This window comes from Durio zibethinus, chromosome 18 (genome assembly GCF_047325235.1).
Source record: "Durio zibethinus cultivar Kanyao isolate XHJ-2024 chromosome 18, ASM4732523v1, whole genome shotgun sequence".
Lineage (NCBI taxonomy): Eukaryota > Viridiplantae > Streptophyta > Magnoliopsida > Malvales > Malvaceae > Durio > Durio zibethinus.
This window is the reverse complement of record NC_143179.1, coordinates 19,555,087-19,626,289: the sequence shown is the minus strand read 5'-3', so window position 1 is coordinate 19,626,289 and position 71,203 is coordinate 19,555,087. Positions and strand designations below refer to the sequence as shown.

The following is a 71,203-nucleotide window of genomic DNA, read 5'->3' as shown; positions in this document are numbered from 1 at the left end:
ACATTGCCCTTCTCCTTCTTAAAATCTCAACCATACCCTTGTGATCATTTGTCAATGAGCTTCTCCTTTTTATTGTGAATGGTTTATTTCAATAATTTGACCTTTTGTTTTCAATTTTCTAAGTGGACCCTCAATTTTGTCTTCATAAAATAACTTCATACATCAATGGCGACCCACAAACATATTAATTACAGCGAAATTGCTGAGAAGGTTGTTACCCATCACCCATTTTCATGTTTTATATTAAGTAAAGCATTTCTGTTGCAATCTTATAATAAAATCTTTTTTGGTTGAGAAAAAAAGTAAATCATGATCTCATTAGAAATATGAATGAATTATATATTATCAGTGGTGAAAAAGAGCAAAGACATTTAGAAAATGTCATATATGCAGGTCAAGAAGAGGGGCTGCTTTCACACAGACTGCATAGATACTCTTCAACCTTCTGAATTATTATTCATTACAATAAATTATGGCTTGGGGTAAGGGAACAGAACTTTTAAATCAAGAAATCTTTAATTCAGTTTGACTTGTTCATTGGGAAAGAACAGTAAATCCTAATAAATTGAAGGTGTCAAAAAGGTATTTGGTAAAAGCAACAATATCAGGGATAAAAAGTAAAATAGAGTATGGCAAAGTACATATATAAAGTGCCTATTTATTGTTAAACCTACCATTAGATGGAAATAAGTAAATAAACTAACATGTTATCTATTAAAATCATGATTAGAATAGTGTATAGCATTTGATTTGTTGCCAGATATATATTTTATATATTTTTTTATTAAAAATGTTCCAATCAAATCTCCTTTCTTAAAAAAAAAATGACATGAGCTTGAATTTGCATTGGTAAACAATAAATTAAAATAAATTTTAATGTCATACACAAGAATGCTTCAATTTGATTAATTACAACAAGATGCATGATTTGAAGGGACAATATAGGGTGTTTAAGAAGTAACCAACTACTACTATAATATATTTGATAAATATAGTCAAAAACCAAATCAACAAGAGTTGAAAGCAGCAGTGAGTGCTCATTAGATCGAACAGGTGGCCAGTCATCCATGATTCCATGCATGCAACATACACTCTTATTTCGTCACTGATATTGCATGGATTATCATGCAATTTCACGTGTTATTATTAATATTATGCAGATGGGTACTCAACTTTTTTTTTTTTTTCACATATTTCTTGCTAGTTTATGCTCAATTACGTACTAGCTAAATTACTACCCCACTTATCTGCCGGCTTTTGCTCCTTTCCATGGCAGCCTGTCTCCGTTTGCCATGAACCTCACTAATCATGTTTGTCTTATTATGCAATATCTCTTCCATGGCCCTTGATCATCATCAGAATGTAGAAATAGACTCTCTTAATTATCAATGTTTCCCATTCTAAATAATTCGAGGGAGAATATGAAAAATGGGTGAAAAGATATGACTCTATGTACACCTTTTTCCTTACTCATTCCTAAATTATAATTTCCATGGTTGCAATTCCAATGAGGCGAAGTTACATATCAGTGAGTTATTGTCTTTGCAAGAAAATGAATTCTTGAGCCTTACTATCATATCAATGAATTGCTTAATGCAAACCCGTTGTGTTCGAGTAATCACAAAATGTTTGTCCCAAAGATTTTATTTGTATATAAACTATGCTGTTGTGTCTATTCAGTCATGGTATATATGTTATATAATAAATGTAAGATGAATTAGCAGTGCTCTATCTATAATAATCAAAAGCAGTAAACATGTTTTCCTCAAAAAAAAAAAAAAAGTCAACATGTGGAGAAGATTTTCTCCAATATGTAGAGCATCTTTGAGTATATTATTACCTAATTACATCCAAAAAATCATGGAAATTATACATCACATTGACGAAGTAACTAAAATCATGTGATTATCCAGTAATTCACGTCTATGATTGATTTACACACTATACCATGGTATAAATTTGTGGCCAAAACCAGTGGCCCAAAATAATACTATTTCTTCCTAAAGGTGGTAGGAAGGAATTGGTTAACTTTCATTGCGTGACGTAAATATGGGGTTAGGGCATCTGATCATTGTCCTAATTGTCTGTTTGTGATCTCTTGCCCATATTTAGGGTCTCTTTCCACGTGTGCACTGCGATTTTTCACTCTAACCAAACACATAAATTATGGATTAGTACTCAGTACTGTATACAAATATGTAGTCTTCTGGTGTCAATTGAGATGCTGTAAAGTCGAAAAATAATGCAGTTTTATACACATTCAAGTAAAGGCACAACATGAGGCTGTCATCAGAACATCTTTCAGTTCGGTAGCAAGAAAACTTAAAAAGCTAGATAGCGACTGAATCGATGGTGACTTATTTGACCAAATAGGGAGATGGTTAGAGGAGGGGGTTGCAGCAAACTCTCTAAATTTTCCACCATATAATTTTGAAACGCTTAAGACATTCTTCTTTAACCCTAATAAAAAAGTGTCAATGGTGTTGGTTGATTTAGTAGTCGTCCTTTTCTCCATTGTCTTGATGTAAGGAGGAGGAAGATTGAGAAAGAAGAAAGGCTAATGAATTTTAGTGCATACGTATATTATTTTTTTTTACAAAAAGATCTTATACTATAAATAGAAGAAGATATTGCTGTATTAAAATTTAAATTAATGTTATGTTCCGTTGTATGAATCAACTGAATAAAGTTATGAGTTTGCATGTATATATTATTTGTTTAGCTGGACATGACATGAGTATATGTATTTATAATGTACTTAGCCAAAGCAGAAAGTATTTGTCAACCTCTTTAATGTGTAGAACAAATTACCATACCTTTGAAGCATATTTCCCAGTCTCTAAACAGGAAAAGAAAGCTGCCTGAGTTAATTATATAAAACCTATTTAATTTCCTCAGCTGTCTATAATAAACTATCATCATTATCATTGGATTACTATTCAAACATATTCATTTATTTCCAAATTCCAGAGATGACAGAAATACCTATGAAGAAGAAGAAAGTCCGCAAGTCAATGGTTTGATACATACTCAAAATGGGATAAAAATTATAAATCATGGAAATTCATATTATGAACTTGAAGAAATTAGGTCCACGAAAAATATAATATTTTACAGAATTTTGGAAGAAAAATAGCAAGAAAAAGACAGCAAACAGGAAAAAGTAGCTATACTCAACCTAAAATATTGAATCGTATATATATACTCTTGCAGATGTAGTTAACATTAATGGTTACTCTGGTATGTAGATTATAACTCAAGGTCTTGTTTGTCCAAAACCATTATTTTCTTACTGCCATGTCTAAACTAAACTCGTTATAAAGCATCACATCAAATGGCCACCAAGAGTCAAGCTAACAACGAGAAGAGAACACAGCCATGTCCTTTCTCTCTACCTTTTTTCTCCTTCACTTACCTCATTTGTCTGTCGGCACAAGTTTTACCCATAAAAGAAACAAAGATTTTTGTTCAGAAAAAGGGGAAAAACAGGTTAACACCTCCCATCAAGAAAACAATATAGCATGCAGAGGATTTTTTTAGAGGGTTACAGGAAGATTGCTTCTTCAAATAGGGTTCCTTGTCGGGTGGACCAGCACCTCACATTAAAAATAAGCAGGTTTAATGATGTCACCTAAACAGGTTATTAGTTTATCATTAGAAAAAATCATAGTTGTAGTGTCAGATAAACAACTGATTTGCTTCCCCAGTCAAGTTTCTACCCAATTCATCTAAACTCGGACTTTCTACATTTCCTTTGCCACGTGTATGTTTCCATGCAAAGAGGAGACAACCCCATCAAATACTTGTTTTAAGCAAATATTAAGTGTATAAATCAATTAAACACTGATCACTAGAGATGGAGAACATCAAAGTTCTTTAAAAGGGATTTATTTCAAAGCATTAGAGACAGCAATCTTTCTTTCTACTCCTTTTTTGTCATCTTAGTTTGTTTTAATTTCATGTATAACCAAATAAAAAAAAAATGATGTTGAGGATGAACATATGAAGTTTGACACAGAAAACGCACCCCAGATTCAAATAGCTTGATCGACCTAACTCCTTGCAGTCAGACATGGAGGTCTTCTGATCTGAACTTCCTGAGATAAACTGATAATAATCAATGATCCTGATCATGATCTGTTGGTCAAAGCCAATAACACAGAACGTGAATGAAAATTGCAGTGCACCTTCATCCCTGATGTAAAAGCCTCATAGAAAATTGACGTAGACTCAGCATTGTTAATTCAGTGCTCTATAAACAATTAAAAGAATTGCAATAGAGTGGTCACCAGAAGCAGTTAATAAGAAATACGTCTATTACGTCCACTACACGTGAATCGTATTTGCGAGAGTACAGAAAAAAAAAATTGAAGTGGGGTCTGAAAATCTATGCTAATTTCATCATATCTTCACCATTTCAATGATAATTACGTGCAGAAAAGGTTCACTTTCCCTAAGACGTTCATGCATTTCATCCTATTGGCCTTGACACCAGTGCACTCACAGTTTTCACTCTAACATATTATAAGGTTTTTTGTATTTTTTTTTTTATCACAGAGACCGGCTAAGACTATATGATTTCTTCTGAAATGACACTAGAACTTAGGGTCATTGATCCAAATTTTTAATCAAAAATATTAAAGCTTCTTGATCAAACTCCTTGTTTTCATTGCTACCGTTGAATATAGTTTTCTCAACCGTTATGCCCAATCATATAGGAATAGGATCGTAATTATAAATTGATCTAGATGCAGTCATCCCTACACAATATTATAGCATATATAATGTGACAATTATTATGATAAAGCATACTTGATAATTTTTTAAACACTTGGGATCTTTATATCATTGTTAGCTCAACTCTCATCAGTAATGACATCTATTCACAGCTAAGGACAGTGAAAGAAACTGAGATTGGAAGTTTGTTAGGGTTAAAACCACATCTAAACATACCAACTTTGCAAGAATAATCTAAATTTGTTACTAATTCGAATCTAAATTGAACCTGAAACTTAACTTAAGTGATTCATATAATCATTCTTAAAAAATGACATGCAGCAGGTTTAGAGTTTGAATCCCGACATCTACAATCTTTTTGTGTGGTTTTTTTTGCTAAGCAAAAGATTTTATTAATATATAAGCAAAATACAGAGAAGCACCATAAACATTGTACAAACAGTGCCACTAGAGATAGAACTCAACCGCAAAACATGAAGTCGAAAGATAAGAAAACCTGAAACATTGAAGACAATCAGAAACTACATAGTAACTAAGAGGGATCACCACTATGCCTCGAATGGAGTTTCCTTGTTCACCCCGCCTTAGCAAGATGATCTGCAACACCCTTTGCTTCTCTAGGAATCTTCGCTAAAGCCAACTTGTTAATGACAAGTAAAAGCCTATCAATATCATTAAAAGATTTCCACAATCTCCAAGGTCTTTCACTCTTATTGGTGACACAATTAATAGCAAATTAGCAATAAAAGAGTGTGATTCAACAATGCGGTTCATCTTGCTTAACCATCCTGTTTTAATGAAAAACTTCAGTGCTTGTTTAATCGCCATTAACTCAGCATCATTAGAAATAAGAACTCTCAAAGGAGATGAGAACATGGCCAATATAAAACTTTATGAGTCCCCTAGAATTCAACCACACCCAGCGCTAGTGACATTAAACTTCGAGGAACCAACCAAAGGAGGTTCCCAACCTATTAATGTTCTCTGGCTCTTGCCAAAGTGCATTTGACTAATTATTAGTACATGATTCCTCTATTCAAAATGTCCGATCCGAATCTCCTTTTGTCCGATTAAAAAAAGAACTTCTGTAAGTAGCCCTCCTTTGGACAGCAGCTTTCATTTTTCTTCTCTTTGTTTAACCTTTCATCACTTGTCTAAAACTGTGCTAGGCAAAGCTGACTCTAGAGAAAGCTCCAATTCAACCACTCGATCAAATTCTAATTTCCCCATCTCATTTCAAATCCAAATTTTTTGGGGTTTATAATTTTTTACATCCCATGATTTCACACCACAGATCTCTCTTAAAGAATTTAATCACAAGGGGCGTTTACATTAATAATGACACAATCAAGTTTTGCATACATCCAACAACCTTGAATAATTAAGAATCGATTCTTAACTTTTCTTTAAAGAGAAAAAAACTCCTATCCCAGGCAGTAAAATAACCACCGGATTTTCCTTTTGATGAAGAAAAGATTCAATCAACATTCTCATTGTTTCACCAATTTAATACTTGCTGATATCCAATTGATTCCAACATGGTTTCTTGAAGTAATAGCACTTCGACCTTATGACTCTTCACCAATTTATTAAGAACTCTCCCTTTTGCGACACTACCTATCCCCCTCACTTTCCAGCACATTATCCTCATCTCAACAGAATACACCAAGAAACTGCAATAACTAAGCAATTGATTTATAAAAGAACATACACGATTTGGTTAACCTTACGTCCTCTGATCACGTTCCTCCATATCCTTTACTTTTTGAAGAATAATTTCTTCCTCACAATAGGCAGACAAGTTTTCTGATCTGTACCAGACACCACTAGACCACTGCAGTCAGATAGTTGTGATTATCAGAAGGTATTTCATCCTCCACAATATCCCTACAGCCGGTCAGAAAGTTTTTATATGGGGTATATATGTATAACTATTTCCAATGTAATTATTTTTAAAATAGACAATGCTAGAAGCAGGCCATTGATGTGCGAAAGAATGAACAATATTTAAACAAGATTACGATACAATATCCAAAGCCCGAAGAAACAGTAGCAAATTCAGTGATTCAGAGTATGAAACTATGATGGGATAGTGCCTACCACACCTTGTCTCATAGTGAAACACACATTCCTAGAACGATGAAAGACTGAGAGTACAATACAAGTAATACATTCCTGTTTCCTTTAAAAAAAAAAAATCTTCCATTAAATGAAAATGATAATTTTACAGCTAACATTGATTCACTGATCCACTTTCTAAATCTTAGAATCACATAGCACTAATGAAATGATCCATATATATATACTTAATTTCAGAACTCTATAAAGTTATTCGATATGCCGGTTTATAGTTAGAGATGGTACCTACTAATTTGATCGCTTAATTTTTCTGATGGAGTAAGATTTTGCTAATTTGATAAATAATTTAACTAGAAAAGAGCATTTGGAAACTTAAGTTTATATCACACCATAGCTAATAAAAAAGGTGGAGATATTTTTAGAGCCTCTATTTCTTAGCACTCTTTGTAGTAATTTTTCCCTCATTATTTTCTACAATTAGATCAACTGATGTTTAGGGAAGAAATCTTGGCTTAAGTCGATCCATCCCAGGCCCAGCTCTTGAATAGAAAACACAAGATATGCTTAAACCTGTTTAACTTAATTAACCCCACTTGACTCCTTCCAATGAACTAGCTAGAGACTCATGGCCCACACGCAAACTGTATATGATTAACACTAGCCCAGATAGCACATGGGAAGTTATTAAGATGAGATTGAGAGAACATGTTGAGCTCTTGCAACTATTTTAAGCAAGTGCATTACAGGAATAATGTAGACTCAAAGGTTGGTGGCAGCATGATCTATTTCATTAATAAAGTATAGACCCCTATTATTTGGATCCAAGTGATCTCAGAAGAAGCAGAAAGAGTGGAACATGGGATTATATCTTGAATTTTGCATCTTCTATTTTTTTTAGATGAAAAATATTTGTAACTCATTTTTACAGAATATACAAAACAGTATTCAGAAGACCCATAAAAGCAACTACCAATCAAGAAGACAAGAAGCTTAGTGCATTTGACAGGTTATTATGAACAGCCCCTCTTCTTTGTGAAGGACAAATTTGCACTATGATTTGATGGCATTTCATCATAAAAATGGCTAGCCTAAATATGAAATAATTAAGCTAGAACAAGATATTAAATAGTGCATTAAGCTTATTCTTGAAAAAAAAAAATAAATTCAACGGTTGAACCACAAGCAAATGAAAGAAAAGTCAAAATATACCTTAGAAATTATAGTCTGCAATCTCCACGCTACCTTAAATTTGGGAAAGCACAAGGCAATAAGATGGACGGAATTGAAACCAATTATATAAGAAACCTGCAAATGTGGCATGCAAATATTTTGTCAAGTAGGGACTAGTTATGAAAACTGAGAGAATCGGGGAGGTCGGTTCATGAAATCTGAGCAGCTAGTATACACTATAAAGTACAAGAGAATCTATACTTGTCAAAAGTTGCGATAAACGTTGCATGCAAAAGCAGGTCACATGGTTGGAGTAGGAGATATTAAGAACAGCATCATCAATATCTGTTTATTGACAAATAAGTATTGTAAATCAAGTCAAAGCTGAAAAGAAAAAGTGCATGGAGATCACATGGTGGGAGTTGGTAAAGAAGCATATGATTTTTCTGTGCACTAAATTCAAATAGGTAAGAGTAAGGCTACCATGCGGACACCCATACTAGCTTTGGCCTCTTCCGGCTTCCCCTTCTGTTGGACATCTGTGAGCTGAACACGAGATCAAGGAACCAATTCAGCCTGTGAAGACCCACAACAGGACCCATATATACAGATAAAAAGCTCTAACTTTATTGTTGAAAGCATAAATCAACCTCCAATGGCTTGAATTGTGTTTAAAAAAGATGGCCAAAAGAACTTTTTTCTATTAAAATAACAGCTGATCACTTACAGCTAAGTGCTATTGCCCTGGTTACAGTCATAATCTATGAGAAGTAGCTTTTAGACAGGAGTGACGACTCATGCAGCATTAAAATGAAAGACTTAAAAGTAGGTGTCAGATCAATAGAGCAGACCATTAAGAGTTTGGAACTAATTGCATACAATTGGTGACAGTTGCCAACCGGTCTTGACAACGTTCAAAGATAAATAACTGTAACATTTGACGATATACAGGATTTCACACCGGCATCTTTATATGTTAGTAATTTAGTATTGATGATTTGATTGTAAAAATCTTTGATAAATATTTAAGAATATTAATTGTATCTATATTTGATAAACAATTTTATTTTTTATCTGAATAAAAATAATAATATGTGTCAAATTTTTGAGAACGAAATGAAAAATGAATAAAATTTCGAAATACCTATCAAATAAAAAGATTAGAATCGATGATATAACACATAATCCAAACTTGTACCCAATTATATTTGTATATTTAATAAATATATATAAATATAAAAAATATATATTCCGTATGTTATTAGTTAGGTTTTTTGTTTTTTTTTTCCTTCAGCCGATTTTTTTTTTTTTTAACTCTCGTTCCTCTGCATAAAGTCATCCCTTGACTTCAATTGGATGGTAAAAGTGGTAAGACACCTTTTGTTAGGAATGTCAATAGCTAGAATATGAATTCGATAAAATTTTTTTATTTCTAAATTTTTTTTATTATATTTATCGTTCTATCTATTATTAACAAATATTTTAAATTTATTTTTTCGAATATTTAATGAATATAAATATTTTTATATTCATAATTTAAAAAATATAAATATAAATTTTTAACTTTTTTATTTTTATATTGTATATTTAGATAATTTTTTATAAATACATATTAATATATTTTTAATAAAATATATTAATTTTGATTAATTTAAAATAATAATTTATATTATTTAATAAAAATTTTGTTTATTAAAATATATATATAAATAAATAGATATATAAAATATGGATGTTACATTACTTGCTTCCATTTTCATTTCTGTATCTAATAAATATTTAAAATTATATCTAATTTTATTTTTATACTCATAATTTAATATCCATTCTCATTTTCATTTATATATAAAAAAAAAAGATTTTCCATTAAATATAAATTAGATCGACATTTTACCCTTTTTCGGTAATAGTGTGAACCGACCATAAAGTAAAAAGTTGTTCAATCTTTTCGTTGCATGAAATCACATGGTACCACTATAATCGACAAGCTAGCCCAAGATTGGTAAACGAGTCAAGCAGAAGAGATACCTGATCCAAGGGACAGCAACAAAGTGCCCAATCTTTAGAACGGATCTCAAAAGGAGTAAAATACACAAATAGTTGGTAGGCAATGTGCCAATGTCCCAGTCGAATCCAGAAGTCTACTAACTAAATCAAACACGCGATAAAGGCTCACAATACCTGCAAAGCTATGACCAATGACGGCTTCGCAGCAAACAAATCGTTTCTAATGTTCATAGCACCTTCGCAACTTCAAACTCCACAAGAGGGACTTTTCTTAAGCTAGGGTATCCATAAATGGCAGAGATGTAGAAGAACCCCGGAAAGTTAAAACAGTCCCCTTTCTCCGAAGCCAGCGTAAACCTGGAAATTGTTAAGCGGCCTATGGAAGTGCTATTGGAAACAATTTTAAACTATTTCAATTTCATAAAGTTATATGGGATAATAACATTTCTATTTTTACTGCAATCAATTCCCGAGATAAATAACAAATTGTGATCAATTAGACGCATGCCTGTCCTCATTTGCAAACTGGAGCACAACGCGCCTCTGCTTCAAAGCCCTGGAATTGCTCTGAGAAACTTGGAGGCAAAGTGAGGTAAAAAAAAAAAAAGGATAATATAGAAAAGAAAAGAAAACGATTACCTGAGCTCTGCAATTAAATTGCGATTTTATCGGTGGAAATCCAAAATAGCAGAGATATGAGATTGAGAAAATGGTGAAGGCGGAGGAAAAATCTATGCGGATTTTTCTTTTTTCCTTTCACTGGACAAGTAGATGCACCAGAGGCAGAAAATTTTTCTCTTTTGTAACATTTGCCTTAGCATGTCTTTTAAGAACACTCTAGCAGACCTGCTCCAAAAGTAACTTGTCTACTAGTGACTACAAGCACCATTAACTCCAAATCATGCATGATTCATTAATACAGAAATCATAGGCAAAGATCGTTTAAGTGATAAATTCTCAATCACAGTACATAAAATGGAAACTTAAACAATTGCCTTTTAAGTAGATGGCCAACTCATTCCACCAAACAGATAACAGGAGAGCTTAAGATTCCCACAGCTAGCTCCAGAAAGAATCCATGCAGCCAAAGAAGTTGGTAACATATTTCAGCTCAATCCAACCACACCCAAAAGCCAGCATCATGTTTATGATTGCCTCATCTAATACCTGTAATTGCTACCTCCAAATTCCCACTATTTATATTGCACATTGAGAGGAAAATGAAAGGAAAATGAGGGAAATTTGGTGGGACAAACAACTAACCACTCAGCCAAAGTTCAGAAACCAATATATTCAACTTTTTAATCATAAACTATAAAAGATTCTTCAGACCTCCAAAATGCCATACATAATTAGTCCTAATCATTTAAAGTAATAACCTCAAGTGCAGGCACACGTGTAAGCCGAATTACGGAAAGCAGAAACATAAAGATTGCCATCATTTAGTAACTTTCATCTTTCATTTGCCATGAGTCTGCCAAAGCAAATCGAAAGCTTGTGATTAACAACAGAAATGAAGAAGAAAGACAAACAGAACAATAAAAATGCAACTTGCCATTTCCGTTTCCATATCTATTTCAAAACAGTGAGATAATAAACATATATTCAAACAAGAGCATAACAACTCAAATAATTCAAAGACCCTAGTTACAAAAACAATCTTGAACTACCTTCAATTACGCTCTCAAAATCCTCAAGCCGAAGCTTTCCAACCCTTTCATTCTCCGGCAAACACACCAATTCGGCGACTGTACAGCTCGCAACCACTTAAAATCATCTACATCCCCCCAATTCCCCGTCTCGTCACTCAACCCTGCCTTCTCTAAATCCATCTCAATCCCTTCATAATCCAAACAATACGGCGCGAATCTCACAACATTGCTGTCCTCAATTATCGGCCTACTCCTCACCCTCAAATAAAAATCACACCTTTTTACCAAATGAATCCTTATCTGATGCGTAGCCAATACGAAAACACACCCTTCCACTTCCTCTATCAAAATCGACCCAATTACCGGCCCCAAGTAAACCTTGCAGTTCTTCAATCTATTCATAAAAACCGCATTGCAGCAGCCAATTAATCTCACTTCGCACGAATCCAGGTCAGATAGCGTAAATTCCCCAATTTCCGTCCCCTTGAATTTCTTCACTAGGGTTTCATATGTTCTATTTCTAAACCCTGGGGAATTAGGGATTTTAAAATTGGCAGTTGAAACGGTGTCGGACTTTACGGGTTCTGGTTCTTTCAAGAGTTCATTTTTCTTTGTGACTTTGTTTTTGAAGGAGAATTTCTTTCTGGGGATCAATTCGGAGTTTAAATCTCGAGATTTTACTTCAAATCGGAGATGGTTTTGAGAGAAGTGCGGACTTCATAAAAAGGAAGGAAGTAAGAGTTCTCGGCGACCAGTTGTTCGAGGTCCGAGATGGAGTAGGAGATATTGGCGAAATGAGATTTGAGGCGAGATGGATCGGATTGAGCAATGAGACGCGAGTCGGTGAGTTGGGAGTCGATGGATTGCTTGGAGTCGGAGAAGCGGGAGAGAAAAGAGGAGGTAGACTCGGAGGGGTTGGTTGAGTCGGATCGGCGAGCCAGTGAATTGTCTAAACGAGCTTGGTGGCGATTGGTCAGGCGATCCAGCATTGCTTCGTGCTTATTCTGTAAATCGGCATCGAGGTCTAGAGTTTTGGTTGGGAGGTTTAGGTCTGACCATTCTTCTTCCATGGTGATTTTGAGGTCTTCCCCTTTTTTGGCTTTGATTAAAGCCAATGTAGATCTGCAGGGACGCTGCTGAAGCAAAAGGCTACAAGAAAAATCTTTTATATATGTACGTATCTAAAGTAACTAGTTATTGTTTTCATGTGACACGACAAGTTTAAACAACACGAAAGGAAAACGAAAACGATCCAGTATTTGTTATCTGAACTCTTTTCACAAGCTTTATTGGTGAAGACTATAAAAAATGAACGCTCCAACAATGAGGATTTAGTAACAATCAGAATTGGTAAGATCGAATTTTTCAAGCGCTTTCCCATCAGAGAAAGAAGACACAGGGCAATAAAAAATCTCAGCTAAACCAAAAATAGAAAGAATCCTAGCTTCAACAACAAAATATTATGCACAAAATGGTCTAAAATAGAAACTGCAACAATTAAAAGAGCTCTTCTCAAGCCATGAAAATGTTTAAGTATCTGGAGTGGCTCAAGCAGCAGATTTCTCAGCTTCTTCGGCTGCCTCTTGCTCTCGCAATTTTATCAAAGATAGGGGTGGCCTCACAACAATGCTTTTCTTCCATTGCCGATCAAGCTTTCTTGACAATCGCTTGTTGATGCCCTCCTCGATCTCTCTTTCCCGTTTAACAGTAAGCATGCGAGCAATCTATCAAGGAGAAAATTTTCTTCGTTACCATAATGTTGAATTCAAAGCTTAAATACATTGTAAAACTACCCTTAATCTTTATAAAGGGGATAAATAATATATGGATAAAGTTCAAGCTCTAATTTGGTGCCTCAGACATGCAATATATATAAAAAAAAAAAAAAACTCGAACATTCACAATAACACGTGAAAGGAACAGAGACATTAGCCATACATTGAAGAAAGTAAAGATTGATTTTCCAGAGCCTCATAAATTTGAAAAATTAGACAGAACAAGTATAGTGTCAAAAAGTTAACCATAAAATTTTTAGGCCAAAAGGAGTACAAGAAAGTTTCCAGGAGTGGCTTCACAATGTTCCAAAACAAGCATCATCAACTATCTGCCCTCTTGTCCCTTTTAGTTTGCAATGTAACCATAAAGAAAATCACAGTATGTAAAATCCATGTATGTTGTCCTTAATTCATTCAGCATGTATAAAATCCATGTATGTTGTCCATAATTCAATTCAGCATGTATATCAGCACCATGAAGAATTACACTGACTTCAAATGATATATGTAAAATGATCAGAATCAACTCCTTTTAAATACCTTTAAAATTGGCATGCGACAAGCATTTTTAACAGTAGAAGAAATCCTATAACAACCCCCTCTGTCTCCCACAACAAAAATAAAATTTTAAATAAAAAAATTGACAAACATGCAAACAAAGGGAAGCATGCTCATCTATGGTCAGCAGAAGCTAATGCAGGCAATATCAGGTCTACGGTATGAGTTATGTTTCACCATGCATTTCAAACGGCAAAGTACATCTTTCCTCCTACCACACACCAATTCTTAACCATGCTCAAAAGACTTCATTTTAGCCTCTACTTTCTTGCAACTGCCAATAAGTGGAGCAAACACACCTAAATGGCTGCTACTTGTACATCAGCATAATTTAACTTTGGATACCATGAAGCTGAGGCAAAAGTTTCAGGTAACTGTCATATTTCTGCATCATATAATTTAAGCAGATTAAAAGTTACCTTTACATAATTTTGCTGTGAGGGAATACCATTAATGTAAAATATATAAAGTATATCAGTAAAAGACAATGGCAAAGGGTTTCTGTCATTAAGTCCAAATACTGTTTCAATATTACCAAACAATTATCTAATAATTGATTGGAGAAGTGCCATAGTATTTGCTAATCTCCGCTTCCACTCAATTTTTAGACATATTGTCTTTGACTGCGAAAAGTCTGAACCAAGGCATAGCAAGAAAATAGCATAATCAAAATATCTGGCAAAGATAAAAGTCTATCAATTGTATCTACCTAGTACAAAATTTAGTGCACTAAGGATCACTTCAAAAAGCAGTTGAATTTAGCCATAATCCAAATAAATCCAAAAAATCTCAATCCACCATTGATAACAACCAAATTTTCCCACCATGCAAGGTCAGCTAGCTATACAGATCAAATTACAACATTCTTCTCCATTTAAGACCATATTCTCAGCAAACTCAGTAAAACTGAGGTCCTTTTATATGGTTCCATCTATGTCCTCTTTGGCCAACATCTTATTCTCTTGAGATAGGAATGAATCCAATTTGACAGAAAACAATTATTACAGAAAAAGTGGAAAACCAGCTAGAGGCAACAAATTCATCAAGAACTGACTACCACAGCCACCACTTGTACAGCCCACCCACCCACTTTTCATCCAAGCATCGCTTCACATGAATAATAGAACATTTCCTCCTTTCACATAAAAGGTTCTAACACCCCTCTTCTCCCAAACCCCACCCTCTAGCCTCCCTACTGAGTTTCATAAGAGGACCAGCATTCGGTCATTACAACATTGGTTTCATTATTTGAGAGTAAAAAGAATACAGAACCTGTTGACTACTCAACCTACTAAATAAAACATGAAAACCTTAATAACCAACCAAATGTATATACAAAAAGGATGATGAATGAATACACAGACACACACATATGCATATCTATAAAAGACAACTCGATCATGGTTAGGCTACTAATAACACATAAAGTTCATTTGTTAAGCTTCTTTTGTTCACAATTTGAAGGCAAATGCATTGCATTGACAAGACCATTCAACAAAATTTTTTACGTTTAGTGATTATACTCCAATTGCTGATTATCGATTAAACAAAATATAGCTATCATTCTCACTCGCATCGTCCAGTCAAAGTTTAGATTTTTGGCAACTCGAATTACAATAAACATGGACTTTTTTTTATATTCCAAAAAAATATTGACATTGTTTTGTGCGTTTCTCAGCAAAGTTCTCTAGCCTCTATCCATAGAAACTTGTGAGATTCTACCCCTACGGAAATTCAAATATTCCTTCATTTCCTTCTGCATGTCTTAAAATAAAATTAAAGTAAAACCCAGATTCTAAAATTCCATGGGAAATCCATTCAACTGCAAGAAAAATAAAATAAAATAACAAAATTTGGGGAAAAAAGAATACGCTTTTGCGCATACGCCGAAACTCGCTAGACTTGAACTCATTACGAACTGATTTCTGAAGACGAAGCATGAAAAGCTCTCCTTTTAACTCAACCACTTCATCGTTGATTTCTTCAGTCGTTTTGGGTCTTATTTCCTTCAATTCCTCTTCTCTCTTTGCCATCATTACCACTGAAGAAAACGCTGATGATTTTCGAACCGAAGTCGTTTGAGAATGCAATCTTTGTGGACATAAGTGCTGGATTCTGACGCCAGTGAAGGAAGTTTTGGGAATTGAAGATTTGGGCTTCGGAGGGAAGGTAACGGTTTTTGCTGAAGCAATTGATAGACTCAACATCTTTGGTTGTTTGGCTTCAGCTCTGTCTTCGTGGCTTTTTCCCCTGTAAGCTCGCTTCCTCTCGAGTTTTATTACTTCAGCTCCGTGTGGAATGCAGATAAGGCAATTTTTTTCTATCGATTTTTCCATTTAAAAATCAGTTAAACTACTTTTTTTTTTTAAATAAAGGTTTTTTATTTTGTTTTTGTTTTTTTTTTTTTTTAAGTAGGGTAAGTTATTAAAATGTTAAAAATATTTATATAATAATATATAAAATATATCAAAATTGTCGGCCATTGGCAGCTCATGGGGACAATTTTTAGTTTTTTTTTTTTAATTATAATAATAATAAATATTTTTAATAAAATTATTTTAAAACAAATTTATCACGTGATATTTCTTAAATTGATAAGTGATTATTTTAATGTTATTTTTTATTCTTTTAAATTTTAAAATAAAAAAGGAAAAAAAAAGGTATGAAGATGATGGAGAGGGAGAAAACTAAAAAATCAAACAATTTAAAAAAAAAAAAAGTAAATCAACTATCCATAATTTTTCTTTTAAATAATCGCTGCTTGACGTGGCACTTGCTAATCTTTCAAAACCCAACAGTCCATATATTATTTAGTGGCCCAAATGGCTAATGTGCTTGAATACCTATTGTTTGGGCTTTTAAATCAAGTCCATCCCTTTTTTTTTGTTTCCTTGAAATTTTAAAGCCCTGCTATGCTAGTTTTATATTAATATTTTCATGTTTTAAATACATTTAAAAATCAAACTATTCTTTATTAATACATCTTAAAATTTGATCAAATATTTAATTTGAATTGTGATAAACCTATAAACTTGATTGACTATAGGTTTATTTGGATAGGTAATAAAATTGGTTTAGATGAAAAGATTTATTAATTTAAAATACAAGATTAGTATATGATATGAAAGTGATACTAAAAAATACAAAAACGACGAGGTTTAAAATTAAAAAAAAAAAATCATATATGAGTTTAATGAAAAATATATATTTTACATTTTAATATCAATATGAATTATGATATATAATTTTTATATAAAACAAGCATTAATACACAAATTATCAATATTTTTACATAATATAAATATACGAATTATTAGATTATTAAAAATAACAATGATTGTGAAATTAGATTAGATTTAGTATTATAATAATAAAATTAAAATCAATAATAAAAATATATTTTAATATAAATACAATGATTACGATGAAAATTTTCAAATTTATATTAAGATTCACTTATTCTAAAATTTTTCCCTTACAATATACGACTAAAGAGGGTTTGGTTGGGTGAATATGAGATTGTCTTTCAGAATGTTGTTATTAGATATTCAAATTCCCACATTTAATTGGGGGTCAGATTCTTAAATATAATCTCAAATTTTTAACTGTATCAAAGTATAGGAATTAAAAACTCACCTCTACATATGATTTTTTAATATTCCAAGGGGCAAGTTACTTTTATCTTATATTTGACTTAAATAAAAAAATATTTTTTAATCTTTTTTACCCTTTTGAAAATCAAGGTATGATTAGTTTGTTGTTCTTTTTTTAAAATGTCAAATATTGCATTTGTTAAAAACAAACACAATAATTGTTATAATTTTTTTTTTAAATTTGTGAAATTAACGTGAAAAACAAACATACTTAATTATTACGTGATAATTAAAAATAATACAGTATTTGACTACATTTGTTTTTAATTTGTTAATTTTTAATTAAATGCAGTTAGTTACTATGTTATAATAAAACTTAATGTAATATTTGATTGTAGTTGTTTTAAAAATATAATTATTTTTTTAACACAATCAATTACTACGTTATATAATAAAATAACTTAATATTTGATTATAATTGTTTTAAATTGTCAATTGTTATTTTAACATTGTCAATTACTTCATTATAATAAAATTTCCGTAATATTTGATTTTAGTTATTTTTAAAATATAATTATTTTTTGTAACACAATCAATTACTGCATTATAATAAAAATTAATGCAATATTTTATTGTAATTGTTTAACTTTGTTAATTGTTATTTTAACGCATTCAATTACTACCTTATAATAAAAATCAATGCATTATTTGATTATAATTGTTTTAAATTATCAAATTTTTTTATGTATTCAATTACTGCATTATAATAAAAATTAACGTAGTATATGATTGTAATTGTTTTTAAAATATAATTTTTTTACGCACTTAATTACTGAATTTTCAAAAAAATTAATGCAATGTTTCATTTTAGTTGTTTTAAATTTTCAATTGTTTGTTATAAAGCACTCAATTACTATATTACAATAAAAAGTAATGTAGTATTTTACCTAATTACTATGTAATAATATAAATTAACGCAATATTTGATTATAGTTTTAATTTGTCAAGACTTATTTTACTACATTATTAATTGGTAACATAGTAATTGAAAATTTGAAAAATCAATAATAATTTTAATGCAGTATTTATTGTCAATTACTACATTTATATTGAAGTAAACGTAATAATTAACAAGCTTTTTTTTCATTAGAATACTGCAATATAATGATATAACGCAGTAATTGATTTTATTTACTACGTTTCCTTCGTTACAAACATAGTAATTGAGAATTCTCTCTTGAAAATCGAGTTTTTGATAGACCTGATAATATTAAACATAACACAAAAATGATACAAATAAAAGACATGAAATGACATGGTTTAAAATTTTAGCAAAAATCATAAATAGGTTTAATAAAACAAAAAAAAAGTATTTCATATTTTCGTGTTGACGTGAACTGTGATACGTAATTTTCATTTAAGCACTACACGAATTATTAATACTTTACATGATACAAATACATGAATTTCTAAGTTTAGCTCTGACATTACAAACGTACGTATATCTAATCAAATAAAAGCCTTTTTTTTTTAAGAATTCATTGCTACGTTATTGACGTAAGAAATGCAATATTGCTTTTCTTTAACTTTGTTGAATAACAAAAATCATCATATTTTTTTAGACAACATCAAAAGATCTTTAGCATAGACTTTTTTATTTCAACTAGCATCAGCATCAGCTACAAACTTGGATTTCATCTTCATCTTATTTAATTTATCTTCTATTTATCAATAAACAGTATCTCTACTTATCCTGACTACATCATGATCTATTCTTCATTATTAGTTTGATTGAAATGTGTACTTGTTTTATTTGTTTAGATTTGTTTAGATTTTGGTTGTAGCCTTGATCCACATATATTTTGTTGCTACAAATTTTATTATCAATTTTTTGGATTTTTTTAGTTTTCATGTACAAAATGCACATATTTGCTTTAGATACATGTTTTCAATATTAACTAAAATGTTTGATCTACACAGTTATGACTCATTTATCACCAATATCTCATAAACAATTCTGATAACAAATTTCATAAAAATCATAAGAATGATGATTACAAAGAAAGGGTTTACTCAAACACTTGATCCATAAATTCATTTCTTGAAATGTTGGTAAAAGACTGACTCGGGATCGTGTTAGTTCGCATTAATGCCAACTGTGCTTCAATGCAGCAATTCGTTGCTATTGTTCATCAAGTTATTGCTGTTGTTGCTCTATTATCGTTATAAATTTTTTCGTCTTGGAAGTGTGAGGTTTAAATTGAGTTTTTAAATATTCTTGTGTAGAAACAAAGTGCCCTTTAACACGATCAAGTCTATCCTTTGAACTGAAAGCTAAGGTAAAAACATCTTCACCATCACTAATGGATATTTCACTAGCTTAGACTTTCAAAGCAATGTCGTCCTAAAACATAAAATGCAGATGTCAATGAATACAATATATTAAGATACATATATGGTGAACTAGTAGCAATTAAGATATAAATACGAAATGAACATACCATTTTCTTAGCCATTTCTTCAGCTGTTTCATTTTCATAGGTTCTAGATTTGGACATATGAGCTTTTTTTTAAACATCACATCTTGGTATTTCCTCGCCAAAGCTGGATGTTTCCTAAACCAATATGAAAATATAAGTTGGCAACAGTAATTGCTATTGAAAATCAAGTGTATAATAATTGGTAAAAAATACTTACAAGCTCATACTTGATATTTGCATACCTTTTTTTTAATACTCGATGATGATAAATTTTTTGGGCTCGTATTTGCTTTTAGGCTTCTTTTATTTTCTGTAAAAAAAAATAAATAACCAAATTTCAAAATATCTCACCCGAAACAATTGTATTATAAAAACAAAAGAAAATTGATATGCATGTGCTGAATTTATCTGATAGACAAGTTGATACAAGCTTCATCCACTTTTCATCACTAATAATATCTAAATATGTTGATGGGGGATGAGCCAATAATTCAGCATTGTCAACAACTGATAGAATATATTTTGTTGTCAATCTACTTTTAAAATCCCTAAATCTAAATTTAGCGGATTGCAAGAAAAAGTTTTTATACTCACATAGGATGTCAAAGCATTCCTAAAAGATTAAATACAAATATGTTAACATGATCGTACTTGCATTTCATACATAAAACACATTCAAATAAAAAAGTTTGTATTTGGATATTATAACTTACCACAACCAAATCCTATATTTGTTCTTTTGAATAATCTGAAACCTTTCTCCAACTTTAGTAGTTAATGGATAGTGTCTGTCGAACAATAGCTCCAATATGACTAACCATCTTTGCTGCAACATCTAGCATAGGCTGCCCATCTGTATTGAAGTCAATATGTATTTTTTCCAATTCATTTAACTAACTTACCACATCCCCTAATTTCTTTAAAAAAAATGATGTGTTAACATAATCAGAAAAAGATGACATGTATTTTTTGAAAGCCATAATATCAACAAATCTATACACAGTTAAAAATAGAATTACATTAGCATATCACCAAGCAAATTATGAACACGAATATCATAATACTTGTATATCTTATATTCATAATATCAATCAAATGTTATGTATATCATTTTATTGGTATGCACATGTTTCAAACCATGCTTGATTATTGCAATTGGTATTTATTTTTATAACAATAAAATACAACAAATAAATATACAAATCTCCTTTAAAGACCTTTAGTTTGCTGGTTCATTGGCACTTGAAAAAAAGATAAATAAATATAATGATTGAAACTTAAAAGAAAAAATAAGTATTAATTATAATGATTTCTCGATTTGGTATGCTTAATTGCTTAAGAAAATTAATGGATGTGGATCACATGAAGGGCTTGAACCTTTTATGCTTATATCTATAAATGTCTAAGCCGAATATGTGTGAATCTATCTTTCACAATTGGCTTCACAATTAATCTCATGCAATAATGCTTCGACACACTATCAAATAACCAATTTTTTTTTTCTTTTTGGCCCACTATTTTTGTCATGATTCAACCACAATGAAAGGGTAATATAACTTATATGTTGAAAAAGACTTGACCTTTACACACTTTTTTGTTAACATCATGATATAGTAATAAAGTTTGTATAATCTTTACGATTAGTAGTTTAAAAATGGTAAAAGAACAAGTATTTTACCTCAAACAACGGCACAAGACAATGACAATGGTGACGGTGGTTAAGGCGACAAGGATATGGTAAGGGCAGCACTGACAGTGGTCATGGCTTGTGGTTTTTGAGATGGGTTTTAGGGTAATTACTTTGTAAATAAGGTGAATCGAATAATGGGCAGGGTTTGTGGGTTTGTTTTGTTTTAACAAAATAAAAAGATCAATTACTATGCTAACAAATGCAGTAATTGCTAATTGTATATTACCTCAAACGACAGCACAAGACAACGACAGTGGTGATGATGGTTAAGGTAGTAAGGATATGGTAAGGGTAGTACTGATGGTGGTCAAGACGGCTTATGGTTTTTGATATGGGTTTAGGGATAATTACTTTGTAAATAAGGTGAATCGAATAGTGGGTAGTGTTTGTTTTATTTTAACAAAATAAAAAGATCAATTATTGCATTTATATGCTAACAAATGCAGTAATTGCTAATTGTAAATTTTCAAATACTACGTTATTTTGGTGTATAACGTAGTAATTGATATTGTATTTATTTCATGAAAATCAATTATTGCGATGATATTATTATAACGCAATATTTGATCATTGTTTAAGCTTTTAAAACAATTAAATACTGCGTTACTCTGGTGTATAATGGAGTAACTGATACTTGTATTTATTTCATGAAATCAATTACTGACCTGAATGTTGTATAATGCAATAAGATACATTGTATCTTAATGCAATGTATGCTATCTTTCTCATACATTGTATCTTATTTTATTCAAAAAATCTTATGCTACATTATATGCTATAATTTGTGATAGATTTTATTTGATTCAGAATTTTGTGATACAATTTGTCAATATACATTATATATTATTTGATTCAGAAATGCTTATGCTGCGTTAGATACATTGTATTATGTATATCATAATACAACATAAGATATTATACTTGTAAAACTGTATCTGTATATTTGAATAATCAAATATTTTTTAATTGTAAAAATAAAATTATCAATTATTGCGTTTAAAACCAATAAAATGCAATTTTTGAATGTTTTTATGCTTCTCAGGACTAAATAAAAAACGACATTACTTTGATTCATAACTTGGTAATTGATACTTTTATTTATTTCATACATTCAATTATTGTGTTGCTATGGTGTATAACATAGTATTTGATACTTGTATCTATTTCAGACAATCACTTATTACATTGCATTGCATTGATTTGTTTTAAAACATAGCAATTGAACTTGTATTTATTTCAGTAATTAATTAGTTTTTATAGGATATAGTATCAAATAATTGTAAATCAAACCAAAATTCTCAATTACCATGTTGCATTGGTTATAAACGCAAAATTTGAGAATTTTTTTCAAACAATCAAATATTGCGTTGGATTATTTTTATAACACAATAATTGATATTGATATTTATTTAAAAAATCATATATTACTACATGGATTTCTTTCATAACATAATAATTGATTATTGTCATTGCTTTAAGACAATAAATTATTGTATTGCATAGTTATATAACGTAATATTTGATAAATATAATTATTTAAAAACATTTAATTATTGGGTTGTCTAGTTGTATAACACAATAATTGATCATTATAATTATTTTTTAAAACAATCTAATTAATGTGTTGCTTTGTTTTGTAATGCAGTAATTGATAATTGACATTACATTATTTTGTTGAAAAATTGTTGTATTCATTATGCAAAAAAAGATATTATAATAAAAATATAAGAATAAATAATCTTACATTTCCTCCAACCAAACACAAAAATTTTAAAATAAAATTTCATGAAAAATCACATTTTCCTCAAATTTATATTTTTTCAAGTATCATAATTTTTTTTTTTAAATTTAAAATTTTACGAATCAAATACCCTCCAAAAAATAATCTATAGATATTTCGAGGTGCTATCCAAATGCACTTACACTAACCTCAACAAAAAAAAAAAAAAAAAAAAGCTTAGATTTCATCGTACCATACCCTAGCTCAGCCCATGAACAAACAAGTATAGCTAGTTTGTATTGCCAAAATTTTGGTTCTGTTTATAAAATGAGATTAAAATGGAAGAACTTTCACAGTTGCTATTCAGCGGATGACAATTTTTTATTTCTTTTTTATTTCAATTTTCCAGCATACAATTCAAACTCTACATTTTCCATATGCTAACAAACATTATCAAACAATATGTGTCACGTTTGCTTAAACAAAAGAAAATTGCATTCCTTTTTAATAAAAAAGAAGTTTGAAAACACAATTTCCAAACAAAACATAACATTTTTCAAAACCCTTTTCTAACCAACCCACTTCTTTCCTTTAAGTTAACTATTTTTCTTGCTTATGTACGACTTCAGTGCCATAAGAGGGAAAAAATAAATAAGGAGGAAATTTTCAATGAACAGTCAAAAAAATATAATACAGATAATAATGTGAGCAGTCACCACCACTTTGAAAGTCAACAAAACATAAAAACTAGTGGGATACGTGGGCAATCCACCTTCTTTGCCAGTGCCGTTCGCCGCCGGCATTAATGCAAGTAGGGTTTGCTTTTCGATTGTGGATGATCTAGAAGGCATTAATTATTTAATTAATTGATGCTTTTCAATTGATGAAAAATTGCATAGAAATTTCTTAGCTTCTTCTTTTATCACCCCTAAATAAAAACAGAATTTGGTTAATAAGTGTTTAGTGAAAATAATGCATGCAAAAAAATTTTTAAATAGTATTTTAATTATCCTTAAATAATGTTTATAGAACGGACCATTGTTTTTATTAGTCATACAATTTTATTTTTTTAATACATTCGAATTCATAATATTAACTGTTAATTATCATATTAAATTAAAAAAATATTACCATAAATAATATTTTAATTAACCTTAAAAATATTCTCATAACATTCATTAACAAAATTCATATAAATAAGAGCTATTGACTCAATATCCACTCAAATATAGGAGCATTTGTTTTGATTAAATGTATTAGTCAATCGTGTAAAATATTTGATGAAAACTAAATTCGGATCTTTAATAGGGAATTTTTTTTATGTAAGCACCAAATTATTAAAAATAAGATAGTTTATAATCAAATTATCAATAAAAAATTGTTAAAAATTACCAATTAAAAATTGTTGAAATAATATTCATTACCAAATAAAAAAAAGTTTAATTAATTTATTAATTTTTATTAGAAAAACAAAAAAAAAATACATAGAAAATATTATCAAAATCACCATATCAATTAAATATATATATATTAAAAAAAAAAAGAGAAAAAGTATATTGAGGTTAAAAATTGAAAGCATAACAATCTACACCTATGTTAAAGTTATCCCCATCCAAGCATATTAAGTTATTTGTGAAATTGAAACATGATTTAAAACAAGTCTGTGGTAACATTAATTATGATTTCAAAATTAATTAAAGAATTGAGTGATATATTTTAGGTTTGATTTAGACTTTTACATCATAATTTTGAAGTTAATCATGTAACTGTGTAAGGGCGACTCAATTGTTGAGTTGCCCATTGGTTGGCACATAGAAATCCCTTTTTTTTTTTGGTATTTTTTGTCATTTTATTTTAGGTTTATTTTATTTTGCTTCTAGGTTTATTTTGTTTTGTTTTATGTATTTTTTATTTTTTATTTATTGATTTGGTTAATTGTTTGTTTATTTTTTATTTACATATTTAAAATTTTAGATTATGAATATTTTTTAATTATTTAACAACATAAAAACTAAAAATATGAATTAAATAAATAAATTTATATATTTTTTATAATCTAACTATTACTTTAGCTCTTGGAAAAATGAGCTAACACTTGGTCAATGAAGGTACTTACTTGAATAACATGTGTCTTTAATTGTGAGATTTAATTGAATTGATCGAGTTATAATTCGTAAATTATAGAGTTTGCAATAAATTAGTTCATGGATACTATTTACTAATAGTTTTATTTTTATTTTAAATTACATGAATTTAATTATTTATAAACTTAGAATTATAGAGGCATATACTAAAATTTTGAGATTTTAAATTGAATAGATTTAAAATTGAATATATAAAATATAAGTTTAATAATTATAGAGAAGCGAGTGTTAGTAAGATTAAGTTGGATGGTGATGTAGTATTAAAAAATAATAATTTTCAATATTTGAGATAAATTATTTAGAGCAATATTGAAATAAAAAATGATATAAATCATAAGATTCACGTAAGATAAAGTGAGATGACAAAATGCGTTGGATGTGTTATGTAATCGTAATATACCTTTAAAGTTAAAAGCGAAATTGTGTAAAATAATTGTAAGACTTGCATCGTATAAAACTGAGGGTGTTAAAGAACAACATAAGAAGAAAATGAGCATGGCTGAGACGAAGATACTTAAATAGATGTGTAGTAAGATTAAAAAAAACAAAATAAAAAATGAAGACAATTAAAAAAAATTAAAAATAATCTGAATTGAAAAAAAGATGAAGACCGTTTGAAATGATTTAGACATATGAAACGTAAGCTTTAATGTGCACCAATTATAAAAAAAATGAGCTTCTCAATTTAAGAGAAATCAAAACTTTAAAAAATATATTACGAAAGACATGCATGCAAATAACAAAAAATTATATGAGGGTTAAGACAATATATGAAAATGTTTTTCTTATAGCAATGAGTGACGCAAAAAATTATTCAAAATTAAGATTTAACATGATTTATTTTTTGATATTTCATACAACCAATCATAGAATTACAAGATATAAAACTTAGTTCAAATTCATGGTATTCATGAAACCAATTAATTTTAGATAAATATATTTCGTACTTAGTGTCATTTAAATTTAGTATTTTAAGTCTAAAGTCATATCCACTATTGAATAATATAAATAACATGAATTTGACCCAAAATTACATGATCTAACTATTTATAAAATTTAGCCATTCATAAATCTATAATATCCATGAATTCAATTAATCGTGATAAATGTACTTCTTAATTAGTGTAATTTAAGTTTAACATATATAAATACCCATTAATCTAATTCATATTGTTATATTTTAGTTTCAGTATAATGACCCATTAATCAATTTCAAATTATTATATTTTAATTTATTTTTTATGTTTGAATTACAAGTATAGTTATTAGTTTGTATAATTAAAAATTAAGTTTTATTTTTTTAATTTGGCACTAGAGGGTTTCCAGCTCAATACATTCCCTCTTTTAGCATATTCAAACTCAAATAATAATGAAGGAAACACATTCTTTTTGTTACTTAAACCAATCATTAGTTAGTAATTAAATTTTAATTTATAATTTATGCATCAATGAAATTTTAATTAAATGAATTTATTAATTTATTCACATTAGATATTATTTTGTAAGTATATATTATTTGTTTACCAAATAAAATTATTATTACTCATTAAACCGGGTAAAATTTTTCTAGTAATAATGAAAAAGGAAAAGTCTTCTGTTTATTACAACTCATCCAAATCTCCATTTATTTCAGTTTACAGCTTGGCAATCACGTGACCTTTGGGTGGCACTGGTAATAGTAAATAAGAAGGCGTCAATAGTCATTTATATTTATTTAGGTTCATTTTTTATTTTTCCCAATCCTTTTTGCTAGCCTAATTTATTAATTAAATTAAATTTTTATATTTTATGCCACCAGTTTTTTTTTCCTTCTTTAATTTCTTCGTCTCGCGGCTCTGTCAAAACGAAACAAAACAAACCCTCGTTTTCTTTGTTCTTTGTCACTGGCCCAAAAGGAAATAGAAAAACAAGAAAACAATTTTATTGTTTTTTTCTTTCCTTCCTCTAAACGAACCCTAAGACAAATTTAAACCAAACGGAAGAGAGCAAGATCGAGTCAGTCGTGAATGCAGAGATAAAATCGCTGTGTTGAATCGGTCGGAAGAAGATCTGAGTTCGAGTTATAGACAGAGTTAATTTTATAAATGGGCGCGGCGGGTTCGAAACTCGAGAAAGCTTTGGGCGATCAGTTCCCTGAAGGCGAACGATATTTTGGCCTTGAAAACTTTGGCAACACCTGTTATTGTAACAGCGTCTTGCAGGTTTTTTTACTCCTTTTTTTTTTCAATAACAATGCAATTTTGAATCTAATTCGATTTTTCTTTTTTTTTTTGGTCAAAAAGTTATGTTGAATTTGATAGTTTTATGTTAATTTCAATATTTTGAATTTGGTTGATTTTGAATTTCCAGCTTTGAACAATTTTCGAAAAATATTTTTCATTTATGCAAATTTATTGAGGTACATGTTTTATATTATTTTCTTTGCAAGTATTCAAGGTTTGTACTTTTTGTTTGCTGTAGCATTTCTCTGGTAATCCCTTGTTAATGGTTTTGATAGTGTTCATTTGACTCATTGATAGCAGTAGAAAGCAAGTAAATCTGGGAAAATCCTGAAGCGAATTGGTTGGATTCGATACTATCTTTTTCATGTTTAACAGTGAATATCTGTGGTAATTGGATGCCATGTTGAATTCAGGTGGCTTGCTTGTCACAATTTAGATAAAAATTAGAGATTTATATCTTAGATATGCTTGCTGAGATGATGTAGACCAGATATCAACCATGATGGATCTGAACTAAGATTAGAAAGGGAAAGCAGTCTAGGGGATGGATGTTGTTGGTAATAAAATAAATGATATCAAATTCATCATTACTATTAGGGTAGTTTAGATTTTATTCTTAATGCTTATATTTAATATTTTTAATATTGCTTTTGTTCTCAGTTCATTTAAGTTGGGTGGTTGTTGTAAAGTTGAGTTTTGTTAAATATTTTTATTTGGTTATATTGGTTTATGCATGGTATGATAGCTTTTGGATTTTGAAGTTTCATGTGGCATAGATAGGTTGGCTTAGATTAACACAACATCTGAATTGTTTGAACAGTTATTTCCAAATAAATGCAACTATAGTGTTTAAGTGCTATATACTCATTACCAGACTCTTTAGTTTCTATGTCTTTTTTTTTTTTCATTTCTGCTATGGGACTCTTGACACCTTTGCTGATACTTTATTTTATTCATTGCCTTCTAATTAATTTTACAGGATTAGAACATGTATGGTAATTTGGGAAGGAGATGGAAATCCTAATGGTCTTATGTTGACATGTTGAGTGTAGATATTTTTATTTGAAATTGGGCAACAATGCACTCTTAGCTTCAAATAATGTCTTATTTTATTTTCTCAATTTCTTTCAGGCACTTTATTTTTGTGTCCCATTTCGTGAACAGCTGCTAGATTATTATTCAAGTAACAAAAATGGCACTGATGCTGAAGATAATCTGCTGACATGCTTGGCAGATCTGTTTACACAGGTAATAACTCCTCTAAAAGTGTAGTCTTATTGAGTTGCATTCCTCTATCTTTGATGCATAACTACTAGGTCTTTAGAGTAGATTTGTTTTTCTGCCTAAGTGGTTTTTGGTGTTATAATTGTCCATGGTATTGCAATGTTTTTTTTTTAAAAGTCAAAGCATTTCTTTTCAAATATTGTTCAGACCAAATAGCAACAGTAGTTTTTTTATTCTTTTTACCATAACAATGTGCATAAGTTGCAATGCCTTTTTCTAGTCTTGACCTTGATTTCCAAGAATGATCCACTGATTTGATTCATTTAGTAGTTTTTTGTTTTATTATTAGACATGCTAGAAGCCCATGTGCAATTAGTTAGAACTATGAAAGCCCAAGATATCATCTTCATGATGTGATGAAGATGGTTCACTTGTAACCTTTTAACAAGATGTGATCAGAAATGAAGATTACTGTTGTTGTTGCATGGCTTATTACCATAAGTTCTCAACACATTTGCATGAGGATCTTGCTTCATACAAGAAAGAATGATGTATGTGCAATTTTTTAAAAATCTTTTTTAACATTAGATAAGTCATTTTTATCCGTAAATCATATTAGATTTTATGCATTTGTATGATATGCTTCATGTCCCTGTGAAAGAGTTTCTTTCTCACAATTGCTTCTCTTTTTCAGTTTCTTTCCTTTCCCTTTCTTTAATGAGTTTGCTTTGATACTTCAGTAATTGCAGATTATCATCCTTTTAGGAAATTGCTTAGATCCGCGGAAAATGTTGTCTGAGTTTTTTCTTTTTGGCCTAGTCCAACATTTCAGCTGTAGTTGGGAAGATGATGCTTAGTTTTTAGAAAATGTTGTTAATGAACTAGTATAACTTTCCTCCCCACCTTCTCTCCTTTAGTTAATCGTGCCACATATGTGGATTTTACTTGATCGCTACTGGGACCAACAGTTGGTTATTCATTATGTTTAGATAAGTTCACAGAAGAAGAAAACAGGTGTCATTGCTCCAAAACGCTTTGTACAGAGATTGAAGAAACAAAATGAGCTTTTCCGCAGCTATATGCATCAGGTAATGGAGTCCTTTATATTTGTTTGGCTCAAGTACCTTATTCACTTACTCAAAATTGACAATCTCTTTTTCTTGATTCAAGGTTTCAACTAGTATAAAGTTGTAGCTTTTTCCTGGCATGTCAACCAAATATTGATTTTCTTTATTATCTTTAATTGAAAATGCAGAAGAGAATAACTATTTGTATCTCTTTTTTTGGTAGGATGCTCATGAGTTCTTGAACTTTTTGCTAAATGAACTTGTTGATATACTGGAGAAAGAGGCTCAAGCAGCAAAAAATGAGGCAGAAACTTCGTCACCATATGAAAAGACTGCAAATGGGACAAAGAATCCTCAGGCAAATGGTGTTCAAAAAGAGCCTCTGGTTACCTGGGTACACCAAAATTTTCAGGTGAGTTTGCTGGTTATATTCCTATATTCTGATCAATCATTCTAGCCTTGTGTTACGTTTACTTTGCTTGACATGAAATTCAGATGAAATCAAGTTATTTTCTTTGTTCAGGTTATATCTAAAACAAATCATTAGATACTATGAAACTTGAAACCTCGGTGATGTGACTAAAAATTGTAGGAATATATTAGATCTGGAAAACATCCGTGTAGAAAAATTAATCTAATCTGTGCACTAATAGACACAGAAAGTGAATTAAATGCAAGCATTACTCTCTTGAAATGCTTTGGACATCATAGCTAAACCCCTTTTACATGTCCTTATATGTAGGCTGCATCATAAATTAATATTGGTATTTGCATTACAGCTTTTCTTTTACTCATATAATTATGATATCTCATTTATAATCCATAAGATAACAATGATGAAATGGTCACTGCCTCTGTCTTTTCCCCTTTAACAGTATATTTATTGACAATGTTTATAAAGGAATGCTAGACTTTGTTGACAATGAATGCTTTACATTATCAGTTTATTTATTGACAATATTTATTGGCAATCTTTTCCCTTCTTCTCTGAGTGCTGCTGTGTGTATGTGCGAGTGTTTCTACGTGTTTGTAATCAATTATTTTAGGAAGAATCTCATTATCTCATGGGGCAATTTGAGACAGGGAATACTTACCAATGAGACAAGATGCTTGCGATGTGAGACAGTGACAGCAAGAGACGAAACTTTCTTTGACTTGAGCCTTGACATTGAACAGAATAGCTCAATAACTAGCTGTTTGAAAAATTTTAGTTCTACTGAGACATTGAACGCTGAGGACAAGTTTTTCTGTGACAAGTGCTGCAGGTAATTTTCCTTTGTATGCGGTTTTTTTTTTTTTTTTTTTGTCACTTGATATGTTTTACGGCTTAGGATTCAACTTGTAAAGTAGTTTACATTGACAACAAATATTTCACTTGACTCCTGTCATCCTGTGTGAGATTTTCAGACTGGCCAGCCAAGAACAAATATGTAAAATTGAGGTTTTGTCAGTAAAAGAGGTCAATTCTGGTCATGGACTTCAATCAGATATTAATTTTAGAGATAGAGGCAAAACATACATACCTCATGATTATCCTTTTCTTATAACAGTTCAAACATCAAACTTGCATGGTGCATTTAACCAGTTTGTCTTCATAAATACCTTGTAACTTGTTACAAAGCTTAAAGTATGGTATTTTGATGGTTCCGAAGTTGCGTGTCATAGTCATTATAATGATAAACATGTAGAAAGGAATATCTATCGCTGATGTTTATTTACTTGTAGTTTGCAAGAAGCCCAGAAGAGAATGAAGATAAAGAAGCCTCCTCACATCCTTGTTATCCATTTGAAGCGGTTCAAGTACATTGAGCAGCTTGGCCGGTACAAGAAGCTCTCCTACCGTGTTGTGTTTCCGCTTGAGCTGAAGCTGAGCAATACCATGGAAGATGCAGATTCGGAGTATTCTCTATTCGCTGTAGTTGTTCACGTGGGAAGTGGACCTAACCACGGTCACTATGTTAGCCTGGTGAAAAGCCATAACCACTGGTTATTTTTTGATGACGAAAACGTGGAGATGATTGACGAGTCCGCAGTTCAGACATTTTTTGGGTCAGCCCAGGAGTATTCAAGTAATACAGATCACGGGTATATCTTATTTTATGAAAGCCTTGCTGCAAACAACAAGAGCTGAGAAGGGGGTTTCATTTTACCATGAGTTACAATGAGTAGGTATTCTAATCACTCAGACCTCATTCTTCTTGAAATACCTATGCTTATTAATTTTTTCGCTTCTTTTTTTTTTCTCATTTTCCAACCTTGTGGGAAGATCTGGCAGATATCAGTGAGATAATGTGGGTTGTGAGAAAAATGTATACTTAGGTTGTTGCCATGTACAGTGGATGGTACACTATCCTTTTGTTTCTTTTTTTTTTTTTTTTTTTTTTTTTTTTTCACAATAAGGGGAAGAAAAGAGCAGTGTATATGGTGTGAGAATATCACAGAGACAGTTTGTATTCTTCATGGTTGAGAATGTTTTAACATTAGCAATGCAATTGGGATTCCTTCCAACTTCATAGCTCGATGGTTTTTTTAGTTTTTCTTTTCTTTTCAAAAAACAAATTCAGATCCAATAACCAATATTCCACTCATCCAGACACTGAATATCATTATTTGAGTATCAAAAGGAAAAGAGAACAAGCAACAGTGCAGCTGGAAATAAACGAACTTTGCCTTTGGGGATTTTATAGCTGCATGATGGACCATAAAAAAAAACCTTTGATCGGCACCATGGCCGATATAATCTGCAAAGTTGGTAGGCCAATATAATTTCAAAAATAGTAGGATTCTTCAACCATAGGGAGTATAACATAGAGCAAGTTGTGTTCGTGTTTGTTTTGTTTGGAATTCATGTAAAATATAAAAATTATTATATCAATAAATCAAACATGAAATACATTTATTGTTAAATTCATATATAATTTTTTGTAAAATTTTAAATTGTCACTTTCATTTTTTTTTTCATAAAGGTTAAAAAGCTAATTTAAGCTCAAAATTTTATTCAAATTGATTTGCAACTGAATTCTAATTAAATTAAATTGATAAACAAAAATTAAAAAATCGAAACATAAAAAAATTCGATCCACAAAATCTAAATCCCAAATAATCTAATTTTAAAAAAATTTAAATCCAAAAAAGCTTGAAATTGATACAATCCAAATTTGTCATAATCCAAATTCGTAATGATGCGAACTCAAGATCAATTCAACTAAAACTCGTAAAAAACCAAATTATAACATGAGAGAACCAAAACTATAATTATATAAATTATTAAATAAATAAATAATCAATATTTTACTTAACTAAAAATTTTTAATTTTAAAAATGTTATTATTGATAATTATTAAATAATTATATCAATAATAATCAACAAAATTAATGTTAAATTTTTTAATTTCAATTATAAAATAAATTTAATATGAAACACACTGAATATTAATATCTAGTAATTTTTAATATTATCATCTTATTATATTTACAACAATTATTAGCGATATATTAATTAATTTAATAACATCTACCATTCAATATTGTAATTAAACATTTGGACAATTGATATATATCCAATTTTATTATATTATGTAAATATTAGTCAAAATAAATTTTTTTAATAATGCTTATTATTTAACTATATGAAATTTAAATACTTTAATTTTTATTAAAATTTGCACGATGGACTAAATAAAATTAATATATATTTTTAAAAATATATTATTTTTAAGATTTTCACATTAACATTTTTTAATATTTTTATTTAATTATATAAAAATAAAATTAATTCTTATTTCGAAATTACAAAATATGTTTATTAACTTATAAAATTTAAAATTTTTTTCAAACTTGTTTAAATAATAAACTTATCCAATTCGAATCAAATTAAATTTAAAATAATTTGTATCCGAAATAATCCGAATTTTAAGTTATCTGAACTTAAAATTATCCAAATTCGCAAAAACCCGAATCCAAAAAATTCAAATCTAAGAGATCCGAACCCGAAATAAACCCTAACCCAAAAAATCTGAATCCAAAAATAATTCAATCCTAACCCGTCCAAACCGATCCATTTGGCACCTCTATTTTTTTCGTATTTTTTATATTGTCACCATGGTGTACTTCAAACTTCCAGATCTAGACCAAATTATGTCAAAATTATAAAGCTGTTACCCTAACCCACTTGATGAGTAAAGGATCAGTAAATGAACCGGCTTGTTAAGGCATTTACAGGAGAATTCCAGCATGACTTACCAAAAAGGTAATAAACAAAGGCATAACAGCTACAAGTCAAAACAAAGATTTACATGAGAATAAGGTGGAGATCAGTTCACTCAAGGTGCTGTGTGCATGAAAGTATCATCATCTAACAGTTTTTCTGGATCTATCAAGTCTTCATCCAAATCTGTTGTTTCTCCTGCATAGCTGAGAACCTTATCAGACATGACCTGCCAAGTTAATTCAAAGAGATAAGTTGTGTCATAATAAAAGAACTCGATTTTCACCGATGATATTAACTCCTAATACTGATACATCCATGAAATACCAAGATCTTGCTTAGCCATTTAACAAAAGCAAGATTTATTTGAAAATTCTAAAGGTCTCTACCAAGATTAGTAAGATTCCATGATCCGTTCAACAAGAACCAGCTGCATGTGAAATCTTGCAAGAAAGGTGTTATATATAAAGTATCCTTACCAAGAGTAACTATTATCAATATATTAGAGATAATATCTCAATTACCTTTGTCACTTGCATCTCAGTGACAACATGCTTCATCCTGCTATATTGATCTCTGCCTGCAGGATTATGGGCCATGGACTTGACTCTGGCAAGTGCCTTCTGTAACCTTTCTTCCGATTGCTTCCTGCCTTTTTTCAGGAAATCATAGTCATCCTCCTTTGAGGGTGCACGTATGCTAGCGCCCTCAGTGAGTGTTTCTCGTTTGAATCCACGTAAACCACTTCCTTTCCGTCTCCAACGCAAGATCAGCTTCTCCAAAATTCCTACTGACCAAACTATCTTCCTATAGTTTTTCCTGACCTGGTGACCTCTTACATGAGCCTTTCAAAAAAAAAGAAAAAAAAAGAAAAGAAAAGCTAAAAGTTAGCGTCCAACAATTATGCCTGTCAAGAAAAGTCCTTGTTGGAGAAAGGAGTGTGGGATGACTGAATATAAGGCAAGCATCATGAAAGCTGATAAAATAGGGCAGCAATCGCAATGAACCTGAATCTTGACAATGCGTTGGCGGATATTCAAAAAGTCTTTTCTGCCCTTCCAACCACGAAACTTATTTTGTATGCGAATGGCAGCAGCATGCACACGCTCATCATGTTGTCCAGGCTTGTTTGACTTGACCGCTATAAGTGAAAGAGCACGCTCGTCTGACATTCCAAATTTATCATCTCCATACTCTTTTAACTGCCTTTTTTGAAAGGACTGCACCCTGAAGACTTGATGAATACGAGCAGCAGCTTGAGTGGCATTACGAACAGCAGCTAATGAGTCCTTCAGTGATGGGCCATCTGAAGCATCCTCATAGCTGAGTGGAACTGTGTTATTTTCTAAAATTTTCTGTATTGTATCTGCTCTAGAATCCATGGTATCATTACTGCCTTGGTTATCCAAATTGAGGGATACGAGGTGGGAACTCAAATCAAATTCTGCAAGATAACCGGAAATTCCTTTATGTCCATTGGCTGAGGCCAGGTCAGCAGGTGTTCTGCCTAAAGGATATTCAGGTGTTGGATCTGTTAATGCTCCAGGAGCAGCACCCAGTGAGAGAAGGGAAGCAACTGTGCGTTCTCTGATGTCAAAGACAGTTTCATACCAGCAGAAGCCAGAAGACTAAAATAAGTACATGATTGATAAAATACATAGATAAACTTAAGTAATATAAGTATCAGTGTACCTAAGAAAACTAGCCTAGGGACCATTATTTTTGGAAGCCTATTTGGAACATCTCCTAAAATTTGTTTTGCATACTCCATTTTACTTGATGATTCTTTCCTTTGAATAAATTCACACTTAGAGCAACCCTAAAGCCTAGAATATCCTTCTTTGTATAAAAAAGGTAGATGGGGAAAATAGCCAAAAAGATGAAAAAGACAAGACATGAACATTTTACTTTGATTTTCAAGTTGCTTACCTGCCACAAGATGCTGCCCAATGAAGTGCAGTCCATCCATTCACATCTCGGAAGTTAACACTCACACCGGCAACTATAGTGGGTTCTAAGGCCCAATCATAACCAAGTGCAGCTGCAAAATGAATAACACCTTGACCACCCTCATCCAATATATTAGGGCCTTTTCCACCTTCAGCTACCTTACGCAAGAGCCATACGTGTAACGTCTCTTTCAGCAGCTTCTGAAGCAGCTGCTCCTTCATTTTTTCAGGGAAAATATCTTCCCCTGAGTTAAGCCTCAACATCTGGTCCCATTCCTCAATGTCCTCCTTCAGCAATGAATTAATTTTACAGCTCAACTGGGATATATCAGCTACGTTATAGGTGTTAGAATAGGGAGAAATGGAGCCAAGGCACATTAATCTACCAAATCGAATATCAAGAATTTCATTGGCATTACTGCTAGAGTGATCCACAGTATCTGTATCTTGGATATGACTGACTCGGTATTCAAATTCTCGGATTTCACTACAAGCTAATCTGTTGGAGCATGTGACATAGAAGGGAACCCTGCCAGCCTCATGTCTCGGAGTGTAGCAACGAAGAACACCATCTGCTATGACCTCTGCTGGAACTTCTATTTCCCCGAACATGCATGACCACTTACAATTTTTGGCCTCATCTCTACTCTTCAAGAACCTTCCTGTGACGAGGATCTGCGTGAAATGAAATAATTAGGGGGAAAGAAAAGAATTTGATACATAAGAAAACAAGTAGTTTTTACATGTCACTCCAGTGAGGAACTAGTACATCAGTATTTCTGCATCATCAGTGAACAGTTAATATTTCAATGCTCACTTGTTTTGCATGAAAAATTTTTACAGCCTACCTTGATTTCAGAGCCTACATATGCCCAATTTGGAGAAAAATCAATAACGCTAAAAAGCTGATCATGGGAGAGGGAAGGACCCAGCATAAAGGTATCCAATTGCCCCTCAGAAGGAATAGCGGAAACATCAACCCCATTTTGACCTTCAACCGCATCCCAGTAAGCCCCAGAACTGGTCTGCATATGTGATTCATCTACATCTCCAAGTTCTTTACTCATCCAGCGGTTGAAACTATCAAGCTTCTTCAGACCTTCTTCTGCTAAAGAACCATCAAACAAGTGCTGTATCATAGCAGAAGAGTAAATGGATTTCCCCTCCAGTGTCAAATGGCTCTCTGAATCTGGTTTAGGAACATATCCATGGTTTCCATTAGAGGGCTCTGTTGGTTGGTTATTTTCTATAGAATGATCATGTCGCTTGTCTTGTTGCACATCGCGAATAACTTTTTCTTCATGAAATCCAGAAGTAAGATCATACCTCAAGTCTGGATGCAAGTTCTGATCCAATGGCCACTTCATTAAATGAGAAGAATCACCCTCAGAAGGCTGTTTACAGGACAAATTAAAGCTTAAAAGTAATTAATTGAAAGAAGAAAAGGTAGCATATACACCAACTGCAGCAATGCAACTACAGCATAACAAACAAGTTATCAGTTTTAAAGGACCTATGTTTGCAATTACAGCTGAAATTACCCTAAGTGCCATTATTAATATTGTCTTTTCTTTAAAATATTGCAATTCAACTCTTAGCCGGTATCAAGCAAGAATATTCAAAGCCATTATTTCAGACAACTATTGCAAAGAAGAATTCATGATTTCAGAAACTACCATTTGCATTTACTAATGGTAAACAAGGTAAATCACTCCATCACCTGCCACTCTTCTTGAGCAAGTGACTGATCCTTGATCTCCTGCTTTTCAAGAAAGGTGTTGTCGAATAGCTGCCCCATGGTATCATGTTGTTTTAAGGAAAATGGTGGCTGATATTGCGCAGATTCAATCCCAGGAGTACAATTTTCCAACACATCCTCCCATGAAGTGAAATCAAGGTTCTTCTGGGGCTCATATGTTATTCCAGCATCATTATACTCTCTATCCTTGTCTGGTTGGGTAAGTTGAAAACCACTGTTGGATGGCTTTCCGTGATAATCATCTGTTAGAAGTAAAGACCAGTAGTTAGAAAAAACTGAAAGGGCAGATCAACACTAAAAATGGAATAACACAAAAACAAACACCTAGCATACTTAAATTTGACACAGGAAATGGTTCAGAGAATCCAGTATCAATCCTCCCCACAAAAGGCTGTTGTGACTCAAGAAAAGAGTGGAAATGTGAACTTGCTTGATGATTATAGACTGCATTAGATATAATCTTCATTGGTAAGAATAACAAACAGAATATTGCATTCATTATCCACAAGCATATTCAAAATTACACAAAATTAATACCTAATCATTTATTAGAAATTGAGCCTTATTTAACTAAAAAAACACACCTGATTCGGCGTCTTCATATTCTGATGCCTGCACACTGTTCATGCTCGTTGTATCCGTAGTTTGTGAAGGAATTTGACTATTATTGGGATGCAAACTTGAAGATGTAGAACTTTCCACCTCAGAATTGGATATAATTCCTTCAGTTTCTTGGCGATATGGAATAGTTTCTTCAGTCTCTTTGATGCAGTTAAAATTGGTCCTATTTCCCTGACAAAATTTAAGAAAGTAAAAAGAGAATATTAGAAAAATGACTCTTCATGGGAACTGTTTAAGGAACTTATTGAAACATTACATAATGAGAAAAGGATTTAGTTCGATTAACAATGTAAATGTCAGGTTAAGAAATGTATTTGAAGATGTATAATCTCATTCTATGATGCTAAAGACCTTTAAGGTTTTAGAAGGAATTCAGGATCAATGTTTTAGTATGTGTAGTTGTTCAGATGCTAATGCTCTTTAAAACAAGGCATTACTAGAGAAAACATGAGAAAATATAGGAATTAGCAGCTTTTTATCCCCTCTCATTGCCAGTCTGCTCCTTTAAAAGCAGTTTAAGAAACTGCCTTTTCTTGATTCAGAAGATGAGTGGCAAAAGTGGTATAGAATGGCTAGTCCTAGTACAAAGGGGACAATTTCAACAGCAAATGCAAGATGGTCCAAGTTAATGTCACCAAAAAGACAGTAGAATATGAGAAAGACAAAAAAGAACTACATTCAAGGCAGCGATAGCCACACAGCTCAGATGGAAATAGCTAAGTAAATAAAGGGGAAGAGGGAGGACAAATAGTGGGGATAGCAACAGAGAAAATATAAAGTTTATATGGTTATGCCCAAACAGGATAAGGCTCTATCCAATTGAGCATAGTAAAGAACAAGAGCTAACATTAATTGCCGGCTAATATAAGTGTCACTAACTATAAATATATACTCCTAGATAATTTGAACTCATATATATAAATATATATATATATATATATATAAAGAAAATATAACTATACAATATATGATATCTCACCACTAATACAGTACAAAATAAACTATTTATCCTAGACCAAAGCCAAGGAAAGTTGGGCCGTTAAGAACCAATATGAGAAGAAAATGAGTGTACCTAAGATGAGAATGCCTCGATGGATGTGTGGTAAGACTAGAAGAGATAAAATCAAGAATAAAGAGATTCGAGGACAAGTATGGGTAGTATGAATTGAGGAAAAGATGAGAGAGGGCCGCTTGGGATAGTTTGGACATGTGAAACGTAGGTCTACCCAGGCACCATTTAGGAGATGAGCTTTTGGATTTGGGAGAGACCAAAGCTTCTAATGGTAGACCAGTAAAGATGTTGATGCAAGTAATAAGAAATTATATGAGGGTTAAGGAAGTAGATGAAAAGGTTGTTTTTGATAAAAAAGAGTGGCGCAAGAACATTCAAAACTACAACCTCATATGATTCCTTTTTGGCCTTTCATACAACCAACCCCAAAGTTATGAGATATAAGGCTTAGTTTGTTGTTGTTGTTGTTGTTGATCAACACCAAGAGACTATGTTTTGCTGGTTGAAAATTTGAACGCTCAATGAAAAATGAAGTTAAAATGAATGTAATTGAAAACATCAACTTGTTTTAGGACATCCAAACTCTATCAGTTCAATACATACAAAAGAAAAGACAAGAAAGGTGTCGAGGAATAAAAAGCTGCTACTTCAGTTTACATAAACTTTTTAAAGTCTGTTTTGACTGGGACATAATATTGATAATTCTGCACCCAGACTAACATCAAAACCTAGAGATAAATAGGTTTAAATTTCTAATTATAATCAGCCAAAGAACCTTCAAACAAGTCAAGCCATAAAAAATTATATAGAAACCTTTCATAGTTCTTTCAAGAGATGGATAATCAGAAGCAGGAGAAAAAAAGAAAAAGGTGATAGACTAATATCCGACCTTTACTTCGCGATAGTGGACAAGAACAATGTGTGAGAGATCCCTACACGTAGTAATCATTATGTCAGCAACCAAAGAGGGAGCTAAATAACAAGCCCTTCCTTATATTAGTACTACAACAGAGAAACTAATTACAGTTTCAAGCAAATAGCACGTGCATTTCAAACCAATAAAACATGAACCACATTAACAGAATTGATTGCTGAAATAAGAAATCTCCACCAACTTAACACATTGCTCGTTAAATATTCTAGTACCATAATGCAAAAAACACTATGAAAATACAAGGAACCTTAGGTTTATGTTGCTTTATGTTAACCTTATTGAAAGTTACAGATACAATTTGAATTTTGGGCAAGTTTTCCAAATTTAAGAGCAGAACATTAAAGTGATGAACAGACATCCAAATTTTTTATTTTGAATATAGAAACAATAGATCAAAATTTGTGAATGCATGTAATATAGAACTACCCTAGCAACAGAAAAAGAGAGAAGAAAAGTGCAGAGTATAGGCACTAGAAAAACTAAAAAATTCAATTGTGTGTACAGAATTGCCTCTGTGTATCAGCTTAACTGATATGAAACAAATTAAATCCTAGGTTCAAATTTTAGTAATAGAAAAATTCAAGAGCAAGTGTATAATTTTCAAGAACAAGAAAAAAAAAAGTATTGTGTGAATCTTCAAGGTAGGATTCACTGTGAAAATTTTAAAATCTCAGTTTCTTCATCACCAACCTTTAGACAATCAACTCCTTGAACCTCCAAAGTAGAGGAAGATTTTTTTAAAAAATCACATTAACAATTATTTCATTTAGTACAATGAAGTCAGTATAAGAAGAGTAACCAAAACTGAAAAGATTGTCAAAAAAATCTACCACCATTTGGGGCATAAACTTTTAAAGACTCACTCTTCAAGCATCCAATAACTGCGTCTTTGAAAATTTTCGTTTTCTTCTCCATGAGCATAGTAGCAATGCAGAACATCAATGCTTCCAGCCTGAAAAGATTTACATTTGTCCAATGTTTTTTACTAGAGGCACAAAAATTTTCATACAAAATGTGTTCCTTCTTCCCACAAAAGAATTCAAATATATATGAGGAAGTTGCTAGGAGATAGCTGACTGGTATCAAATTTAGAGTGTTTCCTGCTTTCTGAAAAATGGAAAACAAGATGAACCATCATTGATTCTTACCTTGAGTCTCTCATGAGCTTCCTTCACTGTTTTCCCATCCTTTTTCTTTCTCCAGTTATGGCCATCCTTTCTAAAGTATCTCAGTACCTTTCGATCAAAAAGAAAAATCGAACCACCTGAAAGTAGAAACATATCTTAAGTTTGGAAAATTCAATTTGGTATGCTAGCACATGTTCATTATGCACTTCAAAACAACCATCAATTACTAGTATAAACGTATTATGCTCATTATTGGAGAAGATTGTGAATCTAACCCAAATAAGTAATCTTACAAAAAAAATATGCAGACAAACCCTAGACATTACGTGACTTTGTTAACCATAATCAACAAATTATCAATCAAAGAAGAGGCCAAATTAATACCAAAATAAAAAATAAAAAAAAAATCAGACATCAGTAGATTTTAGGAACAAATAAACCATTGAAATTTAGAGGTTAAAGTAGTAATGTAATTTTATCGCATTTAAAAAGAGAAGAACAGCATTATGAGAAATACTGAGAAATAACAAATTAACAATCCTTATTCAAAATAAATTTAGCTATAGTATTGACAGCATAAATGGTTTTATATTTGAAGCACAATCCAAATGCCAGTTACTTTGCCTAAGAAACAGATTAAAAGATTTGGAGGATTCAAGACAGCACATCCTCAAGGAATTTTTCATAAAAGAAAACTGCAATCTCACAAGTCAAAGGTATCTCTAGAAATGCGAACTGAACCCATATGATGATATATACTAGATTGCAGAAGGAAGAGAACTCCAGAATCAAAAGAGCAAACTTTTTTATATTATCAAGATAATTATCAATCTATCATCATCTAACAGTATGAACAATCATAATGCAATTAAAAGATCATACTTGGCGGCATATGTGCAGGTTCTGGAGCAATGCTAAATTTCTTATAATTTTTAAGAATTTCACATATTTCAGCAGGCCGTAGCCACCTGTGCTGCGCTTCCGCGAGTATCTGCTTAATATCTGCACCAAACAAGACCAGAGCTCATTAAAATCTATGCATATAACTTAAAATCAACAAGTAAAAACCAACAAATTACTCAAACCCTCACATTAACTTCATAATAAAAAGCTTCCTAGTGTCAAGATAATGCAAGTTTTCTATACAGAAATGTCAACACAGTTTCATTTCCTTTTCAATTTTGACCCAAAGTGTCTTCCTTTTCAACAAAAATTAAAACCCATTTTGCTTAAATATTTTTTTCCTGCATAAAAGGAGCCAAATTAAGCTATTTTCTTCTATCTATCAAATCAAATCTTTCAAAAGAAAATGAAATTAAAACCTATCTCATAAACCAAATATTATAAGCAAAAGAGGACAAACTGAACAGCAAATTCCAGTAAATTAAATCATAAAAAAGAAAACATTGGAAAAAAATAAAAGCAAAATTCGAACTTTCACTAGAAACCCAAATTGAAAAAAACGTAAAAGAAGATAGAAGAACCAATTATACACATACCCAGTTGATTACTGAGGCCATAACGCCTAGTCTCTGCCATAATCTTTACTTGTTCTTTTCTCTTCAACTCTCTTTCTGAGCCCAAAAAAAGCCTTAAAAAAAGCTCCTTTATAAGAGCTGAAGTTGGAAGTATTTTACGAACCGTTAAAGCAAAAAAAAAAAAAGAAAAAAAAGGGAAAAAACGCGGTTTTTTGAGAAAAGAGAAAGTGGGTCATAAAAGGGAGACGGAGAATTTCCAAATATGGAAAGTTTATAGTCTAAATTATATATTTTTAAAAGAGAAAGAGAGAGGAAATCCCGACGAAATGGAAGTGGGATTATCAGCGAGGATCAACGTGTTAGACTTTCAGGTCAACCGGTCCACTTCTTGACGTGAGCTCCGGGTTACGATTTTTTCTTTTTTTTTTTTACTGATTAAAAAAAAAGTTCTCGTAGAAGAATTTTGGTTTTAATACTTCTGAAAATTATTATATAAAATAGTATTTTTATTCAATACATCAAAAATTATAAAATTATCCATTTTTAGATTTAATACAGAATTAATTATTGTAAATAATATATTAATTAATCAGAAAAAGTGTATGACCAGAAAATAATCTTAAAAGGTAACACAAGAACATTCATTAGTAAAATTTTATTTAAAATATTTATCTTATTTATAAAAATTAATCAAGTTGTAAATTAAATAAAAATATTCCTAACACATATCTGCAAAAACAAAAATAATATACTAGCAAAATGGAAGTTGAAAGATAAAGTTTTTATTTGAATTAAATTTTTAAAATTCTATTAACATAATATACAATTATTAATATTAAATAAAAAGTTTAACTTGGATTTTTTGTATGAAATTTTTTTTATTTATGTATATTAAAAAATCACATATTTATTACTTATTTCCACATTAATGTTTTTAATACAATTTGTTGCACTACAAATAAAGCCAAAACACTAAACATGACCAGACACAAATTGCAAGGGTTACAATTAAAGAGTTTATCGCATTGCAAGTTGTTTAAATTGATTACTAATTAGTGTTTTAGTCAAGTAAATGTATGAGATTTTTATATTTATAATAATATTTAGTTTAATTCATTAAAAATTTAGATAGAATTTTTGTAAGTTCAAAATTTTGTTTTTATTATTAAATATTTGCATAGTTTCTTTTTTTTTTTTCATTAACTTTATATATTTAATGTTAAAATCTTTGATTTGATTTTTAATTTCATAAATTGAAAGTATAAAAATTTCAAAATAAAAAATACAATTTATCAACAAAATTTTTAAATAATTTTTTTATCTCCATCTTAATTTAGAAAAATATATTAGTAAGTATTTAATACATTTAAATTTTTAATTAAATTCATTTCATAAATTTATTATTTAATTAGTAAAAAAGATAAATTTATTATATAAAAAAATTTACATAAAATCCAAATATAGTAAGTATTTGTAGATCTCATAAAATTATAAAAAAAAAAACTAATAATAATAAAAGAATGGACAAATTTAAAATTAAAGATGAAAAAATTATTTAAGAAGTTGAATCAATTTATCAGATTTTAAATCATTTCTCAATATCCTAAATAATTTATCTTCTCCATACATACATACATACACCCATAATTAGAAAGCTTCATTCATTAAAAAAAATTTGATAAAACACTTCCAATTTAAAAATTTTATCACTATAGTAAAATAAAGTTTAGAGTATGAACAATAATGCTAATATATATTAACAAAAAATTACATCAAAATCAAGAAATGAAAATCTTTTTAAAAAATAAATCACATTCTTTAAAGAAATGAAAAAAATGCTTATTCTTTCTTTTTTTTTTCCTGAAAATATCTATTATTTATTCTTATTAATCATATAAATTATTGTAAAAAGAAAATAAGAATAGAAAATTTTAAGAGAGAAAAAAGAATTTAAAAAAAGAAATATAAATAAAAAAATACTTTTAGATGAAGAATTTGAAGAAATCTGAAATGAAAGGAGCAAAGAAAATTTTTTTGAATGGAATAGAACAGCAAAAATTTATTATGCTTTTAATTCTATATCAAATATTTTAAAATATAAATAATTGAACATGTTTTATTCATTTATTTAAATAGATGTTTTTATTGCTTATTTAAATGAAATTTTAAAAAATGCATTAAAATGGATATTTTCAAATCTTTAAATCAAAATCTTTTAATTGTAATTCATGTATGCTTTTATCAATTTAAATAAATTTGAATATTTTAAATGGATTTGAATAATATTAAATAAAATAAAATATATATATATTCTTTTATACATTTTTAAATTAATATTTGAATATTTTTTATTACTTAATGATTTAATTTAAAATTTTTTTAATTTGATTATTTTTATAATTTATAATATAATTATTTATTATTATTTTATGTATCATTAAAAAAATTATTTCTTAAGTATTTATATAAACAATTTTTATGTATGTTGTAATATAATATTATATATGATATAATATATGATATATAATGAGATAAATTTTTTTTTTATCCATTTTAAAAGATTTTAATCCAAAATTTAAAAATCCATTTGTGTTATGATTAAAATTAAGGATGCACGGCAAAAAATTTAGAATTTAAAATTTCAAATATTCAATTACACCTTCTAAACCTCAAATTAATAGTAAAGTATAGATGTTTTACTTGATTTATTTTTATTATTGTATATTAAATAAAAATTTGTGTCAGAAACTGTTTTATAATTTGAAAAAGAAAAAGAAAAAAAAACAAAAAGATTAATGCGATTACGAATGATAAGACGTCGGTAGGATAGAAGGTATAGGATGGAATCGAATCGAACCTAGCGGTAAGTTGTTGATCCTTAGAATGCCAAACCAAAGACGAAGCAGGCAAGGCTTTTTCCTTTCTTGTAGTCGGGGAAAGGATCTCGGGGTTGATGCTGAACCAATTCTTCCATTCCAGAGCCCAGAGGAAGAGGAAAAAACATTCCATGCTGCGAGCGATAGCCTGCCCGATCCGACCTTCACCCATATGGTACTGAAACTAGATTCCAAGTAGAAGGTATGGAAGTAGATGTAGGGGATGCAAGAGAACTCCCGCTGGCAGGATGAGACCTGGATGCCGTCATGACAGACTAGCCCTCTCCAAAGCAGAAAAAGAAAGGAGATCTTCTTCCTCAAAGAAAAGCTTCGATTCGGTGGAATAAAAATAAAATAGAAATTAGCTTTTGAAGAGATGGCTGAGTGGATTTTTTTATATAATTCATCATGGTATTAAGTTATTTGTACGAATTCCCATGTTATCTGCCTGTTCCCTCGTTAGCCTTTTGGAGCTATGAATCTTATATTTTCGATTCAGGTTTCTTGTGGTTCACTCTTGCAGTAAAGAGATGTAGAAATATCAATTTGGGGAATTTGCATGGACATACACACATGATTCTCTCTTATGTATTCGCTGTAGCCAACATGTTTGAAGGCATGTTCTTATACCATGTGATCTAAAAGTAGGTTTTACAAATAAAAGTTATTTTCATAATAATCCAAAGTGATTGAACTCAAAATAGGAGTAAGTGTGAACAAAATCATGTCAAGTCAATTGAATTTTACAAATAACTACTAGAAACAAGAATGGCTATTGTCCATCTATTGTTTTGTAAAACGGTAAAGGTAACTTTGAAGTTGACTTCAGAATTTTTTTATTTCATGAAATAAAACTCCACCGTTAGCCTGATCAATCCCAATAGTTCCCTCGGATGTTTTAGTCAAGCAAATAAAATGTTTATGCCGGCTCCACCTTTAGAACTATCTTCATGAACTCGTAAACAAAGTAGCTTATAGCAGCTGATGGTAAGACCTGTAGTGTGACGAAATGGATTAAGTTACAAAATAAAGAAACTTGAAACAACAAATTGCTGCAATCCTATATTATTTCAAGATCATACAAGAACTTGACAAACAAACATTAAGTAATGAGAAGCTTCTCTTGTAACAAACTGGCATTAAATCAGAAAAAACTCCACCATATGTTAATTTCCTTGTATCATTTTGCAGTTAATTGCATTTAAAAGAAGTTAGGAGCAAATGTGTGGGTCACTAGGCATGTGTGTGTGTGTGTGTGTGTGTGACAGGTAGAGACTCAACTTTCAAGCTTGTGCGGCTCCAGGAGTCGGGAATGGATTCATCTGGCGTCTCATATCAATTTAACTGTCACGGTTCACACCTTTTAAGGTATTGTCTGTTTCGGCCCCTTCTTGACCTCATGATTTTGTCTCACAAAAAACACCTCACAAAGAGAAGGTGGTGTGAAACTTTATATCCCATGACCAACTCTAGTACTCAAGTTGATGTGAGATTCATAACTCCTCCTCAGGCAGTGACATGTGTGTGTGTGTATGCATTAGTTTAATATACAAAGAATGTACATGGGAACCTTGGACTTAGCCTAAATGGTTCATTCACCTCTCTTAGAAAGTGGATTCTAGCAAGGCTGAGGTTTGATTCTAAGCATTTGCCAATTCCCCTTCCCTAATTCCCCTTAGGCATTGGCCTCCTTTATACTAAAAAAAAAAAATGTACATGTATTAATGCTAAGACAGGCATCCATGGCCTAGAGCCCTAAACATTAGTAATGAAAATTATTACAAAATCCTTCCTACTTTTGTTTTAATTCTACCTCCTCTTCCAACTACTCTAGCTACCAGAACGCCAAAAAGTTGGCTACTTGTTTTGAGATCCCATAGGCCCAACTAAAACTCAAGCAGTGAGGCTTGCATTTTCTTTGTCGTGTCATACGTATCTCAACAACTGATTCATGCAAAATCAGTAGTAAACTGTCCGTTAATATACTTCAAAATGGTTCTTTAAAGTTTAGTTAGCTAGCATCTCTATAACAATTTCTACCTGTGGAAAGAAATTCAAATCGATCAGATACCATACAGTCCAAGTTTTAGTCAAGTCGAAACAATTTAAATTTGGTAATTATAAATATTGCACTCACTACTTATATAATTAGGGCAACTAATTAGTCAAATAGATATAAAAAAATTCATAAAATAGAGGCATAAATAGTCCATTTAATAGACAGATTTATTTAGTACCTGCAGTAAGCTAGGAAGTAATCCTGCATAAAGAGCAGAAATTCCACCTTGCTCAACTATCTTGACACACGTTGCCAATGCACTTAACTTTGTCGCACGGACTTGCATTTGAAGATGCCTCCTCACAACTTCAAATGGATATGTAGCAGCTTCAGAACATGCGCCGGCAATTGCCCCGTATAGTAATGTTCTAATAGGACCCAACTCTAATTGTTCAAATGCATTCAGTTCCTGACCACCTTGTTTCATGTCTTGTACTCTTTTTCTTCCTTCAGATGAATGAAGATAGCCTGACTTCAATATATCATAGACACCATAGAAGACTGCACCTGAAGGTGCCATGCTTATAATTGAGGGCACAAGTCCCTTGTAAAGAGAAAAGAACCCTTCAGCCTGAATCATGTGACAAAAAGCACCAATCAAACCACCCAACGCTTCCCCGCCAGGTGCTACCATTACAGTCCTTATCTGCAATTAGCATGTACAGCGTGATTTAGTGATGATTTTAACCAGAGAGCAACCAAATACCATAATCAAGAAACAATTATTAACAGCACAACCTATATTGACAAATGAAAATTACTCCAGCAGAGTTACTATTCAAATAGTAATCCTAATAGTAACCAAATGTATTGGGAAAGAGGTGTAAAAAGGGTAGACCATTGACTTTGTCCACAACATGTGGGCTAAGTATAACAGAATGGAATTCTCAAGAAAGCATAGTCTTTGAATTGGGAAGAATCTAATACAACAACTGAAGAAATGCAACAGGAAGCAATTAATTTCATCTGGCTAGTGTTAGGCAAATAGTGTTCACAAAACTAAATTCCAACTGACTTGCATCCATACCAAAACTTTGTGTAGAAATTGGTTATGAAATTAAAGCCAGCAAAGTCATAATATGAAGCATTAATACGCAATAACAAAGTTCATGGACTTCTTTAAAAGTGTAGGGCAGACATGAAGGAAATATCTCAACCTATGATTTCCATTAGACATCAAAACATCCAAACACCATAATCCCAATCCATATCAGATAATATTAAGCATAACTTGGACAGAAATTACATGTTTCAGTTTCAGACACTGAATTATTGCATTATTATAAATGTTTTGATGAACATAAGAGGCAGCTTAATAATGGAACCATGTGATCAAAAGTAATTACAACAGCATTTAAGCCAAAAAGATTGAAGAGGTGTGAGCCATCAAGAGGAGGATCATCCCTTTTACGTACACTACATATAAGGGCAAGCAAAGTAAACTCACTGAAGTATGCTATTCCCAGTCCCATCCTTGCTTCTCATCAGATCATGCAGCCAAATCTAAAAACATATACTAAGAATACTTTAAAACAAGAAGATATCAAATTCCACAAAATCCCCTGCACCCCAACCAGGCCACACACATTACACAAAAATGAAAGGCTAACATGTAACCAAATTTGTGAAGTCTTAAACTTTACATACAGTGTCCATTGGTAAGCAAAGCAAAGCAGCAGTAATCCCAGCTGCAGCACCAGCAAGAAACCTCTGAAAATTCGTGGCTTCCTTTTTTCCAGATAATTTCAACAGTTGACTTCTATAAGTATCATAAGCATAGAAATTGATAGCCTTAAAAGGAGCAGTGCGAAGAATATTGATAAAATTCCCTTTCCAAAAACCCTTCAACCCTTCTATGGCTGCAATCGATTTAATTAGTTCAATAAGGTTTTTTGTTTCACCACGAACTATGTACTCCAACTTCAATCTCTCTAGGGGAGCAACGAAAGTCCTGTTACAAAACCAAACAGCTATTTGAGCTATGAAATGTGTTAAATTTGCAACTACGGGGTAATATATTAAGTAAAATGAACATAATCTTTAAAGGATTACCAGATTATCAACTCATTTTCTTCTAAACATTTTGCCACATTATTAATAACTTGCGTTCCTTCCCAATTCCAGCTCTCATGCTTATCAAGCTGTTCTATAATTTCAGCACTTATAATTCAGGGTTCTGGCCCTATTCAGTTCTTAAAATTTTCAGACTTTGCCAAACAGCACCAACAAAAAGTGGAGCTTTACCATCAAATTTTTGTCATTTAATGTTCCATCTGATATAAAAGTTATAACCAAGACACAAACAAATTTTCATCGTTTTCTTTCCTATCCACGTTTTCCCAACCACTTTTCACAGAACAAAATTGAACTTATTCATAACCCACAAATATAAATAAATAAATAAAAAGTATAGGGTAAAAAGATAGCCAAAACCTTGAAACCATAGCAGCAACAGCACCAGCCCACAGATGTTTAGTGGTATTCAAAGCACCTGATTCCTTCTTCACTCTAACCTTCTCTTTCTTCTCTTCCACCACTTCCTCTTCTTCCAGATTCTTACACCCATTTTGCCCCCAATTTTCTCCTGATTCTCCAACATACCCTTCCTCCCTCGACAAACTCACCGACAAAAGCCAACCCCCTTTGGCACCACCTCTCCTCGACTTCACAGAACGCAACGTTTTACTACTCTTCCCACGACCCAAAAAACACGAAACCAAACACAAATTGTCATTTTTATTAGCCAAACATTTGTGGGTCTTTATTGAAATGAATGAAACGACCGAGGAAGGCAGTGTTTGGTCGTTGAGAAACAAGCCACCGAATAAAAATGGCCGATCAGGATTCAACTGTTGTGAAGCCCTGATCGAGTCAACGAACAAGCAGCGATCTGCGCCGTACATTGCACCCAAAATTTTTTTTGCAAGGTTTGGGAGGAAATCAAATCAAGGAAGAGAAAGTAACGAAGTGAGTTTAAAGAGGCGAGTGAGAGAGGCGTGAAGAAGAAGAGGGAATGGAATAAATGATAAGATAGTGAGGAGTAGTGTGGAGAAAGATGCTGGCGATAATTCTCCGACATGGCCTTCCATAACCGAGGCTGGCATTTACTTTGCTTTCATCGAGTTTTGGACTTCTTTCTTTCTTGGTTTTATGGAGTTGTTTGTTACCAGGGTCTCCTTTTTTCTTCCTTTTTTTTTCCTTGTTGAGTTTAGGAAAGCGTACGAGGTCAAATGATTTTCCAGCTTGTTGAAAGTGAAATAGAACTAGCATGTGACAGTGACTCATGATATTGTTCCAATAAAACCAATATAGTTAACATCATATATATATATATATATATATAAAATATGAAATATACGATGTTTGTTCATCCAAGAAGAAAGGCTTCTATTTTCGTTTCCTATTATGATATTTGTTCATCCAAGTAGTGGTATGGGCAATTGGGAAGGGCATAAAACAATTCAAAGGATCAAAACATAGAAAGAATCATGCTTTCAGCAACTGTGCAACTGGTTCATGGACTACAGTATCTTTCCAAACCCTATTGCAAAGCTGAAATGCCCTATATTATTTTGTGGGCATTTTTTAATCTTACATTATTATAATCATTATTTTAAAGTTTTAGTTTATTCTCGACTCTTTCAATCAATAACTTCATATAATATTTATTAATATATTCTTACTCTTTTAATCAAATCAAGCCCCGATGAACAGCATAATTTTTTCATAGGATAAATTTCATTTAGGTTCTTAAATTTTAAATATAATTTAATTTAAGTCCATTAATTTAAAAAATAAACACTTCATCTTAAACTATATAATTAATAAGATAATGAGATCTTTTTATCTGTTCTTTCTTAATTATTTTGTTAAAAGTCTCATTAAAAGATCATTTTATTTTTTAAAAATCAATATCTCTAAATATTCACATAAAGTAATGATTTATATAAATAATTTTTTTATTTTTTTTAAATATATAAAATATATTAATAATATAAAAAAAAAATTTAGGTACAATATATAAAAAAAATTCACAATTATAAATAAGCTAATATATAAATATTTATAATAAAATGAATATATTGAACATGTAACAATTTTTCTACATGAAACAAATTTTTTAAAAAATGAACATGCAACATATAATAAGAAAAAATATTTTGTTGAAAAAAAAATTTTTTTGACTAAAATTTTTACGTGCTTAATGTATTCATTTTGTTATACATATACTTACATATTAACATATTTATAATTATAAGTTTTGCTTTTATGTGTTGCATTTTAAAAATATATATATTATTAATATATTTTATGTATCTTGAGATAAAAAAATTTATTATTATAAAAGATTATATTATGTAAGTATTTAAAAGATATTGATTTTTAAAGAGTAAAATAATCTTTTAATAAAATTTTTGATGAAATAATTAATAAATAATTGATAAAAGAACTCCGTTGTCCTATTAATTAAAATTTTGAGGTAAAACATTTATTTTTTAAATTAATAGATTTGAGTTAAATTATATTTAAAATTTAAAGATCTAGATAAAATTTATCCTTTTTTTTTTATAGCATTTCCCCTTATGTTATTGCTAGTACAAGCTCCATGAAGATTTGATAGATGGTAACGATGGAATTCAGTCTCAAGAAAGTTGGGTTTGAGGGTTTTAGGTGCTGGCAATATTAAGAAAGAATTGACTTTGCTTATCGCAATGTGCCAAACCAAAATATTAATTCATCAAAGTCGAAAAATACCTGAGGTTGTCCCAGGTCGATGCAGCAGCATAGCAAGCTCAAACTGATCACGTAACGTATAACCCGGCCCATGTCAAGTTTTCAAAAGGCAGTTGGGAATGAAAATTTTTACCCTTCATTTCATTTTTTCGGTATATGTGAAAGTTCATTACATTTGAACTATACATAAAGGAGAAATAAGTCCTCTCTTTTTATTTTTCAAAATTCAAACTTTAAAATTTCAAATTAAAGTCTGAAATTTCAAGTTTGTGGTATCTCTTAAAATTCTTTTTTTTTTATATAAAAAATTACAATTTAAAAAAAAAAAATCAGACGTTTGAATTAAAAGTTTACATGGATTAAAATTCTATTTTTTAACGCAAAATGTAATATAGTTACTTGCAAACCTCTTTGTTTCTTAATTTAACTTTTTTATACAACAATAATTTCTATAAAAATCATTTGTAACATTTTCCTTTTAATTTTGTTCAAGAGTTAGACTATTCATCCAAACTTGAAGGTTTGTTCAAAATTTAAGAAAATTTGGATAAAAAATTAAAACCTATTAACCGGATTTAGTTATAATTTTTAAATCCATTTAAATATCGGATCAGATTTCAGGCACAATATTTAAAGTCTAAACCCAGCTCAATCTTACTCGAATTCAAATATATATAAATTTTTTATTTATATAAATATATATACATGAATTATAATTCACATATATATAATAATTAAAATTAAAAATTATATATATTTTTTATTAAACTTATTATTTTTATTTTTTACATATAAATTTTTATTTTTAATTTATATATATAAGTAAATTAAATATAATCTTATTAAACTTAATTTAATTATTTTTTATTTTTTATTATATAAATAAATTTTAATGGGTGGATTTAAGATTTTTTTTTTAATTTGAGTCAAATTTTAAACAATTTTGAATTTTAAAATTTTAGATTAAATCAAATATAAACAAATATATAAATTATTAATATCAAGAATGAATTCAGCCCACGAACACTTCTACTTTTTCTCCTCAAAAAATTAGTGTCAATGAAATGTTCTCCAATGGCCCTTGCCATGTAATAGTGTGCTACCATTGTTTGCTTCTAATTGAAAGCTCTTCCTTTTCAAGCTCTAATATTAGACAACTTATTATTACATAGCATTTCTCCTTGTGTTCTTAAAAGTACAAATTCGGGCAGGATTTGATAAATGTAAATATGCAAATCTAAATCTGAAGCAAGCTGGGTTTTAAATGGTATCAAAGTTAGGTAAGAATTGAATTTCCTAGAACCCCACTTACCAAAAGGAGAAAGAAGATGAAAATACACCTATGTAAAAGTACAAAACATGTAATCCCAAAGGCATAGATATTGAACATGGACCCACCAAAAGTTATTTTTAAGGTATTGCAAATTCTTGTTAGAATTTTTAAGTGAATTATTATTAGTTAGTGATTTTATAATTTAATAAAATAGGTTGATAGATTTAGTTTTAATATAAAATAAGTATAAGAGTTCAAATGATTAATTGTGCTCACTTACATGTGCGTTTTGTATATTTTATTAGTTTGATATGATTTGGTTGTTGTGTAAACTTTTGAATCGATAAATCTTTGATGGAAATATTTATGAGGTTTTAATATAAATTAATTAAAGTCCACTCATCACTTCTAATTAATAGTATTTACTTATTGAGAATTGTTTGTAAGAGAATAATAAAGATGAAAATCTAATTTCTTCGAGAATTGATGTTGTTTTCGATTATTATTTATAATTGTTCAAATAACCATGTAATATGATTAAAAATTTAGTGTTATAATATTCATATATGACTCTTGAGATTTAAGATTGTACTTACATATAGTATTAGAGCTTAATTATATGATATTATGATTCAAAGTTATGTTTTTAAATTTTAATTTCATATGAAATTAAGTTTTTGGATGAAATTTTGTATTTAACATAATCCTACTTTTGGATTTTCTTTTCTTAAAATTGAATTGTGACTTTTGTTCTTATCTGAGACATGATAGAAACCATGTATGTAATGTTTCTTAATTCATTGTATAAAAAAAAATTTGGGTTTTAAATATTTGGGTTCAAAATTTAAACAAAATTCAAGATTTAATTAAAACATTAATGTTTTAATTGAAATTGGTTCTTGGATATTGTTATTCATGTGTTTTAAAATTGAAACATGTGTTTTTAAATTCGTATATTTATATTATGTTTGATAATCCTGCAATTAGATTTAATAATTCATATATTTGTATTATATAAAATATTAAAATTTATATATTCATGTTATATTTTACATAAAAATTATGTTTCACAATTTATATCGATATAAAAACATAAAATATATTTATTTATTTTATTAAATCTATATAATTATTATTAAAATTTTAAACTATGTTACTTTTATTTTTTTTCTTATCATATTATTATATTATATTTTAAATTATCAAATTTCTTAGCAGCAAGTTACTAATAAAACTAGAACCCAAGGTTAAATTTGATTCAGACAACCAGGCATATCTCCCCCAATTAAGATTTGCTGATTTCACATCTTGCCCTTCACAATCCACCGAAATCTTAAATCTCCCAATCGTTTTACACCTTTTTTATTTTTATGTCTCATCCATGTTATTCCTCCATACTGTAATGTCGAGTTGCTATGTAATATGAACCCAAAGAACAAGACTTTGCATTTGCATGATTGTTGGGATTGTAAATTATGGCTATCAAAATGTCTATCCATAGTTTTGATTGACACTTACCCCTATTTATTTTTATTTTGGGTGATACTACTCCTTTTTATTTTTTGCATTTAAATGTGAATTTTGAAATAACTTAATAGTTTTTTTTTCTCATTTAACTTAATTGGTATATAAATGATATTGTTAAAAATTTTGTTTATGGATCATATGATTTGTTGATAAAGTATTATATTTTTAATTTTAGTGATAAAGTCAAATCTTGAAAGTTTAAAAAAAAAATTATCTTCTATTAGGAAAGTTTGTGTTTGTTAAAATTTTTATTCCTAGATACAAAATATTAGTGATGGATTAAGATTTTGAAATGTGCTGAACTGGCAATATATTTTACAGTTAGTAGTATTATAGTACATAAGGGTGGTCGGTTGGTGGCATGGGGCATTGTTTTTTTATTTTTCTAACATATATCTAGAGATGGTATTCAGTAGGGTTGGCAGTTTAACGTAGAATTGACGGTTTCGATTCTATAAAATTAATATATTTTTTTTAAGATCGAATTTCGGGTCGGATCAAATATTAATAAAATGAAAATTGAATTTAAATTTTAGACAAATTCGATTCGATTCGATATTATATAAAAAATTATTTTTTTAATTTTTAATTTATATATTTATATTTAAAAAAATAATATTTTATTAATTTCGCATCGAATCGAATACGATTTATATAATATCAAATTTGGATAAAAAAATTAAAAAAATTTTGGATCAGATATAAATACGAATTTATGATTATAAAATCAGATTAAATTTGAGATGAATAAAAATTTATCTCGATCCGATCTGTTATCATCTTTAATATTCAGAACTTTAGCTTAAAAAAGTTTCAGTCAGTTGAGATGCAAAATATTATTGTCCAACCTTTTTTTTATTTAATATTATTAAAAAATTTTTTCAAAAAAACTTATTAAAATTAGATTAAAAATAATGTATTTTATTAACGAATCACAAAAGAACCATGATAAATGACAAAATAATTGTTGAATTATCTTAACTTTGGAGAAATAATATTTTATCTAGATAGGAAGATATACCTTAAATTCTGGATAGTGATCTTAGTTTTTTTTTTTTTTTTTTTTTTAAATCTTTAGAGAATATTTTTAAAAAGTTATGATTTTAATCTTACATTATATGAGATTTTTTCTCTTCCAGATATATATTTAAGGATTTTGTTAAACGAGAATAATATTTTTATATTACATGAAATAGTTCAGGTGATACCTTTTGGAAAGTGATACGTAAAAATGTTTAATTATTATATTTAATTGTCTCATTATAAAATCTAAATATATTATTTTAATATAAAATAATATAGTACTATTTATTAAATAAAATTTTATCAATTTAATATATCATAATTTAATTTATGTATTTAATAATAAATTTTTAATTATTTTTTATCCAAATACATATCTCATCTTTTATACGTTAATCTTGAGATTACAATACTCAACTTGACGGTTAAAAAATATCTATCTTCAACCTGACCGCCTATCTTAAAAAATATCTAATCTTAAAAAAAAAGTTGTCGTTATCGTCGAAGTTGTAATCGCGAGCCTTTTCTGGCCAATCGCCCCAACTCTCCTTCTCCGATGTTATCAATTTAACGTTTTTTTTATCTTCTCTCTCTCTTGTACTCTATAAGTAAAGGGAATTATAAATTCAGAGCAACTTAGAAAAATTAAATAAATCAAATGCATTTTTGAAATATTCTGAGATTTCTCAAAAAAATTTTCTGTCGCTCATTTTGTTCTGCAATTGCCGCTAAATCGATCGAGGTGAGATTTTTTTTAAAATTACGTTTCTGTTATGAAGTTGGAACTGTTTTGGAAATGAAGTTTCTAATTTTGGATTAAGTATAAAGTTTGATTTTTTTTTTTGAACAAAAAAGGTGTCTTTGCTAGATTTGTCGCTTGAAAAAAATGTGGGAGAAAATAATGAAGGAATTTTACACTTCAAATTTCTTTCATTTTCTTCTGTTTCTTGGGAAACAAAGCGAATTGCATTTCATTATTATTATTTTTTTCTTCCGAGGCGGTGGAATTTTCTTATACCTGCATATGATTAGCTGAAAATTGATGGCCGTTATGATCTAGCCTATCTTACATTGCTTTTTTTTTTTTTTTATATATATATATATATATATTATAAAAATAAGAATTTCTCTTTTGGTAGCTGCTAAAATGTAGGAAAAGGAAGATAGTTTCCCATCAATTTCTTTCATTTTCTTCAGTGGCGTCATCTTTGTAGCATTCTTTATCAGAGTTTGTTTTGCTATGCTTTATTTTAACACATAATTACTTTCAGTTTCAGGGAAAACCATTCCTATCAGTGATGGTGGATGGAAGCAAAAATTTACCAGTCAACATTTCATGCTTTGAGTTGATTAAGCCAAGCTTTGATGAGACCAACCGCCAATGTTCTATCGGTAAGGATATTCTTGTCAGATATGGAATTATTCAACGCCCTCTGTTTGATAAGCATGTTTAATGAATTCCTTCTATTGAAATTTCAGATGTCTTGCCTATTCTAATAGAGGAGACTTCATCTCCAGTAAGAGAAAAATGCAGCTTAAACGCTTCATATGTAAGTTCATTCTTAATCTGCTGCAGTGTTTTTCTTTTGGTACATAAAAATTTAGGTGAGGCGAGGCTACACCTTTCCAGGGCCAGGGCATACCACTGGCTTCAACGAGTATTTACATTGGATTTATGGATCACCTTGGAGACGGCTAGTAGTGAGAATTGAACTAAAGCCTTACAAGCAAAGAATTATATTTTTACCAACTCAACCAACTTCCATTGGCCGCTACAGTGTTTTTCTCGTCCATTATAAAACCAATCGAAAGATCTTGGTCTGAGGGGATTTTTAAAATTGACTTGCTCAATTGAATAATCTGAGATGCAGTTAACCAATCATATCTTTCTTTATAGCAGCCTGCATTGTTGTTAATGGAAATTCAGGCTGTAATTCAATATTAGATTTGCTCTAAATTGACGGACATATACCTGCAAAAATGACAGTTTCGTATTTATATCTCTAGATCCACGTTTAAAACCTGTTTTCAGCTGTGTAACCTTTTGACCATTAATATAAAAGGACTTGTTTAGTAAATTTGCTACAGCTTGAGAATCAGTTTCTCCTGTAAAAATTAAAGGTAAGTACACTACTTTTTGAAAACCTGCATTTTGGCTTCAACTTATGCTCGATCTCCCTGGAATTAGCATGATCTCTTGAAATCCCTCGTTTTCCTCCTCTGTTTTCTTTCAATCTGATTAGTTCATTTCTTTGAGAAGTGAAAATTCGTGTAAAATGGAACTTAGATAAAGTTTTCACAACTGCCAGTCCGTTGAGATGACCTCATGTCAGAACATGTGTTGAATACTTCAATTTTAGTCATGTCTCATTAGATTTAATGCTTAAGTTTGAATTCCTTTTCTTGTCTCATAATTTCCTTTTTGAGTTCTAGTTTTGTTATTTTCTAGATTCTATGCTTTCTAAACAATATTTCTGATCCCAATAATCTCTATTTAGAAGCTAATTCTAACTTTTGTTCTTTTCTTACAAAGAAATTATTTTAAAATGAAAATTTGGAAATTGATTGAGTTGTTTCTTTCACTATTTTTATGCTCCTATTTATTTCTAATTCCTTTGTGCAGGGCCAGGATTTCTATAGTATTTCTGTGTTGCCAGAGGAAGGAAACAGAAGTCCAAAATCTACACCACAGTTAACTTTTTTGAGCCTCTTAGAAGTTCCTTTTTCATCTAAAAACCAGATGTGTTTGGATGCGCAATTGAGTTGCCAGAACTGCACGGATTTGAAAGTGGATAGTGAAGATGCTTCTTCATCTTGCATTCTGGATATAAACATGGAGAAAGAGAGCCCCAACATACTTAAATACAGTGATGAAACTGTTGGAAATTCAAAAATTGAAGGTTTAGTGACAGTAAGTTTGATATACCTATCTATATAGCATGCAACTTTTAGAAAATTTCTCTTCTTTTTAAAGGGCATATTCAGTGAAATGCAGATTATACATATAGTGTGGGATGCGGAATTTAATTATTTAGTCATCAAAGCATTGCTGATTTTCCTTGAGTCTTGGTACACCTTTTCTTCTTTCATTCTTGACGCTAATGTTAGACCTCAATGAATTACAACATTTGCAGAAGGTGTTGCAGAGACAAGCAAGCTTAAATTTAGGTGAGACTTCACTCAACTTTGAACTGTTAATGGGTTAATTGCATCAAAACTTACTCTGAGAGGTCTGTAAGCATATTCTTTTACCTATATATACTTTTTTGAACAACAATTTCCTAGTGTCCCACATAATCTATGAAATCATTTTCCATAACCATGATTTAGTCGCGATTGCATTATTTTGCATTAGATAAGGCTTGTAGTTTCTTTTAAACAAGAAACATGAAAACATCCAAAAGAATAGAATATACCGTTAATAATCAAGCTGTTATAAAGCAATTCAGGTTTCTAATATTTCATGCATATCATTTGATTGGGTGGTTCAACATCCTAACTTGCACTTTTAACAAATTGAACGAGATTTATACTATCTCGCAAAAACAGAGGTTCCCATAGTAATCTGTTCACATGGATGCTATTAGAGTTGAAAAACATGTTAATCTTCTTGTAGCCCCTGCCATAGACCTAAACGTTCACCATCGAGAAGTTTAAAGTTGGCAAAAGAACTTTATTTGACATACTTAATTCTAGTGTACTGATAATTGAGAACAATGAATATGCCTGAGGTTGATACTTGACAACTGTATTTGGGAACTGCTACTTCAAAGGGCTTTGAAGACTTCAAAGATCGAAGTCTGTTTAATTATTTATCCTGATCAGTGAACTTTGGTTTAGCTATGTGGTTTTTGTAATTGTTTTTGGAAATGTCTGCTATCTTTTTTCTGTGGTATTTTACTTATCACACCCAGTAACTGTCTAGTTCCTTTTGGTTATGCATGTTGCATGTTTGATTCTTCATTCCATTCGGTACCACCTAGTCATGCCATGCAGAATGTGTTTGCAACTTAAAACTGAGTTTGGTTGGAACAGACAAATCATCGACTGAGAGGGTTCATGATGCACCAACGAACAGATGGAGAAGATACAAACGGGCTACATCATTTGATTCAAGGAAAATAGTCCTCCTTTTCTCGATCTTGTAAGCTCTGGAATTCCTAGTAAACAAGCAGTTTATTTTTGAACACATTTTTCATTAATATTTCTATTTAGTAAGACAAAAGATTTTAATCACTGTTAGCATCTTTAAAATAACCCAATTAATAATAAGCTTGTGCCAAACATCGATCCCATGGTTCTATCTTGTATGTAGACTTGTTGCAAATATGTTTAGTTTATGAAGTCAAAAGTATGATTGCAGTTTTCAACATTAAAATTTTATGGTAGGCAAAGTCATTTATAAAATGCTTAATAAGTAAAATTAGGACATATTTCAAATCTAATGTGATTGAGGAGTGAAAAGAATATATAAATGATGACTATTTGGAACCTGTAGATATCCAAAAATGAGAATATTTAAGAACGAGCCGAAAACTAAGGAGGAAATATTTTGCAGAGAATAAGTAGGTTTGGGATGTTAGGGAGATCAAAACTAGAAAGCATTGATGCTTGACATGGAAATCTAAAATATAATAATTAATAAGTATGTGTTAAGTTCAGTCGAAGCTTAATTTCATTTAGAAAATTTTCTTTAGTTAGTCTGATGAAACTTTATTAGTGAGTAGTTTGTCCATTCTCTACTCGGGATGTTGAACATATTATTAACTCAATGCCATATTGAAATAACTGCTACAATCTGCATATCTATTATTCTATAATACTATCTTAGAGAATCGATATTTTCATATCCTCATTTTCTTATCTGTTAGATATTGTATAATGGAGGAGTCAGTTGTCCTGTGCAATGGTCAAAGACTTGAATTCTCAAATGCATGGCTTCAAACCAAGAGAGCGACCACTAAGATCATTTTGAGCTATAGTTTTTTTTTTCCCTCGAGGAATAAGGTAGCCAACCCTTGCTGCAACCTCCATGATAAAGATTTTACCAAACAATATGCATCTAGTAACTAAATGTATGATTCATCTAGTACCCACCATTGGCTTGAACTCTATTCATCCCCCATCCATCACATAAAGCCCAAATGTCATGCCACCTCTGGTAGCATGGTAGAATCTAAAGTTCTACATTGAAATTAGGTTTGCTCCATTTCTTGTTGGCTTATTGGCCCTAATGCGTATTGTATTCGAAAGCAACCATAACATCTTCTAGTACTAACAGTAATCAGAATCAGTGACTTGTTATTTCTTCTTTGGTTCAGGTCAAGTGTGGGGACATTGTTATTGATTTATCTGACGCTGAGAGTCAGACAAACTATTGATGGGTCCAATCGTGTCTAGCACATCTGCTTTCATCACCTTCCACTTCATGCTTGAGCATGTTTTTCTTGAAATTTCTTGAGAACTAGTGTCTTGAGAACAGCTGCTTCAAGTTTAGCATTTTAATGTCAATATTTTTTTCATCATTTTTTATTTTTGAGTTTCACTGTAAATATGACCAGTGGTTCAGCAATGCAGCATCTCTTATCATTTGCCAAGAGAGTTTACAGAACTGGAGATCGAAAAAATGTGGTTTTAACTTGTGGTTAGACTGTGGCAGTTGACTAGCATAGGCCGGAATTTGCGTTAAAATGGCAAAATCCACGATTTGACTAAATTCTCGTCTTGTCTTGTTCATAGACCTAGAAGGCTGCCAAAAGCAAAAGATGGAATTTGGTTGTGACAAACCGTATTTTCCATCTCCTTCCCACCCAACGCCAGGATTCATATGACAACAACACTGGTCTTCAAGAAAATGGCTGTGAATTGTGTTGGGGCCTATAAATCTTTATGACATCTGGGTGGTGGGGTTGGACTTGGATTTGGATTTGGACATTAAACATTAAAGCCAAAACCCAAAAGGCCAAGATCTACTCAGGCTCCAAACTTTTGAAGTTGGTCCCTCTTTTTTGTATCCAAATTGTGATCTAGAGTACGAAAAAGCGTTCAACCCCTCTGCATTTTATGATTTTAAAATGCAATATTTCCCCCTCAAGGCACATCTTTTTTCGAGGGAGAAAAAAAACCAGATATTATGCAACTTATTCAGAACAATGCCTTCATTTTCGGTATATTTTTTTTATATATAAAAAAATTTAAGATGAAGGGTGGTTTTTCCATCTTAAGGTCAAGAACATCATTGGAAGACTCGTATTAAATTTACAAATCATCCATTTAAAAAGATTGTTGATAGTGAAAATCAAACTTAATCTTTATAAGCAAAGAATTCAATCTTTAACAACTCAACCAATCTGCATTAGCTATTTTCAGTATCATTTGTATAGAATGGATTTTGTAGAAAATTCTCATAAAAGAATCAGCATGAGAGATTAAAGATCCCAATCCCAATCACACAATGAATGGCTATCCTAGAAGGAATTTTCTGAGACAATAAAATCTGGTAACAGTTGAACTCTAGTTACTATAATGCATGGAAGAAAGAATAACAGCAAGAGATGTAAAACAATCTACCATAAGGACCAGAAGCATAGACCAGCTTCCTAAAGTATCCAAAATTGGATCATAAACTGAGGAGCATTTCCTCTGGAACAATCATTTACCTTGTTTGCTAAATTCACTTGTGTATTTGATGGTTATAGAAAAATGTTTGAACGCTTCCATTTCTCTCTTAAGCTTTAGTAAATACATTTCTCTTAGCACGCACAACCCCCTCCTTGCTGCTCCGTCTTCTGGGATGAATTGACGGTGGGCTTCAAGTTCACATCAACCATGTCTTCCTGTTTTGTTGAAGAAAGAGTTTCCATTCCTGGTAAGGCAGCGGCAATCTTGCGGAATAGAGGCTGCAATTTTCACATTCATAAAAAACTGGAAGTTAACAAAGACGTGTACAACAAAATGACGTCAAGGTAAAAAATAAAATTCATCAATATAAAAACATGATGTGTCAAGCTCGAGCACGCTATAAATGCAGACTAAGATTGACAATAGTTTCCCCCTGTGATAAATTATAGTAGAAAGAAATTTTGTCTCCAAACTGCAGTGACTCTTTGACATACAGATAAGGAAGACTTGGAAATACATTGTTATAACTATCAAATAGTGTTGTTTTTTTCACCTTGATATTGAATCCTGCTTTTGCACTGGTTTCTATAAACATGACTCCAAATTCACGAGCCTTGTTATCTCCTTCCTCTATAGAAACCTGCCTGTTTAATCATCAAACATATAAATGGAAACAATGCTAAGAATTATTCGTACAATGCAGGTAAGACTGTTAAAGAAATTCCCTACAATTTCAGTCTTAGACCTAAATGACATATTTATCAATGTGAACAAAGAATAACAAAGTTCTTGTTCATGAAAAATTAAGCGAGTCAAATTTGCTGGCTCTTTTGTCAATTGGAAAGCTAAAATGCAGTCTTTTAATAAGATTTATACTTTACAAATTTGAATAAACCGAAGCAAAGAAGCTCATTGAATTCCATTAATATGGAAAATCAATCCAAAAAATTTAATTTCCAACTCATCACTAACCTTTTATCAACCAGATCAGTCTTGTTCCCAACAAGGACAATAATGACATCACTGCCCCGTTCTGTGCGTACCTCCTCAATCCACTTAGAAGTGTTCAAAAATGATTGCCTATCTGCAAGGAGATAGCCAAGTGAAGATGTAAATAAGTAAGGTTAGCACTAATGCCAATATAATGGTAATGATTATCATGGGAGAGAGTTGTTTAGAAAGCATTATCATAAATCAATCAAGAAAACCTTTCCATTATAGTCTCTCATTTAAAGAACTCAAAAAGAAGAGATGTACTTGGGTTAGGTTATACTCACTAGCTACATCATAGACAATTACTGCAACGGAAGAATCTCTGATATAACTTGGAATAAGACTCCTAAATCTCTCCTGGCCAGCGGTATCCCTGTGAAATTATAAGATAAAACTGAAATGGAGACAAAACAATTGGAAAATTCAAGACTATGTGCATAGTGAAAACCAAGAAAATTAGATCAATTGGCAAGTTATGCTATACTCAATTGCCAAACAGACTGCTGAAAAGTGATATCAGAAACCAAGTATGGCAGGCTAAATTGTTAAAAGAAATGACAACCAAGCATATTGATGGCTTTGGCTAGTTTCCTTTAAGAGGATAAAGTAGACAACAGAAATTAATTAAGTTTTCTATTTCCAAAAGTTGTAGAATTTTCTAACCAGATGAAGAGGGGATGTTAGGGGATCCTCAACAAGCAAAATTGATTTATTTTTTCTCGTGAAATGTTCATCACCCACCACTTTAAATTAGCTCCGTCACCGACAACATATTATAACTGCCTTATCGCAAAAGTAAGCTCTTTTTGGAACTAATTTGCAGTCTAAAATATAAGCAATCAAAACAAATGCCTTAAGTTCACAAGAGATGCCTTTCATAGCTTATCTCATTCAACAAATTATAGCAATGACTCTAGAACTCATAAAATAAGCGTTGAACATAGATATCCAAGATCTACATTGTTAAAGAGAGGATAAGAAAGGAAGAAATTATATTACCAAAGCTGCAACCGGACCGTTCGATCTTCAAGATACATTGTTTTTGACAAAAAATCGATTCCAATAGTGGCCTGCAATTGATTTATATGTCATGAGCGAATTCTTTTTCAAAAGCTTTAAAAGTATTCTAAAATCTTTTGGAAGGAAAATTCAATGAATTAGAAATAATTATAGTAGAGCAAAAAAATTCTAAACTAATCATAGAAATGAAAAAAATCAATATCTGTTGAAGTTATTACGCAAACTTGATCATAATTCCTTGTAGGATACAAATCAAGCATTTAAACTACGATCATTTCGCTCGAGATCAACAGCATAAGCAAAGATCATATTAAATCCGCGATCAATACCTAACGTAGAGATCAACAAATAGAATACGGAAACTAAACCAAATTCAAACAACGTAAGAAACAGAGGAATTTAAGAAACGGTCAAATCTTCATTGAATCTACATGAATCAATGAAAAATTACGTAGAATTGTTTAAAAAAAATTTACCTGGTAAGTGCTGTCGAATTTATCGTACATGAAGCGGGTGATGATGCTGGTTTTGCCAACGGATTGATCGCCCAAGAATACCAGCTTGTATTTCGCCAGAGGGGACACTGTTGCCATTTTTCAATTTCTTCTCCCTTTTTTGCTTGTAAACGAGAGTTTCAGATCTGAATCTAGAAGAAAAAAATTTGAAATTATTGTTGCTATTATTATTTCGATGGAAATGGAAATTTTCAAGAGAGAAGAAAATGAAGGAAAGCTTTGAGTTTAACCCCTTTTTATATAGGGAGCAGGAGAAACCGCCGACTATGACGAGGACGCCTTAGTCAAAATCTTTGAACCGGTTTTTCCTTTCCAATTTTACCCCCTCTTTAATTACAGGATTAAGCCTCTTTCTCATTGAAAACTGGTGAGGTTGAGTTTTTATTCTTCGTTAGTAATTTTAGACATGATTCAATTCAAAAAGAATATAGAAAGTGATATAATTTAAGTTTTAATAAAAAAATTAAAATATATGTCATATTTATCGTATTTATATAAATTATAATATAATAATTTTTATATTTTATATATTTAATATAAAAAAATAACTCGAATTTTTCCTTTGTAGTAACTTTTAGTATTTTAATAATAAGTTTAAATCTTGTATTATTTTGATGTCAAACACTGCGTCAAAATCAAAATCAGAGTAAGAAATATTGTTTAGTTTTTCTAAATTCTAGTTAAATGGCTAAGGGAAAGATCCTTCCAACACAAGTCACGCGGCAAATTGCACAATGTTTCAGGCAACCGAGAAGGAATTTAACGTGGTGTTTGCTGTCTTTTCTTCCATCTTTTGTGATTTAAGTTACAATCACTGCTTAATGTTGATTTTTCTCCCCTTTATTATAATTAATGTTTAGAAATAGTGTGTCTGCCTCTCCAGTAAGCCAAGCAATCATCATGAAATAACCCAAGCACACGTGGTTGAGAAATTGACAAATCATAGCCAACGTTCCATTCCTTTGAATTAATCTCTCATCTATTTCCTTCAACAGTGTCTCCAATTCAAAAAAGAACTCAAGTGAGCAGCCTACCATCCTTCACCGTCTGTCCCTTCCAGCCACAGAGTTACTTCTCACATTTGAAGTATAAGAAGCTCATATCTGCTGGAAGAGCATTACCATGAAGAACTCCGAATGGCTCACAGCCTCTAAGTCCTGGAAGGAGTGATGCCGATGCAACTGATACAGGTGTTATGGTCAACCATGAAGAGTCGGCACATCGAGAAAAGCTATTGACACTCTGATAGGACACAGTCACCAGGCGTGAAACTTACCCTACGAGAGCTAATTAATGTATGGTCCATCGACTTAATACATTCAGGTTTTATTTTCGGAGCAAGTAAAGATGAGGATGGCAATGCAAGGTAAGGAACCATAACAGGTGAGGATAACACCGAACAAGAGGAACACCTACCATTCACAAACACAGATAAAGAACCTCAAATCAGAACTCGAGAACGTAAAGACAAAGGCAGAACTACAAAATGACTACTCTGATCTGCAACAAGATTATGAAAAGATATGCAGCAGGCACAAGAACCCATCGTGTTGGAGTTTGAATTGGAGAAAAATTAATAACTCTATCCATGTGAAGGCAGAAAATGATGATAATAGAGATGGAAAGCGAAGACCAAATCCAGCTGGCTTCAGACTCAGCTTTAGACGTATGCTATCAGTGTCATAAATCCATTAGCAGTAAGCAACTTGTAACGTCAATGCTCAACCCAACCAATAGCCTCAACAGCACTATGTGCATTATGTTCCGTTTATGACTAGTCTATTACACAAGGTTTAGAGTGCATGTTATCACTTATCATCATACCATTCCTTACCCTATACCCTGCATCTCTCTCTTGCAAAGGAAATATTCAATGTTCATAATGGAAAGAGGAACAGTAATACCAGTCATGTAAATCTCAACGGATCTGCTGTTATTTAGACCATAGCAAATGTTCATGAAGGAAAGGGAAATGTAATCTCCATCATAAAAGTATCAAAACCGCTGTTATTATACCATAGCACATGTTCATAATGGAAAAGGATCTTGATTTAAGCCATACAAATCTCAATCTTAAACACAGTCTTTCTTACTAATACTTTATTACAGCAATACAAGAGGTAGACAACAACTTAGGACTTATAATCGAGCTGCTAGAAATGTGTCTTAACCGAAAAGCTAAATAGCAGGCATTCAATTTCTCAACTAGAGGATTCATAGAACTTTGATCAACAACTATGCTAAACCCCAAAGCATGCTTTTCAATTCCATTTCGGTTAAACAAGTTCCTTAATACTTGAGCCTTGCGCAATAACAACAACAATCACACTAATAACCATGCTCTATCAATCAAGCAAAAACTTATATTATAGTAATTCAAATAAGAAAATTGTTAGGCGCATTTGGTGATCACAAGAATATAGTGGTCTTTTTCTCTTTTAGAAGCCTTCAACAGGCAACCAAAGGTATTTTTGTTATTTGCACTGACCTAATATGTTAGGTAGGTTTGACATGCTCAATGCCACATCAGCTTAGCACTGTCTTTATTATCCTATGATGGTTCCCTATTGCTCACCCATAAATATGAAGGTTTAGGCACCACTAAAGTAAGTTGATCCTAGTTCCATTTCCTCTTTTCGACTTCTTTTTCGACCTCATTCTGCCTGGCTTGTGCGTCGGGGTGCAAATGCAGGGAACACATCCTACCTTTTACCGCATTTCTCTTTTGTTTTTTTAGGAATGTCCTGAGGTTAGAGCTTGGCACAAACATTTGGTGCCTTAGGTAAGGGCTTTTTCCATTCATTAGCCAAGCATAAAGCAATGCCACCAAGGAAGAGAACCTCAGAGGAAAGAGAGATGGCCGTCCCAGTTGGAATAAAAACCCATCATAGCCAACATTCCATCCAACCTACCCAACTACAAATGGGACCGACCATGAAACAACTCCAAGCCTTGATTGAACAGATACAAGCTCTCAAGCAGATGTTATAAACCATAACTCTACCATAAGTTTCAAAAGTGCCTGACCTAATCACCTCTAGTCGAGGAGCCATTATCAAACAACTGAGCTATTAAAAGGTGGAAGTTTCCTCTACCTCAAGAGAAGAGGAGCACAACACCCTAGCCCACCATTACCTCAACCATAATTTAACATAGGCTACGACCTAATAATCTAAACAAACAAACTCCAAATCCCAACCAAACAAAGACCTAGAAGCTTAGATGTGGGTCGTGAAAAAAGAGTTGAAAACAAAAGCAGTGACATTTGAGGATGAACTCAAGTTCTTGGAGACCTCGCCTTTCACCAAAGAAATCAACAAAGCCATGCCTCCTAAAGGGTTCAAAATGTCCACCTTGAAAACCTACAACGGTACTTTTTACCTTTTTGATTATTTAAAATTTTATACAACTAATATGATGATGTAAAGGGCAGACGAGACTTTAATGTGCAAAGGCCTAGCTATTACACTGAAAGGTGCAACTTGATCTTGGTATAGTAGCCTAGAATCAAGATCAATCACGATGTTTAAGCAGCTCAACCACTTTTTCCTATCCAGGTTTATGAGTAGTCAAAAAGCAGAAAAGATGACTCTAAGTTTGATGACAATCCACTAAGGATAGAATGAAACTTTGAAAAGCTATGTCATGCATTTTAACATGGAAGCTTTGCAGGTTAAAGACTTGAAACAAACGGTTGTTGTAGCCACCATGACAAGTAGACTCAACAACAAAGAGTATCACCTAAAGCTGACATTGTTGCTAAAACCACTTAAAACTCTGGCCGACGTTCTACTGATAGTCGATAAATACATAAATGCTGAAGCTACAATGAAAACTAACCAAGGTGAGAGAGGTTCATCTTCCTTCATTGGTCATAAAAAAGGTAAAAATTTTTACGATCTTCTTCCCAGAGGGAGATAACATAAGGCTAGAAGTCCTAGTGGAGAAAGAAGCTATATTGCACTAAATACCTATTGAGAGAGGATTTTGATGCAAATTGAAAGAAATTTTAACCTTAAATGGCCAAATCCACTGATACATAATATAAGGAGAGATCTAACCAAAAGATATACCTTTCATAGGGACATAGGCCATAACATTGAAGATTGCATTAACCTAAAAAATGAGATTGAAACCTTGATAATGAGAAGTCAATTGAGAAAGTTTGTAGAGTAATGAAGGCTAGCCCACAACATATTATAGACAATACCAAAGAGAACCCACTCGAGGTAGAGAAAAAAAAGGAAAAAAAAAGAAGATCAAAAGATGAGACAAGGCAATAAGAAGGTTGAATTGATAACAACAAGCTAATTGTTGAAGTGATTAATGTGATCACTGGAGGTAACTCTATCTCGGCCAAAAAGAGATCTAACCTAGGCATGGTCATGGTAGTGAGCACCATGGTAAAGAGAGAAAAAGATTAAAGAAATGAGCTAATCTCATTTAGCTTGAAAGACCTTAAAATAATTCAGCACTCTCACGATGATATTATAGTGATTACGACCATAATGTACAATTATGTAGTCAAAAGAATCCTATTCAACAATGAAAGCTCGATTGATGTCATGTATTACATCACCATAAAAAAATATAAAAATTGGTGAAAATCAATTACAGTCGATCAGCACAACATTGGTGGGATTTGGAAATAAACAAGTGCCCATGAAAAGAGCAATCAAACTATCAATCTCCTTAAGGATAAAACCCAAGACAATCACTTCGATCATAGAATTTATGGTTGTAGACATCCCATCGACCTACAACATGATATTGAGCTGACTTAGCCAGTCTATTAAGTGGCTTATAGGCTCATCTTTCCATCTGAAAGTAAAATTTTTAACACCCAATAGGGTTAGAGAGGTTAAGGGAGACTAGTCAATGGTGCGTTAATGTTATGTCACAATAATGAAAAAGAAGATTGGGAAATAGACTGACAGTTTAGCTAAGAATAAAAGCATTGGAAAGAGATAAACTATGAAAGTCGACAAAAAGGTAGAAAACCACAAGCAAGAACATAAAACATAAGATCGATTGACAAAAGTGTGCACTTAAATCGTTTTAAGCTTTTAAACTCTAACAAAAAAATTTTTTGTTTTATTTTAAAACTTTTTTAAGGTAACTCCAAAGGCGACCGAGCTCTTAAGTCGACATGAACAATTACATATCATTCGAACCGAGCTAATAGGCAAGCCAAAATATATTATGAAATGAAAAATACATTTCAATTTGATTACATACATATTTAGCATGTTACCCATAATATACTGATTATTATGTCAGGATCTATTTTCACAAGAAATGGTCTTAATCCAATTGAATAAAAAGAGATAATTGATGAAATGTTAGACTTAAACAAA

The 71,203-nt window shown here is 31.1% G+C and overlaps 6 protein-coding genes, 1 long non-coding RNA gene and 1 pseudogene across 17 annotated transcripts; 2 read left to right on the top strand and 6 right to left on the bottom strand.

The window, feature by feature from the left end:
* Positions 1 to 1,571: 1,571 nt before the first annotated feature.
* On the bottom strand, positions 1,572 to 4,748 carry LOC149513847 (uncharacterized). The gene is made up of 3 exons (XR_016329963.1): positions 4,188 to 4,748; positions 4,028 to 4,097; positions 1,572 to 2,147 (listed from the first exon to the last, which is right to left on the bottom strand). It is a non-coding gene; the product is annotated as an uncharacterized LOC149513847 (long non-coding RNA).
* A 6,778-nt stretch (positions 4,749 to 11,526) lies between these two features.
* LOC111299858 (tubulin-folding cofactor C pseudogene) lies at positions 11,527 to 12,823 on the bottom strand (annotated as a pseudogene).
* A 147-nt stretch (positions 12,824 to 12,970) lies between these two features.
* Positions 12,971 to 16,310, bottom strand: LOC111299859 (large ribosomal subunit protein uL29c-like). The gene is made up of 2 exons (XM_022895346.2): positions 15,850 to 16,310; positions 12,971 to 13,369 (listed from the first exon to the last, which is right to left on the bottom strand). The coding sequence occupies exons 1-2, from the start codon at positions 16,183 to 16,185 to the stop codon at positions 13,193 to 13,195; spliced, it is 513 nt and encodes a 170-aa protein (XP_022751081.2). The 5' UTR covers positions 16,186 to 16,310; the 3' UTR covers positions 12,971 to 13,192.
* Positions 16,311 to 27,360: 11,050 nt separating this feature from the next.
* LOC111299857 (ubiquitin carboxyl-terminal hydrolase 3-like) lies at positions 27,361 to 32,626 on the top strand. 2 transcript variants are annotated; one of them, XM_022895343.2, is made up of 7 exons: positions 27,361 to 27,806; positions 28,959 to 29,075; positions 30,041 to 30,139; positions 30,342 to 30,530; positions 31,202 to 31,383; positions 31,844 to 32,283; positions 32,385 to 32,626. In XM_022895343.2, exons 1-6 carry the CDS (start codon positions 27,690 to 27,692, stop codon positions 32,247 to 32,249), a joined length of 1,110 nt encoding a protein of 369 aa, XP_022751078.2. In that variant the 5' UTR covers positions 27,361 to 27,689; the 3' UTR covers positions 32,250 to 32,283; positions 32,385 to 32,626. The 2 variants fall into 2 exon arrangements, with proteins under 2 accessions (XP_022751078.2, XP_022751079.2); XM_022895344.2 differs by having other exon boundaries at positions 28,992 to 29,075; positions 31,844 to 32,626.
* Positions 32,627 to 34,225: 1,599 nt separating this feature from the next.
* On the bottom strand, positions 34,226 to 43,309 carry LOC111299855 (calmodulin-binding transcription activator 3-like). 8 transcript variants are annotated; one of them, XM_022895336.2, is made up of 13 exons: positions 43,227 to 43,309; positions 42,610 to 42,729; positions 41,749 to 41,864; positions 41,464 to 41,552; positions 40,556 to 40,598; positions 38,618 to 38,825; positions 38,358 to 38,477; positions 37,995 to 38,275; positions 37,123 to 37,668; positions 36,255 to 36,949; positions 35,333 to 35,912; positions 34,850 to 35,170; positions 34,226 to 34,554 (listed from the first exon to the last, which is right to left on the bottom strand). In XM_022895336.2, exons 1-13 carry the CDS (start codon positions 43,264 to 43,266, stop codon positions 34,441 to 34,443), a joined length of 3,273 nt encoding a protein of 1,090 aa, XP_022751071.2. In that variant the 5' UTR covers positions 43,267 to 43,309; the 3' UTR covers positions 34,226 to 34,440. The 8 variants fall into 8 exon arrangements, with proteins under 8 accessions (XP_022751071.2, XP_022751073.2, XP_022751072.2 ...); XM_022895338.2 differs by having other exon boundaries at positions 37,123 to 37,635; XM_022895337.2 differs by having other exon boundaries at positions 38,367 to 38,477.
* Positions 43,310 to 46,730: 3,421 nt separating this feature from the next.
* LOC111300675 (putative mitochondrial adenine nucleotide transporter BTL3) lies at positions 46,731 to 51,344 on the bottom strand. Its single transcript, XM_022896296.2, has 4 exons — positions 50,574 to 51,344; positions 49,788 to 50,091; positions 48,319 to 48,786; positions 46,731 to 47,075 (listed from the first exon to the last, which is right to left on the bottom strand). The coding sequence occupies exons 1-4, from the start codon at positions 51,041 to 51,043 to the stop codon at positions 47,001 to 47,003; spliced, it is 1,317 nt and encodes a 438-aa protein (XP_022752031.2). The 5' UTR covers positions 51,044 to 51,344; the 3' UTR covers positions 46,731 to 47,000.
* A 5,955-nt stretch (positions 51,345 to 57,299) lies between these two features.
* LOC111299853 (uncharacterized) lies at positions 57,300 to 62,296 on the top strand. 3 transcript variants are annotated; one of them, XR_016329962.1, is made up of 7 exons: positions 57,300 to 57,439; positions 57,969 to 58,089; positions 58,177 to 58,247; positions 59,321 to 59,608; positions 59,832 to 59,865; positions 60,681 to 60,841; positions 62,019 to 62,296. XR_016329962.1 is itself a non-coding variant. In XM_022895334.2 (7 exons), exons 2-7 carry the CDS (start codon positions 57,996 to 57,998, stop codon positions 62,095 to 62,097), a joined length of 675 nt encoding a protein of 224 aa, XP_022751069.2. In that variant the 5' UTR covers positions 57,300 to 57,439; positions 57,969 to 57,995; the 3' UTR covers positions 62,098 to 62,296. The 3 variants fall into 3 exon arrangements, 2 of the variants coding, with proteins under 2 accessions (XP_022751069.2, XP_089603942.1); XM_022895334.2 differs by having other exon boundaries at positions 60,733 to 60,841; XM_089747816.1 differs by lacking the exons at positions 59,832 to 59,865; positions 60,681 to 60,841; positions 62,019 to 62,296 and adding an exon at positions 59,693 to 59,823.
* Positions 62,297 to 63,029: 733 nt separating this feature from the next.
* On the bottom strand, positions 63,030 to 66,114 carry LOC111299854 (ras-related protein RABH1e-like). Its single transcript, XM_022895335.2, has 6 exons — positions 65,808 to 66,114; positions 65,311 to 65,381; positions 64,596 to 64,684; positions 64,291 to 64,402; positions 63,872 to 63,962; positions 63,030 to 63,596 (listed from the first exon to the last, which is right to left on the bottom strand). The coding sequence occupies exons 1-6, from the start codon at positions 65,922 to 65,924 to the stop codon at positions 63,450 to 63,452; spliced, it is 627 nt and encodes a 208-aa protein (XP_022751070.1). The 5' UTR covers positions 65,925 to 66,114; the 3' UTR covers positions 63,030 to 63,449.
* Positions 66,115 to 71,203: the final 5,089 nt, after the last annotated feature.

Coding starts and splice junctions, on each gene's coding strand:
- LOC111299859 (XM_022895346.2), bottom strand. CDS start 16,185: ATGTTGAGTCTATCAATTGCTTCAGCAAAAACCGTTACCTTCCCTCCG. Junction 13,370..15,849: donor TTCGGCGTATGCGCAAAAGC/GTATTCTTTTTT, acceptor TCTCCTTGATAG/ATTGCTCGCATGCTTACTGT.
- LOC111300675 (XM_022896296.2), bottom strand. CDS start 51,043: ATGTACGGCGCAGATCGCTGCTTGTTCGTTGACTCGATCAGGGCTTCA. Junction 50,092..50,573: donor GTTGCTGCTATGGTTTCAAG/GTTTTGGCTATC, acceptor GTTTTGTAACAG/GACTTTCGTTGCTCCCCTAG. Junction 48,787..49,787: donor TTTGCTTACCAATGGACACT/GTATGTAAAGTT, acceptor TGCTAATTGCAG/ATAAGGACTGTAATGGTAGC.
- LOC111299853 (XM_022895334.2), top strand. CDS start 57,996: ATGGTGGATGGAAGCAAAAATTTACCAGTCAACATTTCATGCTTTGAG. Junction 58,248..59,320: donor GCAGCTTAAACGCTTCATAT/GTAAGTTCATTC, acceptor TCCTTTGTGCAG/GGCCAGGATTTCTATAGTAT. Junction 59,609..59,831: donor AAATTGAAGGTTTAGTGACA/GTAAGTTTGATA, acceptor CAACATTTGCAG/AAGGTGTTGCAGAGACAAGC.
- LOC111299857 (XM_022895343.2), top strand. CDS start 27,690: ATGGGCGCGGCGGGTTCGAAACTCGAGAAAGCTTTGGGCGATCAGTTC. Junction 27,807..28,958: donor ATTGTAACAGCGTCTTGCAG/GTTTTTTTACTC, acceptor AATTTCTTTCAG/GCACTTTATTTTTGTGTCCC. Junction 29,076..30,040: donor TGGCAGATCTGTTTACACAG/GTAATAACTCCT, acceptor CATTATGTTTAG/ATAAGTTCACAGAAGAAGAA.
- LOC111299854 (XM_022895335.2), bottom strand. CDS start 65,924: ATGGCAACAGTGTCCCCTCTGGCGAAATACAAGCTGGTATTCTTGGGC. Junction 65,382..65,807: donor AATTCGACAGCACTTACCAG/GTAAATTTTTTT, acceptor AATCAATTGCAG/GCCACTATTGGAATCGATTT. Junction 64,403..64,595: donor AATTGTCTATGATGTAGCTA/GTGAGTATAACC, acceptor ATCTCCTTGCAG/ATAGGCAATCATTTTTGAAC.
- LOC111299855 (XM_022895336.2), bottom strand. CDS start 43,266: ATGGCAGAGACTAGGCGTTATGGCCTCAGTAATCAACTGG. Junction 40,599..41,463: donor AGTTATTGGATGCTTGAAGA/GTGAGTCTTTAA, acceptor TACTACGTGTAG/GGATCTCTCACACATTGTTC. Junction 37,669..37,994: donor TTGCTCAAGAAGAGTGGCAG/GTGATGGAGTGA, acceptor TCCTGTAAACAG/CCTTCTGAGGGTGATTCTTC.